At 38.8% G+C, this 72,089-nt stretch overlaps 1 protein-coding gene across 1 annotated transcript; it reads left to right on the forward strand.

Annotated features, from left to right (window-relative positions):
- The first annotated feature begins 1,992 nt into the window (after positions 1–1,992).
- LOC126175858 (RING-box protein 1A) lies at positions 1,993–34,566 on the forward strand. The gene is made up of 5 exons (XM_049922870.1): positions 1,993–2,203; positions 2,292–2,319; positions 2,399–2,520; positions 22,134–22,219; positions 33,827–34,566. Exons 1-5 carry the CDS (start codon positions 2,111–2,113, stop codon positions 33,837–33,839), a joined length of 342 nt encoding a protein of 113 aa, XP_049778827.1. The 5' UTR covers positions 1,993–2,110; the 3' UTR covers positions 33,840–34,566.
- The last annotated feature ends 37,523 nt before the right edge of the window (positions 34,567–72,089 follow it).

Raw genomic sequence — 72,089 nt, forward strand, 5'->3', positions numbered from 1 at the left:
AAGCCAACTCACTGACATTAAACTTCGAAAAGACTCACTATATGCAATTCAGAACCTGTAAGAGGTTTCCACCCAGCATATGCATAAAGTATGAAGAAGAGCAGATAGAAGAGGTTGACAGTCTTAAATTCCTGGGATTACAACTTGATAATAAATTCAGTTGGGAGGAGCACACCACAGAACTGCAGAAATGCCTTAACAAACCTGTATTTGCAATTCGAGTGTTAGCAGACATAGGCGACATAAAAATGAAAAAGCTTGCATACTTTGCCTACTTTCATTCCATAATATCATATGGTAAAATATTTTGGGGTAACTCTACAAGTCAACCAAAAGTTCAGAGTCCAAAGCGTGTAATACGTATTATTTGTGGAGTAAATTCACGGGTGTCCTGTAGAAACCTGTTCAAAGAACTGGGTGTCCTAACTACTGCTTCTCAGTATATTTACTCCTTAATGAAATTTGTCCTAAATAATATATCTCTTTTTCCAACAAACAGCTCAGATCATACATACGATACCAGGAACAAAAATGATCTGCACAAGGACTTAAAAGCACTTACTTTAGTTCAAAAAGGGGTCCACTACTCAGGAACACTCATCGTCAATAATTTGCCAGCAAACATAAAAAATTAGTTACAAATAAAGATCAGTTTAAAAGGAGTCTGAAAGACTTACTAGTGGCCAGCTCCTTCTACTCTATTGACGAATTTTTTAATAGAAACAAATGATGTATTGTATATATTCATACTATTACTATTATTATTTCAGCTTTAAAAAAATTGACATGTTCCACATCCACCAGTATCTCCTCAGCACTGATCTATGGAACGAAAAACTAATCTAATCTAATCTAAGACAAAATGATTTCCCGCTTATAAATGACGAGACCTATGGAACACACATCTAAAAAATTAATAACGGAACCTTATGAGGATTCGAACCATAGCTCCATGGTGGATGTGAGTCTGATGTATGAGCAGTCAACTCAGTGAGCTACAATAGCTGATATGGTAGTGTGGGATGATACACGTTCCTCTATAGTTCTGATGTGCTGCACAATGTGACAGTGTTTCCAGCTCCTTGTTTTCATATCTGCGTTTTCGAAATATACCTGATCTGATTTTGCTATATAAACTTTTGTCTTGAATTTGGCCGAGGAGTCGCATGCCCGCCTCCAAGTATGGCATTTTTTTCTTCACTCTGTATACAGTGTGCACATCACCTTTGTCCTATTATTGTAAAAGCTAAATAATTTCTCGCTTACAGACATCTTACTTTACTTTCGGAAGAACACTCAATAGAAAAAATATCCACGTCGTCATGGAACATTTGCAGTTTGCCACGAAAACAAAGTACAATAACAAAAATGAAAATTAAGAAGATGCAAAAACATAAAATCCATTACTAGCATACATGTGAGGCCAGGAAAATAAGTTAACTTCTATTGTTAGCAGACGACAAGATCGTCAAAACTTTCTGCCAGAGAACTATTGATGTGACATGAGTCGTTGACTGTCTATTTGAATCCCACCACTTGAAATGCTTTGTGAGATGTTTAGACTTTGTGTGACTTGACGCAACGCAACGGAACGGTCAGTGTTCCTATTTTCGCAGACTGCAACAGCGTTCTCCCCACCAAGTCAGAGCTTTCTAACCGAGAAACCTGACCTTGTCTTCCTGTTCCATCCCGTTCCGTTCCGTCGATGGCTTGTGTGAATGACGCCATTACAATACATCGTGGAATATTTTGACGTTTCGTCAATAGTGACTGAATCTTAGTACCGACTGCTTGCGAATCAGTACAAAAGGGAAGGGAAAAAAATTATGGAGTGAAAACAAACATTGTGAAAATAATATTCTTTTCAAGGGTAATTTGCAATTCATAACATTCAGCAACAAATTAGAATCTGTTTCTGAAAACTGATATGCAATGAAATTCCTTAGCACTCTTTGGGAATCAGAGATACAAACACATGAAGTAATTCACAATATCATCACCATAAACGTAAAGTCTTTGGCGAAATTCAGTTGAAGGGAAATTTGCTTGCAGGAGTGAATGTTTGTTGCTTATTTGTAAAGTAGCAGTTACACGGGTTTTTAAAGTTGGAATGGCTTCAGCTATGGATGTTGACGATGAGGAGGTAGATTTCGCAGCATCCAGCAGCACAAAGGGAGAAAAGAAACGTTTTGAAGTAAAGAAGGTATTTAATTTAGGAATCATTCCAGATCCTATTTTGTCTGGCGTGTGGAATCAATTTCGTATTTTAAAATGTCATAACTATTTTTCAGTGGAATGCTGTCGCGCTGTGGGCATGGGGTATGTGTTGACGGTGACAATAAAAGTTATAATTGCTTTACACGAAATGGCCTCCTGCTAACTGTTACTTTCCTTATAGATATCGTCGTCGATAACTGTGCAATTTGCCGGAACCACATAATGGATTTGTGTATCGAGTGCCAGGCTAATCAGGCGTCAGCCACCAGCGAAGAGTGCACAGTAGCATGGGGAGTCTGTAATGTGAGTACAGGTGTAAACATCGCCCTGTCCATTTGTTCTGGTTTGTGTATCATAATAAAACGCATGTTGCAGAGCAAACATTCTTTTCTCTCTGTCTTGCGGCCTTGGCAAGAGAACGGACATGTGCAAGAAAGTGTGTTTATATGTCAAAGAAGCTACCGGCAAGTGCATAATTTACAAGAAGTTGTATTTTTTGCGTTATTCTTCTAGAGTTCTAATGGATGATGCATCAATTAGGAAATTAGCATTGATCAGATTCTGCCTCGTGCCAGTGGTTGACAATTATGATTTTTAAGATGATAGAAAAGTTGTACACAAATTATGAGCTCTGTTCCCTTTCTATTGTCGTTGTGATGTTGATTTTGTTAGTTATCAGAAATTTAAATGTTTGGTGAAGACAGTAAGATGTATTGGGTTTAATACATTCTATAAACATCGTTGTTTTCGTTTCGACAAATACCAGTATTTCTATAGATTTTGGTCACTGTGAATATTTGTTCTGAACTATCACGATGTATGTGGAACGAATAAGATCACAAATAGTGTGACAGAGCTGACCCTCAAAAAATGGGAGTCCTCACAACATTAAGGTGTAAATAGCTTGAGGTCAAGGTTATACATTACCGTTATGCACTCAGCATTTCATATATGGGTAAAATTTTGCTATCGGCAGCGGCTGCATCATGTGATGTTGACAGCGGCTGCCCTTGAAGTAAATAATTAATGCTGTTCCTGCTGTATGTTTGAAGGTTCTTGTATGTATCCTTGTCTACTCTGTACATTAATTATGCTCTTAAAATGAACATTTCATATCAGAATGTTTCCTTCAGTATGAATGTCACAACTTCGAGCATTCAACAGTCGTTTGCAACATCGGCAGACCATGCTGCCACAAGTGAAATTGAACCAATATATGTAATTATGACCACATGTGACACTTCAATCATTGGTCCAATTATATCTTAGGTATTTAAGTTCAGTCTGTGATCTTCATTATACACTTCTCTTCATAAAGTTTGAAATTGCTATGTAAATTCAGAAAAATTGTACATGTGCTGTACATAATTTTTGAAACTATCAGAAGAGAATCGTACTGCAACTTATGAGAAATGACTGTTTGCCAGTGTTAAATCTTAGATAATCATTTATTTTATTGGATTGAAGGACTATATACCGCTTTGTCAACTAGTAAGCAAAGTATCATCTTTTAGCCTTACTTAGATTTGAGTGCACTGTAGGTCAGACTGTCACCACAAGTTAACTTTTCAGAAACTAATTAGAAGTCAGAAGAAATACTGTCAGTGTTATTTTTCCTTTCTGGCTGCATGTGCACGGCATCAAATGCCACATCATTATTATGTTACAGGACTAAGTGAACATCTGATGTTCGTAGGTTCAGTTGACATGTTGTATTCACAGATTGTCGTCATTAAAAATGGGTTCTGCCATGTGTTGGATTTCCTTTGTATGATATGCTCTGGTAATGTGATACCCTCTATTTGGGACTGGACATTTGATAGCTTCCTATATAGTGAAGAGCTTTTTTTTGTTGATATGACATGGTTCTTATCACCACACCCTCTCAGATAACAATTAAAAACTGATTGGTTGAATTATTCATTGCACTAAAGTACTGAATTCTTTCAATTTGTACCTGTGGCATGTATCATAATTCAACACAGCCACTGATTCATGTCACCACCATATTCCCATTTAACTACTGATTTCAAATAAGTTTTCTGTGTCTCTAACATTTAGGGAACCAACAAAGTATTTAGACAGCCTACCCACCAGAAGCAGCAACTGCAGCTTTCTGTTGAATAGGCTTAATGTCACTCCATCAGACACTGAGTAGTGACATTTAGAACTGAATTTCTCCATGTTATACCTTTGTCACTGTCTCACTAGAGACCTGGTGCTTTAAGTGTTATGCCAGTTCATTTATAGTACAAAGCTACAATGAAGCTTCAGATTAAGATTTTTTTGTCATCAGTCTACTGACTGGTTTGATGCGGCCTGCAACGAATTCCTTTCCTGTGCTAACCTCTTCATCTCAGAGTAGCATTTGCAACCTACGTCCTCAATTATTTGCTTGACGTATTCCAATCTCTGTCTTCCTCTACAGTTTTTGCCCTCTATAGCTCCTTCTAGCACCATGGAAGTCATTCCCTCATGTCTTAGCAGATGTCCTATCATCCTGTCCCTTCTCCTTATCAGTGTTTTCCACATATTCCTTTCCTCTCCAATTCTGCGTAGAACCTCCTCATTCCTTACCTTATCAGTCCTCCTAATTTTCAACATTAGTCTATAGCACCACATCTCAAATGTTTAGATTCTCTTCTGTTCCGGTTTTCCCACAGTCCATGTTTCACTACCATACAATGCTGTACTCAAGACTCAGAAATTTCTTCCTCAAATTAAGGCCAGTGTTTGATATTAGTAGACTTCTCTTGGCCAGAAATGCCTTTTTTGCCATAGCGAGTCTGCTTTTGATGTCCTCATTGCTCCGTCCTTCATTGGTTATTTTACTGCCTAGGTAGCAGAATTCCTTAACTTCATTGACTTCGTGACCATCAATCCTGATGTTAAGTTTCTCGCTGTTCTCATTTCTACTACTTCTCATTACCTTCGTCTTTCTGAGATTTATTCTCAAACCATACTGTGTACTCATTAGACTGTTCATTCCGTTCAGCATATCATTTAATTCTTGTTCACTTTCACTCAGGATAGCAATGTCATCAGTGAATCGTATCATTGATATCCTTTCACCTTGTATTTTAATTCCACTCCTGAACCTTTCTTTTATTTCCATCATTGCTTCCTCGATGTACAGATTGAAGAGTAGGGGCGAAAGGCTACAGCCTTGTCTTACGCCCTTCTTAATATGCGCACTTCGTTCTTGATCGTCCACTCTTATTATTCCCTCTTGGTTGTTATACGTATTGTATATGACCCGTCTCTCCCTATAGCTTACCCCTACTTTTTTCAGAATTTCGAACAGCTTGCACCATTTTAGATTGTCGAACGCTTTTTCCTGGTCGACAAATCTGATGATGAGTGTCTTGATTTTTCTTTAGCTTTGCTTCCATTATTAGCCGTAATGTCAGAATTGCCTCTCCCGTCCCTTTACTTTTCCTAAAGCCAAACTGATCGTCACCTAGCGCATTCTCAATTTTCTTTTCCATTCTTCTGTATATTATTCTTGTAAGCAGCTTCGATGCATGAGCTGTTAAGCTGATTGTGTGATAAGTCTCGAACTTGTCAGCTCTTGCCGTCTTCGGAATTGTGTGGATGATGCTTTTCCGAAAGTCAGATGGTATATCGCCAGACTCATATATTCTACACACCAATGTGAATAGTCGTTTTGTTGCCACTTCCCCTAATGATTTTACAAATTCTGATGGAATGTTATCTATCCCTTCTAATACTGGGTCCCCTATCTCTTCCAAATCGACTCCTGTTTCTTCTTATATCACATCAGACAAATCTTCACCCTCATAGAGGCTTTCATTGTATTCTTTCCACTTATCTGCTCTCTCCTCTGCATTTAACAGTGGAATTCCCGTTGCACTCTTAATGTTACTACCGTTGCTTTTAATGTCACCAAAGGTTGTTTTGACTTTCCTGTATGCTGAGTCTGTCCTTCCGACAATCATATCTTTTTTGATGTCTTCACATTTTTCCTGCAGCCATTTCGTCTTAGCTTCCCTGCAGTTCCTATTTATTTCATTCCTCAGCGACTTGTATTTCTGTATTCCTGATTTTCCTGGAACATGTTTGTACTTCCTCCTTTCATCAATCAACTGCAGTATTTCTTCTGTTACCCTTGGTTTCTTCGCAGCTACCTTGTTTGTACCTATGTTTTCCTTCCCAACTTCTGTGATGGCCCTTTTTAGAGATGTCCATTCCTCTTCAACTGTACTGCCTACTGCGCTATTCCTTATTGCTGTATCTATAGCATTGGAGAACTTCAAACGTATCTCGTCATTCCTTAGTACTTCCGTATCCCACTTCTTTGCGTATTGATTCTTCCTGACTAATGTCTTGAACTTCAGCCTACTCTTCATCACTACTATATTGTGATCTGAGTCTATATATGCTCCTGGGTACGCCTTACAATCCAGTATCTGATTTCGGAATCTCTGTCTGACCATGACGTAATCTAATTGAAATCTTCCCGTATCTCCCGGCCTTTTCCAAGTATACTTCCTCCTCTTGTGATCCTTGAACAGGGTATTCGCTATTACTAGCTGATTGAGATAAAATATAGAAAACTAGTTGAGCCTTTGCGAACTTGTAATTTGGCCACCACAGCAATTTATTAGCTATGTTTGTCGCATTCCTTTGTGTTCTCCAAAACAGAAAATAATGGAGTTGTACCTGCAGTTCAATGTGGAGCTTAAATGATGTTTGCATCTTCAATTTTTCAGCAAACCCAAAACACTGTCTACAGTAAGTTGTATTAACTGCTGTTCGAATAATATACTCTGGCCAGAATAGCGAAGGTTTTGACGTGTGAGCATGGTTCAGTATGGAAGGGAATGGTTTTACTCGTTATCAATACTCATGTGTAATATGGCTGTGGCAACAAGAGATGTTTAGTTCTGTGCTCTAAACACTCATGTCCCTTCTTACCATTTGTTATTGAACACTTTTGCAGGATCAAAGTAGCCTTTATTACTTAGCTTTAAACTTTTCTTGCTAGCTTCCGACACTTTGTCAGGAGAGTGATACGACAGTTATGTAGCAAAAAATTGCCTTAACAGTTATGGTAGGACTACTGGTAACTGTCTTGAAAACAGCTAGTGGTAATATTCATCTCTGATCCTTCTTATAAATATTTTAGACTCCAGAAGGTATTGCAATTTAAGAACAACATAATTCATATATACTGGCATTTGCATACTTACAGGCCCAGTTTAACAATGATGGGAAAGGCTGTCCCTAGCTTCCAAAAAGTTTCCCTTTTTCGAAGTATAACAGAGAATTGCTCTTTGGATCGTTAGATTTATTGCATCTAACGTATGTGTACTGAGGCAAACCCAGTAGGTTACTAAGAAATCATTATCCCATAAATAATTTAATTTTACTTGAACTTCAGTGTATCCAACACCAATAATTTATTAAAGATGTCTTCTATATGCCCATGAGCTACACTAAAAATGTTTTATTTGCCAAAACTGACTTGCAGGTTTAAAACTCATCGTCTGTGGCATCTAATACAAAGGAACACACACTTGTATGTACATATATTTCTGCAGAACATTGTGTATTTTTATAGCAATGACATTTGAGTGAGTGAATTTGATAGGAAATGAAATCTGTCTTTATCAAGAGTGTTCAGACTAAGATTTGACAGCAGTAACATACATGGCAAACCGTGTACCATGTTACAGGTTAGATTTCAGATCTTATTGCATTAACTCACTTAAATGTCATTGCTATGGAAGTATGTAATATAAGTAGATGTATATTACTGCTACTATATGTACAGTTACAATTTTTGTAGAAATCTGTGTTTATAGTTGTTCGTTCCTTTGTAGCTGATGCTAGTGATGATGGGGTATAATCCTGAAAACTGGTTTTGGCAAACAATACATTTCTAGTGTAACTCATGGTGTACAGAAGGTACTGTTATTAAATATCTTAAAACTGCAGATCAAGCATTCTTGATTTTTACACCAGGAATCTTTCAAGCTTTCATGTCAAACTTTCACCACTCCATATTCTGCAGGGCATGAAGTTGCAAACACTCTGCAAGAAATAGTGTTAAGTTCTAGCAGGTGGAATTAAAATACTAGTGTAAATTCCTCCAAATTGGAAGGTAGAGTGCATGCATTTCTCCCAGACCCTCACTTCGTGTGAGCGCCAATAGTGTACCATGATTAGCCATATGTCAAATAGTGCTACTTTTCTTCATGGTATATTGATGTGACCTAGTATAGCAAATTGGCTGTTTAGAGGGTGTTGCTATGATGTTTATTGTGTTTGACTTCCTTGAGGAGTCTTCCCCATTGAGCTATCAATACACTAGTGTTTTGTGTGTACAGAAATCGCGCAAGCACTGAGTGGTTATAATTCTTTATTTTTAGCTGAGTACAGACCGGCTAACGTAGTTTGTTGATACAGTTTCATCGTAATGGCTACCACAGCCATTAATTTATTAAATGAAGGTGGCATTTTCCACTTTGGCTGTAATAATTCTGTTGCAAAAAAGTGAAAATGGCACCTTTTTTTAATAGGTGTTTAAGAACAGGGTTGACTCACTTTCCTGGAAAACAAGCAACTTCATTGCTAATTTTCCCGGTTTATCAATTTACAAACACACATGAAGAGGGATGGTGCTCTAAATGTCAAGATAATTTATTACCTGTGCCTCTTCGCTTACTCAGTCATCATACTTAAAGGACTCTAAAAGATGAAATCTTCAAATGAACCAAATATTTTGAAGTGTTTTTGTCGTGTTACATGAAGAACTGAATGACTGTTTTATGGAATATTGGAAGTATGTAAAGGGCCACAGATACTTTCAGTATAAGCTGTGTACTTAATGTGGGTAAAACAGCAATATAAGTGGACTGTGACATGATACATTAAACTTCTAGCTTAGCACATAGTCTCTGATAACTTTAACAGGTTGTTAGACCACAATCTTCCTTCCTTTGTTGTTGTATTAGAGTAATCTAAAAGGAGACATCTCTTTTTTAATTATTACAAGTGTGATCTGAAGATATGCCTGTTGCAGTGAGATAAGCACATCTGATTCTGTTGATGCATTCTTTGCCCGATTTAACTTCTGTTGACCAGTTAATCATCAGAGATGATCACAGTACATTTTGTTAGCAGTTTAGATGAATTTAATCTGCAGGAGGCACTATTTGCGTACACATTGTTGAGTTTCATGGTATGGAGCCTAGGCTAAGACATTCTGCACTAAATCCTCCAGTCGTTTTACTACTACTTGTGTACATGTTTTACTTAGTCCTCTTTCATCAATCAAAAACAGTATAACCTCTTCCACAGCACCCATTCTTTCTATACTAAAATATTTATCATATATTATAGCCACTTAAGACTATGCATCTATAATGCTAAGCAAAAAAATTGACTGGCATTACTTCCCTCAGAACCTAGTCCACAAATAGATCTCTTATGCCATGTGCACCTGTGTCCCTCATTCATCCCCGTATGAACTAGTGCTGCAAAGCAGCATCTCAGGTGAAAACATTCTAAATGAAATTTTTGTCCCATTCCACAATATTGGCAGCTTCGGAACCAGTCAAAGGGGTTTACGGTTTGGCGGCACCTTCAGCGTTGCGTTTGCTCGATGTAGTGCACCACTGTGGCATTCGCCTAGCGATGGGAGCTTTTAGAACAAGTCTGGTGACTAGTGTCCTGGTGGAGGCCGGAGTCCCTCCATTGCGGATCCGATGTGCACAACTGCTCGCCAGTTATGTTGCACATACTCATAGTTTTCCCGAGCATCTGAATTACTGCCTCCTTTTCCCGCCGGCCGCAGTTTATCTCCCACATTGGCGGCCCAGGTCAGGGCTCACGATTGCGGTTCGCGTGCGATCCCTTCTCTCCGAATGGGAGTTCTTCCCTTTACTATCTCTGCTTGAGGTCCATTCATGTACATCTCCATGATGAACACCTTGGACGAAGCTTTGTCTGGACCTTTTGCATGGCCCTAAGGATTCTGTTAAACCTGCCGCATTCTGCTGTCACTTCCTCTCAATTCTTGATATGTTCCAGGGCTCTGAAGTTGTCTACACCAACTGCTCAATGGCTAATGGTAATGTTGGCTTTGCCTATGTCCACAGAGCAGCATTCCTTGCTCGCTGGCTGCAGTGTATTCACTGCAGAGCTCGTGGCTATATCTTGTGCACTTCAATACATCCGTTCCTGTTCAGGTGAGTCGTTTCTTCTCTTTTCTGACTCCCTGAGCAGCTTGCAAGCTATCGACTAATGCTACCCTTGCCATCCCTTGGTAGCGAACATCCAGGAGTCCATCTCTGCCCTGGAATGGTCCAGTCATTTGATCTGAGTTTAAGCGCATGTCCTTTGTCCCTCTGTGTCATCCATCCTAGGGCTTTTAGGGTGAAGGTTTCAGTGTGTTGCAGAGTGGCTGGCTTCTACTTTTTCATTCTCATGGTCAGCCAGCCATGGTAATCTGCTTTCTTGTTTTTAATCTCCTCTCCCTGTTTCTTGCATCTCTGTGGTTTTCTTGTCCTGTTTTGTCCATTAGAGTGTTCGTTGTCCTTATGTTCTTCTCGTTCTTCCTTTCTACTGTTATACTGTATGTCTTCTTTGTTGCCTTCTTTCCCTTGGGTAATTGTTCTACTGGGAACAAGAGACCAATGACCTCGCAGTTTGTGTCTGTTCACTTCACCATTAAGAAAAAATGTTGCTTCATCACTGAACACAAGTTTCGCACTGAACGCATCCTCTTCCATGAGCTGTTGCAACCGCGCCGAAAATTCAAAGCGTTTGACTTTGTCATCGGGTGTCAGGGCTTGTAGCAATTGTAAACGGTAAGGCTTCTGCTTTAGCCTTTTCCGTAAGATTTTCCAAACCGTCGGCTGTGGTACGTTTAGCTCCCTGCTTGCTTTATTCGTCGACTTCCGCGGGGTACGCGTGAAACTTGCCCGCACGCGTTCAACCGTTCCTTCGCTCACTGCAGGCAGACCTGTCCATTTCCCCTTACAGAGGCATCCAGAAGCTTTAAACTGCGCTTACCATCGCCGAATGGAGTTAGCAGTTGGTGGATCTTTGTTGAACTTCGTCCTGAAGTGTCGTTGCACTGTTATGACTGACTGATGTGAGTGCATTTCAAGCACGACATACGCTTTCTCGGCTCCTGTCGCCATTTTGTCTCATTGCGCTCTCGAGCGCTCTGGCGGCAGAAACCTGAAGTGCGGCTTCAGCCGCACAAAACTTTGAGTTTTTCTACGAATCTGTAGTGTGTCGTGACCGTATGTCAATGAATGGAGCTACAGTGAATTTATGAAATCGCTTCAATCATTTGTAATAGCCCTGTATTCATCAGTAGGAGAGAGCATCCTGTGTTAGTCCACATAGACTGAACATTACATAAATTTTTTCCAAATTGCACTCTAGCTTTAACTAAGCTTATTAATGGCCACAGGCCTCATTGTTTGCATACATTTACGATGAGTGGTCACATAAATACTGTTTGCTTTGGCGGTGTCCAGTAAGTAGTTTTGATTCTTAGTTATAGGGTCTACAATATTTCCTGGTCCCCACTATTAATTTGGTTCTTAAACCCTCCTATCATTTACTACTCGCTCCATTTTCCTCGTTACTTGCATCAAAGATTCATTTTCCTCCCCTCTTATATATGTTTTTATCACCAGCTGCATCCTCTTCCCTTTTTCCATTAAACAATTTCTTGTGATGTTCACTCTCATTTAACCTAACTCTAGTTTCTGCTCCACTAAAAGCTTTGATTTTGGAACTATTGTTTGCCAGAACTCATCACCAGCTTTATGAAGTTTGTGTGTGTGTGTGTGTGTGTGTGTGTGTGTGTGTGTGTGTGTGTGTGTGTGTGTGTGTGTGTGTGTCAGTTTTTATCACCTGATTCTCTAAAATGTGTGTCATTGAGGTGTACTTAATACTCACACATCAGCCAAATAAATTGTTTGAGGTGATGTAATAGCTTTTCCAGTATTCACTATAAAGAATGTTTCTCAGAATGGGACTGCTATTGTACTTTGTGACTCCAGCAATGCCTGGTCATGTGTGTTCTGCACTTACAGTAGATTTGCACTGAGTGAACAGAGCAGCATCATGACGTGAACAGTACCATAGCAGTGCTGCTGCATGTGGGTGATTCTAGGGGGGCCAAGAACTGTGTGATGTGGAAGAAAGTACAAGGGGTATCCACAAAGTACATTATGTTTTGGAATTAAAAATGAAGTGTTGGAAATTTTTTTATTATATACAGATGAAAGCCCCACTTAAATACTACTTTTCTACATAGTTGCCATTTAAATTAAGGCACTTATCGTAGCGATGGACGAGATTCGAAATTCCTTCGTCGTAAAATTCGGCCGCCTGTGCCTTCAACCACGTGGTTACCTCTTTTGGGACAGAAAAGATGATTTTTGTGGATTTCCTGGAAAGAGGCACTACAATAAACTCTCAAAGGTATTGCCAAACTCTGCACAACCTCAGAAGAGCAATACAAAACAAGTGCAGGGGAAAGTTGGGCTCAAAGATCTTGCTGATTCATGACAACGCCCAGGCCCACACGGCAAATGCCACTCGTGAAGTTCTCGAATCTTTTAAGTGGGAGTTGTTTCCTCATCCGCCGTACAGTCTCGACCTGGCACAGAGCGACTTCCACTTATTCCCAGCAATGAAGAAGTGGTTGGCTATGCAGCGTTTTGATGATGACGCACAGCCTCAAGAAGAGGTAACCACGTGTTTGAAGGTGCAGGCGGCCGAATTTTACGACGAAGGAATTTCCAAGCTAGTCCTTCGCTACGATAAGTGCCGTAATTTAAATGGCAACTATGTAGAAAAGTAGTATTTAAGTGTGGCTTTCATCTGTATATAATAAAAAAAATTTCCAATACTTTATTTATTTTTAATTCCAAAACGTAATGTACTTTGTGGATAGCCTTCATAATGCCAAGCAGTAATTAAGGGATCAAAATTGTCCATGTAATAGTGACAATAGCATTTGGAATTAGGTATTATGAAGCTGCAGGTGAAGCACTGCTGTGGTTGTGGGTTCCCACTTTTCAAGTTGGTTTTGCCTCTGCACACTGTGTGACTAAAAATGTGGCTGGAGTGTGCATGGGTGAAGGATGATGATGATATTAATAATAATAATAATAATAATAATAATAATAATAATAATAATAATAATAATAATAATAAACCCCGTGGAGGCCCGGGAAAAGAATAAGCCTCCGGTATATATACAGTATATATACAGTGAGACGGAAGGATTCATGATTGCAATACAGGATCAAACAATAAACACCAGATATTACAGCAAGTATATTATTAAAGATCCCAATACCACAACAGATAAATGCAGACTTTGCAAACAACAAATAGAAACAGTAGATCACATCACAAGCAGATGTACAATACTAGCAAATACAGAATACCCCAGAAGACATGACAATGTAGCAAAAATAATACATCAACAACTTGCCATAAAACATAAACTAATAAAACAACACGTTCCCACATACAAGTACACACCACAAAATGTACTGGAGAATGATGAATACAAATTATACTGGAACAGAACGATTATAACAGATAAAACAACACCACATAACAAACCTGACATCATACTCACCAATAAAAAGAAGAAATTAACACAACTAATTGAAATATCCATACCCAACACAACAAATATACAGAAGAAAACAGGAGAAAAAACTGAAAAATACATCCAACTGGCTGAGGAAGTCAAGGACATGTGGCATCAGGATAAAGTCGACATTATCCCAATTATACTATCAACTACAGGAGTCATACCTCACAATATTCACCAGTACATCAATGCAATACAGCTACATCCAAACATATATATACAACTACAAAAATCTGTAATTATTGATACATGTTCAATTACCCGAAAGTTCCTAAATGCAATATAACATATACCATACAGTTACAAGGAAGTCACGCTTGACCGAGGTCCGCGTCACATTCCATTTTTAACCAGACTTAAGTCTGAGAGAAAAAAAAAAAAAAAAAAGTCAATAATAATAATAATAATAATAATAATAATAATAATAATAGAGAATAGGGTTGTCATGAAAATAATAATTCCTAATCACAAGAAGCCTACTGAAACCTCTGTGTGAATTTATAATTTATGAGATACATATTTTCCCAGAATAAGTCTAGGTTAATACAGGGGTACTTCGTGTAGCAAAGCTGTGATGATTAAATCCCCCACATCTGTGATGAAAGAGCTTTTGATGTTACAGCATTTTGAGTGCTGGCAATAAATAAGTTAAAATGCTCACTCTGACTTCATGGTGTAACAGAAAAACACCCATAGTCAAATGACAGTTTATCCTGGGGGAGCTGCCGCCTTGTCTTATGACCAACAGGACTGCCAGTGTAGCACGACCTGCTAGTAACTTTGTGACCCACATACAGAACTGGGACAGGTTGCTAAAACTTATTGGTTAAAGTGTTCATTTGTGAGGTTAAATGTACATTGCTCCAAGGATATTTTTAAATATGTAATCTTCTAAATTGATGTTGCCATACTTTCAGAAATATATATGTGGGCTAGCAAGTGATCAGGTTGTCTGAAAATACAGACTGGGAAAACAAATTGTCGTGAAAGGGGTGTATTTATTAGAGGACAATTAACCCCACTCCCCACCAAACCCCCAAAAAAGAAAGATAAATAAATCAGGTGATTGGGTAATCATCTTGTGAGTGTTGCAGTTCTTATTTCTGTGCTTGCTAAGAAAAATTGGAGAGGAATTCTGCCTTATGCAAGACACTGTTTTGTAGTTTTGTTTTTGCTGAGGAGTCATTCCATGTCAAATCAATACACCTATTTTACCTCACCCTCTTAGATTTTGATGAAAGTTGGTATACTTACAGTGGGCACAGAGACTAAGAAAAATACAAAATTTCAATTTTTTATCTCGAGCCATTCCTGAAATATGGCTATGTAAACTTTTCAAAAACCAGCCAAAAATGTGTGAACGGACTTTTTTAAATTGTCCTAGGAGCTGCCCTAATTGAGCTAGAGAACTGGGAAAGATGTCATTTTGCAGCATTTTGCATGCTCTTTCCAGGGATATACAACAAAACATAGCTTCTAATTAATAACCTTTTTCAAAATGCTAATATTTTTAATTTTTTTACAAAAAGTACATAGTTGAAAATTTTCAAAATATTTCCATAACTACTTCATACTATTGTAAATCACATGGCAAAATGTAAATCTGGGATGATGATGGGTTCATTGTTGAAAAAAATTATTCCGGACTCTTGTTTTTCACTAACGGCCCTAGTTTGACCAAATTGACCTTTAACAAACAGGAATTTCTTTAAAATATACCGAAAGGTAAGTAAAAAAGTATTAGAAATATCAAAACCCCACCTTATTAAATGAAAACTAATCAGCATATTTTATAATTAAGTTGATTGCTTATTTTAATTTCATACAACTTCACTAACAGTATATTAACCGATATAACAAAAACAAGAAATTGAGCATTTAACTACAAACTGAAATAAAGTATGAATAAGTACAAGTATTTACATAATAGTTCTGGTCCATGATGTTTGAAATGGAACTATTAAACAAATTAAATATGTAATGCTTGTTTTTGAGTAACAGGTATCTGTACATAGCTAAATTTAACACAATAGGTACTAACAATAATTTTGAAACAACATTTCTATAAAATGTACATTAACACTAACCTGAGACAAAAATTAAGTTTTGAGCTGAAAGCAGTTTCCCAATAAATTGTCTTGGAACTTCACATATTACATTTTAATAAAGCTGACTGGGTTTGGGCCAGTCAGAGATCAGACTACTGGAGAATGGAGAAGACGCCATAACACTGAATTAGAAGAGCTGTACAAGGAGCCTAACATCTTGGGAGTGATGAGAAGCAAAAGACTGCAATGGGCTGGACATGTTGTTAGAATGGAGGCAACAAGATGGCCCAAAATCACAATGGACTGGATCCCATCAGGCAGCAGACCAGTGGGAAGACCTAGAAAGAGGTGGATCGATGGGGTGAGAGAAGACCTGTTGCAGCTGGGAGTCCCGGAAAACTGGAGACAGATAGCAGAAGACAGAGACGGATGGAGAGCTCGAACTGTGGTGGCGCGTAGTCCTCTGGGACTGATCGTGTGAAGAAGTGAAGAAAGGTTCGGTTTACATCACTTTCATTAAGAATGTATGTTCTCCCTGTCGGAGTAAATGGATTCACTTTTGTGAGAACATCCACAACTGACAGCCACAGGACATCTGCCTGTGCAGGATAAGAGAATGACTTAGCTGGTCCACATGGATGAAGAAAAGTTATTTTCACTTCATCAAGTTCTTGGTTTTTTCTAAAATGTACCCAAGCCACCAGTTTCTACAATATACATAGCCTGATACATGTTGTAACTTCAGTTTGTCTGGTGATGTAGTTACTTCCCTCTCCCAACTCTGCCTATCACCTGAGAAGTATTTGACTATTAATTTTGATGTAGTGTTGGGAATGAAAGCATGAAATTCCTGTGTTCCTTTGATTGTCAATGCTTCTTCAAGTCGGCTTTTTAAGAATATTTCTGAAGCAGCATAGTCTTCCTGAGTGGAATATACATTTGTGATGTTATATACTGCCCACTCAAATAGATCTCGTGCGGTTTGGATCTGATTTTGGTATGGCCTTTGCAAACTTGCACGAGCTACCAGTCTGTTTACTGAACCCCCTACTCCATCACAAGGCCTTTTCCCATGTGCTGTGGCTGAAAAGTGCCACTCAGCTTTTATGTTGAAGTCTTCCTCATGAAGGCAAAGTTTCAGGAAGTTTTTCTTATTTTTATACTGAGCGGCAGAACTGTCAGAATAATAGTATATCTTTTTTGGAATCTGTTGAAATTTGTTAGATATGAAATTAGCTTCTTTTGAAAGGTGTAAACCGCAGTTGTATTGTGCTCCAGGCAATCAGAAACAGTGATAAAGCTCATTTGCTCAATTTTGTCTTCCTGTTTCCAATATATAACAAAAAAGGATGAATGGTAATCTGTTGTCTTGTCCAGTGGAAACTCTGAGCTTCATCCTATAGAACTATACTATAATTTTCTGAAAAATCGCATATGACAACAAATTCAGATTCCATAAGGTTTTCTCTTGTGGAGTTAAGGAATGTTCGTTGTTGCTTGGCAATGAAGTCATGCCGAACCAGTCGACATATTACTACAAAATAAATCTATGAATTCTTCAGAAGTTTTCTGAACAATTTCCAGATTACATCAGTCAACTGACATCCACTGTCGGAACTGAACTTGTTCAATTAAGTTTTCATGAAAAGTCTTTTAAAATTTTACGTAAGACAGTTTCTTCTGGGCAGTATTCAGTTTCCCATGTTGCAATCAACTGATGATGGGTTGCAAAGCATTTTTGCAGTGCACTGCTTATAATTGTTTAAGCTGCTGTTTGTTACTGTATTTAGTTTGGCATTTTCTATCATTAATTTTATGTTTTGGTGAGTCGTGCACACGCAGACAGTGTGTTTGTGCCACTCTGGCCGGCTAATACACAATGTTTTGGTCCCAACTCAGCAAATTTAGAGAAGCCTATTTTTATGTTAGGAAACTTGTCTTTAAAATGCTTGTAAGCTTCTTTAAGGTTACACAAAATAAGTCTTTTTGATATTTTTGTTTTATTTCCACTTGTTTCTGTAATTTTCATGATATCTTTAATCCCTGGCATTGTCCTGCTAACGACATCATTTTCATAAAATGAATGTACAGCTTTGACAGTTTCTGTTGGTAAACACTTCCCTGGTTTTGGGTTTGGACCTTCCATGAATCTTTTCTCTTTCAAAATTTTTTTGGACTGCTGAACAATGTAATTAGGAGCATTAAATTCCCTCATTTTCCTGACACTCCACTTTCCAGGTAAACTTGTACGAATCATTAGTTTTTTGCTCCACTTGTAGAATTTTTAGTTTCTTTTAAGATTTTCAAGAATGGATTAATCAGTGTCAGTATCTGGCGAAGTTTCAGGAGCAACAAAAAGTTTACGTGTCATTGATGAGATTTTCTTCACTTTTGATTTGGCGTAGTGCCTAGATGTTAGTTTTCTCTTTTCAATTGGGGACTCACCTAGGTCTTGAAGTGTTGTGTTAAATGTTTTAACAGCTACTGAAGTTAGAGTGAAGTCAGGGTCTTGGTCTCGGATGATTATCTCTGATCCAGAAGATTCTTCTTAAACACTTTCATCACTGATGGGCTCTGGTGTATTTTTCAATTTGGTTACATCTTTCCTACATTTATCACAAATCTTGGCACCACTTGGTATTTGTGACATTTCTCAGTTTTTTCTGTGCCTAATAAAATGATTTGACTTCAATGGATTACAACACTGCACTCTTACAGCATTGCACTTTTTACTTGGTTCCATATTTATACAATATGTATAGATTTACTTGAAAATGAACTATTAAATATAATAGATACAGACTGGTCAACACAGAGGTAACAATTGATTTGCACTAAAACCACAGTGCACAATAATGCTTTAGGCACACAATGCCTTAGAAGGTAACAATGCAGACTACATCATCTCAACAATGGCTCCAGTCTCCGAATTATTGTACAGACATCAAGCCCTATGTATACGGTCCTCACTGACGTACTACCTTAAAGATCAGTTGGTCAAACTAGGGCCGTTAGTGAAAAACAAGAGTTCAGAATAATTTTTTTTAACAGTGAACCCATCATCATCCCACATTTATATTTCACCATGTGATTTACAACAGTATGAAGTAGTTATGGAAATATTTTGAAAATTTTCAATTATGTACTTTTGTAAAAAAAATTAAATCAAAATATTAATTACCATTTTGACAACGGTTATTAATTAGAAGCTATGTTTTTTGTCTATCACTGGAAAGAGCATGCAAAATGCTGCAAAATGACACCTTTCCCAGTTCTCTAGCTCAATTAGGGCAGCTCCTAGGGCAATTTAAAAAAGTCCATTCACACTTATTTGGCTGGTTTTTGAAAAGATTACATAGCCATATTTCAGGAATAGTTTGAGATAAAAAATTGAAATTTTGTATTTTTCTTAGTCTCAGCACCCACTATAAGTATACCAACTTTCAGCAAAATCTAAGAGGGTGAGGTAAAATTTTGATTTAAAGTATGTTGATTTGACATGGAATGACTCTGAGACAGGATTCAGCACTTTTTGTGATATCCTCAGTGGGTTTATTTGTGCAAAATTGTTGTTACATGCCAATGTCTCAGGTGGATTGTATGAATGTTTGGCACAAAATACTTACATTTGTATACAAATGCGATAACCACTGACTCTTCTCTAGCATAAGGGTGGGAAAATCCCTTTCTAACCAGTGATGTTGGTCTGCCAATGGCAGCCACAAGAGTTTTGCCCAATAACCCCTTCTCCTCAGAGATTAGTGTGGGAATAGTTATCTTACCCTTCAATGACAGTAGCCCGCCAGTGATAGCCACAAGGTTTTTTAACCAATAAGCCCACTGCTCCAGCACAAGCATGGGAATTATCCCCATTATAAGGGAAGCCAACACTGGTCTCTGATAATGCTCAGTCAATAGGGACCCAACAAGATCCTGAAGAAGATCCCAGTAGAGTGGTCAAAAAATCGATAGTTTGAAGAAATATGATTTGGTCTAACAACTCATGGGATTTTAACTTCATACCCACTGAAAATAGTATAAAAAGTGCTGAAACATGTCTGGGTGAAACCAAACTGCAAAACGGTGTCTTGTACGTGGCAGAATTCCTCTCCAGGTGACTGGAGTGTCAAAGAAAAGTTGTTGAGCTAGTCGTGGACAAAACATAAGGCTTTGCCGAGCATACTGGCTTCAAAAATGGTGCTACATAATGGCCACCAGGTGTATCTTTGTAAGTGCTTTAAATTGTGTTGCGGCTGTGAAATATGTAAATAGAACATGTTCTTTGCCTGGTTGAAAATGGGAGGTGTTGTGGAGTTTTCATGTGAGGATAATGTTGATGTTTTAAGCACTATGACTTTGATGAATTAGCTGTTGTACTGCTATTATTGTAACATATCAAAGAAAATGCTAGGCAAAACAAAATAAGTGCATGCAAAGTAACTTCTTAAAGTTATTAACATTGGTTTTTATATGTCTAAGATTATGTTGCAAATGAACACAGCTTATTCACTACTGCTCTACATACCATCAATCCAGTGCTAATTTCACTGAAACTCAGCTGAGTTGAAAATTACAGGCATATTTATTAGGATAAATTGCTTGTATGTTACATTTTTTGTATGTAGGAAGTTGGATCATATTGCTGGGTTTGCATATTGTACTTATTTAAGCAAAAAAACATTTTTGACTTGCGAGAGAATTTCTTAACTCATTAAGTACATCATTAATCACATTCTACACGTATTTGTGACCCATGCTGTTGCTATAAGGAAATAGATGACAGCTTGTTGATAAAACTACTTTAGGGGAAAAAAATAATTGCTTGATGTAGTACACGTAGGATGAACATTGCATGTCCTTGGTTGTGTTCTGTTGCTAATTTTGCATGTTACATTTTCGTCTGTGTATCAGTTATTTTCCTCGGTTGTTGTGTTTTTTATTTAAAGTGAGTAAGAGGCACTAACAATTTGTGCAAGGAAGAGGAGATACTAGGATAAGATGTTGGCCTGAACTTGTTTGTGCTTGATTGCAGAAGTGACCCAGGATGAGTGCCCGTACATATTTTCACAGTTAAATGTAAAATTATAAAATTCACCTTAGGGTGCACTGTTAGACATTGCTCACTACCATGTTTGGTTACCATAATGTAATCTACATGTTTTTCAATTCATTGTAGTCTTATGAATTATGTTTCACTTTGATATAGTGCAAGAGCAGTGCACAGAAAGTCCTTAATATGTCATTTACCTGTAATTTAAAGTAACCTCTGTAGCTTTGATACTGAAATATGTAATTCAGTAATAGGGAATGTTGCATTTTAAATGTTATGATTGCAGCTCTGTTAAAACATATGAGTTCATAGTTTCATAATATTTTTTTTATGGGACCAGTTTTATTAAATATCATTTGGTAGAGTTCGTTTGAGACAAGTCAATTAAGTCTCATTGATCCTGTTATATTCATTGAACTGTATTTGAAAAGAAGGCATCAGGTACCAGCACTAATTCACTATTTAGACACTTTGGTATTTGCTAATCTGTGACATGCAAACATGGGTTTCTGACTTGCTCAGAGAGTCACTTTTTAGTTCTTAGTGCCCGTTGTGGTTTCCTTCAAGGTTATGTGGGAAAGTTTGACTGTCCCTCCATTAATGATTGGAGAAGGTGTAGTGAAATGGTCTGTTCTCTAATCATATTTATAGTTTAAATTTCTCAGAAATATTAGTTACATTTTTTTATAGTTCAGATGCTCTTAATAAAAGAAAAACATTTACAGTGACAGTCTTAATTTTTTGCATGATCGCTTATCCAACAAATTGTGAGTGAAATTTAATAGTTTTAGTGGTTTGACATTTGTCTCAACTCATTACAAAAATTTGCGTTGTGGAATGTGTACTGAATATTTCGGGTGACCCATGTGATAGGTATTATGCGAAAGTCTCTCTCTCAGCTCTGCCTGCAACTTACATAGCAGCTGGAATATTTTCATTAAGTTCATTCAGTTTGTTTTGTATTAAGAGGAAATTCTCTTTAATTTAAAATGATTTCACAGTTTGTATACATTCTGGTTTTATATTTCAAGAAAAGTTTTTATGCTTCTTATTTATGTGTATATTTAATTGTATTATGTGTTGTATTTTTTAGATTTTTTTTAGTTTGTGATGCACTGCAGATCAATACAATTTAAAGCTATTAATCTGTCTGCAGCATGCATTCCATTTCCACTGTATCTCACGCTGGCTCAAGACAAGGCAGGTCTGCCCACTGGATAACAGAGAGTGGGAATTCCAGAAGTAAGTAGGCTCACACACTGTATTACACTGTTAGGAGATTTTTATGATTTTTGCTGGACGTCTTTGATACAGGCGCATCCTTTTATTTTTAAGATAGTATTTATTCAGCACTGAAAACAGCGAGGCATATTTCTGTTACAGAAGGGAGAAAATCGGTAACTTATTGTGATAGATATAACTCCTACTAATAGTTCATTCGCTTGAGACAAGGTTAAGCATGTCATCTGTTTGTTGTTCAATTTGTTGAACAGTCAATTCGCCGGGAAAATTTTAAAATTCGCATCTGTTTGTTGTTTGCCTGGTTGGTGTACAACATTAGCACTTGGCTTTCATGTACATTGCTTATCAAAGATATTTCAGCACATTTGTTAATTACTGTATTGGCAGTTGTAGAAAACTGTAAAAGCATTTGTTGCATGATTGCACTTTGTACAGCACTTAACATTTGTTTGAAATTGCAAGGGAAAATTTTGTGCATTCTGGTGGTAAAAACAGAATTTTATAAGATTGTGAAAAGTGGGAAAGGAAGAGTTACAAAGACTAAAGGGTATTCTGGTTGGGTGATTAGCATAAAAATAAAATAATGCATACAATTGCAAGAGTGTCGGGTACAAATGAATAGAATAGCATCAAATGACTTTTTAGTTGCTATATGTGTTTACATGAACACTTAGAGAATATTTGGAAGCGGGCAGCTTGAATTAATGGAAATTTATAGAAAGGAAATTAAAAACGATATGAGTAAAGACAGCTACTTACTCAAAAATTGCAGTGGATAGGGTAAAACAGTGCATCAGTAACTTCAGATCAGCCATCAAACTTGCATTTGCTCCCCCACCCTATCACAGACTTAACCCCCACCCTCTCTTACAATGATGTATCCAGTTACTGTCTCCTAACCCTGTGCTTTAGCAGGATTGAGTGTAGTCTGTTTGGGGAGAGATTTGTGAGGGCTAAGTGAGACTACTTGCCTCATTTAGGCCGTAGCACTACTTCTATATAACAAGTGTTGTTCTTTATTCGCGGTGTTAGTTATATAATTTTGATCATACAAGTATACATTAGGCAAATTCAACATCTTTAACAGTAGTTCCTATGCAATTCATACATTTAAAGCATCATGAGGAAAGAAAATTTAAGTAAATTCCAAATATTATTAATTTCAGTACAATTTGTATACATATGAAGCCTGCTAGTATGAAACATAACATAACAGAACAATAAAATTGAGCTAATCAAATGTGTGTACTTAAGATATCAAAATACATGAATCATTTAAAATTGGAAAAATTTGCTAACTCCTCTATACCAATTCATGAATAAACTGGTTACTGAATAACAACTTTCATAAGCATACTACTGCACACAATTAATGTTGGAGTAAACAGGAATGTAATTAAGAGGAAAGTGTTATGTATTTGAAATGTTTGACTGCAGAACTAATGGTACACAAAAATCAGTACCGTATTTACTCGAATCTAAGCCGCACTCGAATCTAAGCCGCACCTGAAAAATGAGGCTTGAAATAAAGGAAAAAAAAATTCCCGAATCTAAGCCGCACCGGAAATTTGACTCGAAATTCAAAGGGAGAGTAAAGTTTTAGGCCGCACCTCCAAATCGAAACAAAGTTGGTCCATTGTAATATGAGACACAATTTAGGTCGAATGAATGACGATACAGCTACAGTAGTTTGGTTCGAGTCGTAAGCTTAGCAGTTAAGCTTTACCAGGTAGCCATTGCTACGCGTCAGGCGCTCCGTCCGTATTTATACGGGTACCCTTCCTTTTTCACATGCTTCGTCTGGTTTGAATCGATTGCTTATTTTGCTTTGATCTGATAAGTGCTGTTTTCTTTGTTATAGGTGTTTGCGTCATTCTAAGCTGAAAATGCATTACTGTACTGTGTCACGCATTGTTTGTCGCATTCTGATAGTGCGTGTTTACGGCCAGTCACCGCTCGCGGCATGGCTTGCTTTTGTGCGCGCTACCGCCGCTTACAATTAAAAAAAAAAAAAAAGAGAGTAATCGTCTCATTAGCGAAACAATGGCAAGAGACTGCTATTTGTTGTTACTTACACTGTTGCTTTCTTTGATAATGATCAACAAGAACCAAATAATAGACTGCGTATGATAGAACATGTTCTGAACGAGAGTTACGCGAAAATGTTTCTCCGTATGGAAATCTTTGTGGCCGCTTCTTTAGTGCATCAAATTCTGCACAGAAATTAGTCATCTTGGAATTAAAAATCTAGTCAGTTGCCATGCTTCATTTCTGACAGTATCACTATTAGGCATAAGAATAATACGAATATAAACATGACACGCTACGCATATTCTTCCGCGTTTGCTGTTGTCTCACTCTAGTTTCGTAGTTTATTAGGCAGGCAGGATTTAAATGAGATAGCAGCAAACACGAAAGAATACATGACAAAATGTTGATATTCGTATTATTCTTATGGTGAAGAGAATACTGCATGTGATTCACATTTCATCAGGTTCCTATTAGCAACCATCTCTTCTCACAGGTAGGAAAAAATTCAGAAAGTAGAGTTGGCCATATTGACAAACATCCCAAACAGTCTTGCATGTCGGATTTTCGTAGTACATCGAAATTCTGCTACATTCGAAGATGAACAATACGGAATTTGTATTTACTTTGTTGGATAATGTATGAAAGTGCAGTGGTCGAAACTCGGGGCGGAGAAAAAAAAGCTCGTCTTCCTCTTTTTTGTAAATGACGCGGAGGTTTTGGCGCCATGCCTGTGTAGCGCTACATATATTCGACGGCAGAAGTTAGTTGTGGCGGCACCTACCAACATTTTTCAGAACTTCCACTTGCTTTGCACTCGATTCTAAGCCGCAGGCGGCTTTTTGGATTACAAAAACCGGAAAAAAAGTGCGGCTTAGATTCGAGTAAATACGGTAGGTTGTAGATTTTAGTTTTAAGACATTATTGTCTCAATTTAGAAAAATGTGTTCATTTGAAACAGTCTGCTCAGAGAAGTAATATAAGTAATTCGTGGAAGCTTAAATGCTGAGACTTAAGACGAACTGCATCAGGTTGCTTGTGACAATATTGGGTGTTTTAGCTCTTCTTTATATTGCCAGTCTTCAGAAGTCCAGTATGGCACAGGAATAAGGTATGCACTCGTTATGGACGTATCACAGTAAAAGTTTTGCTGCTCAAAGCATGCTTTAAAGGGAAGCTTGTCAGTTGAAGAATATTAGCAATTCACACACGCCATCGACATGTGAATGCTGTGGATGACTTGAATGAAATTACTCACACTGGTTTGGGCTTAACAAAATGGGCATTCTATGGGTACATTTGGTTCTCATTGACTTCCAGTTGTATTGTGTTTATTGGTAATATTTAGTGCCATCTGAAGATATCCCTTCCATAAACTGTTTTGTTCCAAAGGTTATTTTATCTTTTCTAGGTGACAGTAGCATTTTAGTAAATTTCTCACAGATTTTCCCAATGGGGTCTTGGTCGATAAATGAATGTCGGCCAGTAGTTCATGGTGGAAATCTCAGTGAAATGCATTTACCAGCCAGAAGTATGTGGTGGTAATTGGTGAGAAATTCACTAAAATGCTAGTCTCTAGAAAATATAAAACAACCCTTTGGAACAAAATGTTTATGGAAGGTGTGTCTTCAGATGACAGTTCCCTTCCAAACATTATTCAGTTAATATATCCTGGATCATCAGTCACAGCTGCTACCTGAGTACTTCATTCTTAAAGAATTTTTACGACCTGAAAAGCTTGCTTCTATTCCATTTTCTGCAACAAAATTCATGTATTGATTTTCATTGCCTTTGCAAGTTGAAATAACCATCTGTGGGGAGATTTTCAGCAAGGTGGAAAATTTCAGAAAGACTACTAAACCAACTGTGTACACATTTGGAGCTCAGTACAGACCATTAATTAAAAAGGGAAGAAAATGTAACTAGTGGTATGTTGTTTGCCAGGAGAAAATGTAACATCTGGTTTGAAATATAATTTGCAAGAATTTTTGCATTGAAGACTTACATGACATTTATTTTAGAACATAAGAAAATGAACTTCAGAACAGTCCACAAAAAAAATATTAGTTCGTGTTACAAGGAAACACCGCTAACTTGACCTTGTATTTTAAGGAAGAAAAAGCACACTTGCAAGATATCAGCCTCAGAAGTAGTTCATGTGGGAGAAACAGTTCATAATTGTGATAGTACATAGGCATGACATGAAAGTGGCCTGTGCATCAGTTGGCAGTCTCTCCATCCCACTGCAGCTGCTTAATACCCGTGTGCGAAGTACTGTACTATACAGTGGAGTGTTGAGAGGTTTGCGATAGGCTGTTTCGACATTGGTAACATGCTTAGTTTATTATGGCAAAGTGCATGGTTACTAATCTGTAGCTGGTGCCAGAGATTTTTTGTTTCAAACATTTTCATGTTCATAGGAGGACTCTGGTTGTCACTCCAGTATACAGTACTTCGCATTTCAGCCTTGAGGGCTGCAGTGGGGCAGAGTGTGTAACAAAAAACTGGTTCGTGCAAGTTAAAAACTATACTGTCAGGAGATCATAATTGTGTACTATCAGAATTATGACCCAATTCTTTGCACAGGATCCAATGTGGGGGTTGATCATATGGATGAGAGCTTTTTTTTCCCCTTTTCTCCTTAAAGCAAAAGGTAAAGTTGATGTTTACTTGTAAGATGCGACAGGAATTGCCTGACATGGTGTTAACATGGTTGATTTTGTTACCACACTAGTTCACTTCCTGGAAAACACTCTGTCTGAAGACATTTGCTGCGTATTGATGTCAAGTTCTCAAAGGAATGTTGCCTTCAGCTGACCTATTACTGGTTATTTTTGCAAGATAAGAACATAGCAAAATTTTCAAAAATAAAACACGTAGTGAATGGATTGTAGAGTTGTTTGGGTGCCTACAGTTAAATTCATTGATCAATATTAGTTTTGCTTACTTTCTTCAGCAACTGGTACCTAATCATTAGTTTTCTTCTTCTCTTGTACTCAGTTTCTACTTTCACTTGAGTTTTAAATTTCCTTCATCCCTTGTGTGGTTTTTTTTTTCCCTATGTGACTCGTTTAATCTAGTCATTTAAATGTACTCGATTCTTTTGAGGGTCCAAGTAAGGCGGAACAGAAGTAAGATACTAGACTTGACTTGGGAGAATGGTGCTTCATATGCTTGTATGGTCTTCCAGATTTATACACTAAGAGAAATCTGAATGTATTTCACCATGAAGCATCAGTCCAATATTTATCAAACTTTGTGGAGATGTTTAGAACATAAAGGGCATTAAATGATGAAACTACTGTTCCTTTAGTGATCTATGATCACTCTCTCATTGTTATGAGCTAAGACCTCAAGGGCACGAAAACTCTCTTTTGTTCATTGTGACATGGAAGGAGACAGCCTCTAAATGTCACCTTAAGGAATACCCTGCACCGCCTGAAATATATGCAGTGTAACTTCAAGAGAATTGCTGGCTGGGTGCTTATGTGAAAGTATACTTCTGCCCATCACATCCCAGATTGGGCAGGCCAGTCAAGGATCCATAAATTCCTCAAGGCTTTTGTATTGTGAACTGCATTATCGTGCTGAAATATTGTGTATGTAACCCAGTCATAAAGGACACGACAATATGGTTTACCATACCTAAAACATACTACCAAGGATTCATCCTCTCCTCAACAATTAACACATCAGTACTGAAATAACAATATGGGAATTATGGGTTTGCCTTGATGCAAAACACTTTAGTTATTTATTTATTCCCAAACTAGTTTCAGCAACAAATATCTTGATCAGTAGGTTCTTTGATTCTAAAACATGCAGAAATAGCATAGTTATAAAATGTTGTAAAACATTATATGAATATACTGTTTAGTTTTAAATATTGTTTTGTGTGAATACTTTCACAATACCATATTTACTATGCGTCAAAACATGTTTTTATTATTGTTGCCGCTGTTCCTGGCATATTTTCTGGGTTTGCTCTGTTGCCTTTTTTGTCAGTATATATCATGCCATCTGCAACTGTATGTGATGTTAGTAAACAAATACAAAAATGTAAGCTTACATATGTAAGCATCATACAGTTGGGATTGTGGTAGTGTTGTGGATACAGTTAGGATGTGTACTGGTTGTTACATAGTTTGTCATGTACTCACATTCATTGGACAGCTTGCAGCTACTTTTATACTCAGAAAAACATAATTTTTACACCTCTTAATAAACTGAAACACAACGCTTCGCTGCAATACACTCTTTACCACTGTAAGACAACTGACAGGGGAGAAAATACTCTCTCATAAAAGAACCACTCAGCTATCACACACAGAGACGTAAATAAGGAACAGAAGTCGTCAGAACTCCTGCTACAATTTTCATAACCTTCTCACAACATGTGATACATTTCTTGTGACAAAAGTGAATAGCAAGATGGCGTAATTTTTTGGATTATATATGAGGTGCGAAAGTTAATTTTTCTGTTACAAAAGTAGCTGCAAGCCAACCAATGAATGTGAGTACCCTGTAGACTATGAACTGAGACATTGCATAACAGCAGCTGTGGAAACTATAACTGAAGACATGCTCACTGCAATTTCAGAACAATTTGAATACCTCATTGACATATGCCATGCATCTCAAGGGGGACATATTGAACACCTATGAAATGATATTTGGGGGGGGGGGGGGGGGGGGGAGAGATTGAGTTTCCCGTTCATCAAAAACCAAAATTCATTGTATATATTTATTAGTTTCAGAAATATAGACATGCCAAATAGGATGGGTCTCTTTGATACTCCCTGTATAAAACTGACATACATAAGTTCACATTCTTGTGTTTGTTTACTAACAGTCACTCATACAGTTGCAGATGACATGATATATGCCGATAAAAAGCAACAGATAAAAAGTGCTTGACTCGTGGAGTTGGGAAAGGTATGGGTCCTCAGACTCCATGTTTGATATGATCTTTCACCAGATCATGTACAACACAAAGGTGCCAGTCTCACCCCCAAAAACAATAGTGAGAATCATTGACGACCCACACTCAATGTCCCAGTTGACTAAGGCTCTACACCGTGAAAGTTTGTATTATGTATGATGCTGTCAGCAGTAAGGGCACATGGCTACTATAGTCAGATTTAAATTACTTGATAATTGACACTTCTTGCCTTAGAGCTGGTTTCCTCCAATTGAAGTGCTCAGCGTCTTACCCAAACCATTCACCATTCCCAAACTGCCAAGATTGGTCGGTCCACTTCCCATTGAATGTCCTGCTTTCTTACTTTCTAAAAGCATTCTAAAGCCAAGATCGCATAAGTATTTCTGTATCCAAAAGAACCAGTTTCAATAGACTTTGGTGTCATGTTCAGGTCTTAAAAAATCTTTTGTTATCAAATGTGTTCATTTTAAGGTGGATCTCAAACCATGATGTCATGTGGGTAAAAACCAGCACATGAGGAAAGGTTTGTCACAACAAAAATATTTAAATTACATATATATCAGAGATTCTTATGTCACAAAAACACAGTAACACGTATGTTTACATACAAGTCCTGTTCAAAAAATTCCAGAACTTTGTCCAGAAAATTTTTCTGTGCACAGACTCCTTCGAAATACTCTACTCCAGATTTGGTACACTGCTCCCAGTGCCATTTCCATTTCCGTAAGCAGTCATGGTACCTTTCTTGTTGGATTGCTTGAAGCACCGTCTTTGAATTTTATCTCATCCAATGTTGCAAATCTTTATCCTTTCAAAGGGGTTTTCAACTTTGAAAATAAAGTCCACAGGGGCCAGGTCTGGAGAGTACAGAGGATGAGACAGCACAGTGATTTTGTTTTTTGTGCAGTAGTCATGCACCAACAGGGACGAATGTGCAGGTGTGTTATTATGACGCAAAAGCCATGAATTGTCTTGCCGCATTTTAGACCGTTTCCCTCTCTCACTTTCTCACAGGCATTGCTGCACATCCCTATAGTAACATTGGTTAACAGTTTGTCCCTGTGGCACGAATTCATGAACTATTTGTTCAAAGTCAAAGAAAACCATCAGCATAGCTTTGACATTTGACGTGACCTGAAAGGTCCCCCCTGTGGGTTTGGGGGTAAGAATAGGCCCGCGGTATTCCTGCCTGTCGTAAGAGGCGACTAAAAGGAGTCTCAATTGTTTTGGCCTTTAATGTGATGGTCCCCTAAGGAGTTTGACCACCCCATTTCAAAATTTTCTGTTAGTGCATACCATTTGGGGAAGGACGCATTACATGGAGCATTCTATATCCATCTTGCCTTAAGATCTGGCACATTCGTTATGTCATGAAGTTGGACATACGCTGAGCTTCCGGCCACATCGGCTGCAGTGTGTTCCGGGTAGCATACCTTCCCTCCATTGTGCACTTCCATCTTTGCTCCCTATATACATGGATATTCGACACCCGACAAGCAGCACGGTAGCCAGTCCGTTGTGTTGCGGTCGTCATGTACCCTCTTGGTGGTAGCCCCCCTGATTACACAGGGATCGCACTGCTGATGCCTGAGCTGCTACCTCCTCACGTATGCTGAGGAGTAGATGCCTATCCCTCTGGGACATCGGGACTCCCAGCAAAGGCCATCCTGCCAGGTGGTCTTTACTGTGGCTGGGTGTAGTGCCTGTGGGGAGAGCCCCTGGTCAGAGCGGGTGGCATCAGGGCGGATGACCTGCAATGAAGCGTGGTACATCATCTCTCGCTGGTGGGCCTCCACCATCACGCCCCATAAGCGACCCTCGGATGCAATGGATGTCACTCGCGCGGGTACTGAATCGGTGGCAGCAAGTGACCCAGCGGCATAATCTGCCTCTCCAGTCCCTTCATGCCTTTCAGAGCCATGGACAATATCATCCTCCAGTACTGCAGCGGTTTATTCCACCATCTAGCTGAGCTCTGACAACTTATCAGCCTTCATCCTTTCTTCTGCATTGCTCTTCAGGAAACTTGGTTTCCAGCGATGTGAACCTCCGCCCTCCGTGGCTATTGGGGTTATTATTAGAACCGGGCAGCTTATGAAAGGGTGTCTGGTGGCGTCTGCATCTATGTCTTCGCTCTCTTCACAGCGAGTCTGTCCCTCTACAAACACCTTTAGAGGCTGTCGCTGTTCGGGTGTGGACGTTACAGGCTGTTACTGTCTGCGGTCTGTCTCTTCCACCGGATGGTGATGTCCCACAACATGTCCTCGCTGCGCTGATAGCCAAATTGCCGCCACCTTACTTGTTACTGGGCGACTTAAACGCCCATAACTGTCTGTGGGGTGGGTCAGTGGCAACAGGTCGAGGCGCCACCATTGCGCATGTATTGGCACAACTCAATCTTTCCATTTTAAATGATGGTGCCTTCACACACTTCAGTGTGGCCCATGGCACGTACTCCGCCATCGACATTTCGATCTGCAGCCCTAGCCTCTTGCCGTCTGTCCAATGGAGAGTGCATGACTACCTGTGTGGTAGTGACCACTTTCCGATCTTTCTGTCACTGCCACAGCGTCAGTCTTCTGGGCACCCTTGCAGGTGGGCTATGAATAAGGCTGACTGGGACTTGTTCTCCTCCGCAGCCGCTATTGAACCTGTTTCTCATGAAGCCATCAATGCGGTGGTTCACTCAGTCACCACCAGCATCGTTACTGCTGCAGACTCTGCCATTCCCAGTTCTTCTGGGTCCCCTCAGCAGAGAACTGTGCCTTGGTGGTCGCCAGTGCTTGCCGAGTCGATCAAAGATCGCAGGCGGGCGCTCCAGTGTCACAAGCGGCATCCATTTTTCGAAAACCTCGTCGCCTTTTGACGGCTCCGTGCACGGGCACGCCGCATCGTTAGCCAACACAAGCAGGAGTGCTGGGAACAGTATGTTTCCACCATTGGCGTCCATATCTCTCTATCACAGGTCTGGGCAAAGATTAGACGCCTCTATTATCAGAATGCGGCAAACAATGCATGACACAGTACAATAATGCGTTTTCAGCTTAGAGTGACATAAACACCTATAACAAAGAGAACGACAGTTATCAGATAAAAGAAAAATAAGCAAGCAATTCAATCCAGATGAAGCACATGAAAAAGGAAGGGTACCGGTACCCGTATAAATATGGACGGAGCGCCTGACACATAGCAATGGCTACCTGGTGAAGTGCAACTGCTAAACTTAAGACTTGAACCACACTACTGTAGCTGTATCGTCATTCATTCGACCTAAATTGTCTCATATTACAATGGACCAACTTTGTTTCTCCCCTTGAATTTAGAGTCTCAAATTTCAGGAGCTGCTTAGATTCGGGAAATTTTTTTTTTCCTTGATTTCGAGTCTCATTTTTCAGGTGCGGCTTAGATTCGAGTGCGGTTTAGATTCGAGTAAATACGGTAGCCCTTCTGGAAGGGCCCTGCATACTCTTCTTGCCATACTGTTGTCTTGATTCCATCTCATCCCCGCTCATAGTAGAGTCGTCACACTACTGCCAGCTGCCTGTGTGATCCATCAGTATTGTTCTCCCATGTCCCTAACTTTTGGCAAGTACTAGGATGGTCTTCACGTATGTATGACTTCAATGAAGAGCATGCAGAGATTTAATGCAGACATTTATTAGTTAAATTGCAATGTTTTAATAATGATGAATTGAATTTTCAGAAATCTCACCTCTGGTTTCTCAATGTATTGCACCGTTCCTCCTGCTAGAACAAAAAATTATCTTTTAAGATTGCTTTGTCCATTTTCTATTTTATTTTATTTTTTTAGTTCCGTAAGAGTCGTTTTTGGAATGATTTAGTGTATAATTTATTTTATTCAGTTAATGCAACTTCTATCTCTATCAAACAATAGAAATACCATTGTGTGCAATTTGTCGGCCCCTGGGTTCAGCAATGTTTAACACAACCAAACCATCACTTAAAGGAATGATAGATGTACTTTATATTTCATCCCACCTCTCAGTTACAAAGTACAGGAGCTAAAAGTTTAACGAATTTCCACATTTATACAGCATGTGAGTTCTTTGTGATAGCTCCTTTTGCAGGAAGTATCTCTGTGCAGTCCCTGCAAAATAGTTTGTTAAAAAATAGGCAGTGTTACAGTATTACAAGAAGTATAGTTGCTACTCAACGTATAGTGGAGAAGCTGTCACTGATAAGCAAATAAAAAAGACTCAGAAAAAGAGCCTTCAGCCAACAAGGGCTTCATCGGAGGTAGCACGCATGAGCTCACTTGTTCGACCCCCCCCCCCCCCCCCCCCACACACACACACTTATGTATGACAACTCGCAGACACATGACGGCAGTCTCCTGGATTTTCCATTGTTGAATAGGCAATGTTACCTGATTCTTGATCATACTTTTCTGGTGGACTGTTAAAAACTTATCAGTATGTTGATTAATTCTCGATGATCAGTGTGGTACTTGCAGAAGTTACCACCTGTTGAAATATAACTTGAACAGGATTATTTAAAGATAAGTTTGTGTTTCTAGGGTTTTGTTTCCCAGTGTAATACTAATTTTTGAGTTTATTAATAGTAAACAATTGTACAGTGTGAGTACAGAGTTTTGAATAAGGGATTTTGTTTTTTAGGTATGGCCACTGATGACTGACAAAGTTGTATGTACATCAGTTCATCGAAGCACTGACAACGCCTGGATTACATCAGCTGACAGTGTTTCCTGTGGGAAAAAAGCAGATGTTGTCTAATACATTTTTAAATTTCTGAAATATATCTTTCTCCTTAATTATTATTAATTAGTACTGAATGTAAACAAAATTTATGTGATTGTCATGAATGTATCTTGAACTATTGATTGTGATTTAGATGATGTTAAGCTTTCAAATTTATTTCTAGTTTTACTGGCCATTAAAACTTTATAAGAAGTTGCCAACCAATTTCATAGTAGTACTAAGAAAGGTATGTAAATGTAGTATGCTTAGCTATTGGTCAGTGCTTCTTTGGGACTGCTACGTGACATACCTGCCTATAATGCTGATCCTCCAATCATCATCATCATCATCATCATCATCATCATATCCATCTCCATGATCATGATCACCACCACAACCACCTCCATTACCACACCCTCCTTGTTACCACCACCACCACCACCACCACCACCACCACCACCACCACCACTACTACTACTACAACTACTACTACTACTATTTGGTATTGTTTATCATAATTGTTTAATGTACAGTTTTGCATAGTGAATGAAATTCCTAAGTTTTGATAGTCAATAATGTTATTATTATTTGCAATAACAGCGCATTCTTTCATTATGGAAGTTTTGTATTGGAATTAATTAAAAAAGATCTGGCTACAGTTTGTGTTTCTATACTTGTAAGCTACTTCGGATTCATGTTAAGACAGTAATTTCATGAGCAACCTTTATCTTTTATGATAGTTCCCATTCATGTTTCTCTTTATTACTTCATGAATACTTTGCCTTCACACAGCCATAATGTTAAAGCTGCAGCAGTATTTTTTGTTTTACAGAGTAATAGTAGATGAGCATACTGCGAGTTTGGTGTGTTTCTTTTAATTTGTTAGCAAAATAGTTGCAGAATATTGTATCAACGGATGGTAGAAATTACAAGAACAGTTATTTTGTCTTTGCAGTTAATGCAAAGTCAACAGTTTGTAAATAGAGCAACATTGCTGAATTTTTAGATGTTACTACATTCCAGACTTTTTCACTAACTTTTTAAATTGGTATGTTTTTTATATCATTGAGATGAATCTAGTTACATGGGTGCTATTGTCAGTTAGAATGAATATTATAAAATTGCAGGATCACAAATATATCATGAATGGTAGTAATATCTTACGTCATGGTGTCTATAAATGTGAATGTTTAATAAGAGACTATTAAGCCCCCATTTAACAAAGTTAGTATCGCATGAAACTGATGTTAATGATAATTCATAAATGCTAAACTATTATGTTGTGTGCTCTTGTAATGCCAAACAGTGTAAACTACACCGGTAACCAGAATAAGTTGTTTTCACTTATTTGTGCTTTAGATAAATATTTCAAATTATGAGCTGTTATATTACTCTTCTTGATGCAATGGGAGTAAATTTGTAAAAAGTTTTATCGAGCTTTGACAGTCTGTTCAGATATAAAGCACAACTGTGTGTGTTGCATTTTCTGTTACAGAGATTTAAATTTATTTTGTGCTCACTTTTTGTTAGTCACACTGATACATGATATGCCTCAATCAGTTGGAGTAGGTGCATCACAACAGTGTTTTTCTGATATCTTGATCTCACAGAGACTGATAGTTCATCCACTTATTCAGTCCTTTGATACTGGTAATAAAATGTGGCTAAATTACAATTAGCCCAAAAATGTTTTTAAATCAAACATAAAATAAACTATATCTACAAACAAAGATGATGTGACCAAACGAAAGTGCTGGCAGGTCGATACACACACAAACATACACACAAAATTCAAGCTTTCGCAACGAACGGTTGCTTCGTCAGGAAAGAGGGAAAGACGAAAGGATGTGGGTTTTAAGGGAGAGGGTAAGGAGTCATTCCAATGCCGGGAGTGGAAAGACTTACTTAGGGGGAAAAAAAGGACAGGTATACACACGCGCGCGCACACATATCCATCCGCACATACACAGACACAAGCAGACATTTGTAAAGGCAAAGAGTTTGGGCAGATACGTCAGTCGAGGCGGAAGTACAGAGGCAAAGATGTTGTTGAAAGACAGGTGAGGTATGAGCGGCGGCAAATTGAAATTAGAAATTAGCGGAGATTGAGGCCTGGCGGATAACGAGAAGAGAGGATATGCTGAAGGGCAAGTTCCCATCTCCGGAGTTCTGACAGGTTGGTGTTAGTGGGAAGTATCCAGATAACCCGGACGGTGTAACACTGTGCCAAGATGTGCTGGCCGTGCACCAAGGCATGTTTAGCCACAGGGTGATCCTCATTACCAACAAACACTTTCTGCCTGTGTCCATTCATGTGAATGGACAGTTTGTTGCTGGTCAGTCCCACATAGAAAGCTTTACAGTGTAGGCAGGTCAGTTGGTAAATCACGTGGGTGCTTTCACGCGTGGCTCTGCCGCTACTGCTGAATAATACTTCAACAATAAAACATAAACGAGAGACAAAAACGAAAATAACTTAAATTGCAAAGGAAATGCGCCATATACGATGACGACACAAGTGCTCATGCAAGCGTCTGCCGATTGAAAATGTGTCAAAGGCTTTAGGAAGACTATGCAGTGCTTCATAACAACAAATTGCCTCCAATGAGCGTGAAGTCGCAACTGTTTACATTCGATTTGTTTTAGCAGTTAACGCGCGGGCTCATGCACATGCGCAGTAGAGTCACGTTTGAGTAGTAGATTCTCCCGCTTCTGTCAACGGGAATGTGGCTGTTGGCTGTGCAAGCAGTCACAGCAAGCAGCTAGATACTTCCGGGAAAAGGGGGCGCCTAATTCATATTCTTGAGGGGGAAAAAACCTTGTTTCACAAAGCACCTAGCATCCAGCGCACATTTGCCTATCAATTAGTCATATGATTTTGAAACGCTTCTCTGTTGGTATTTGAACACATTTTAAGTTGATTTCTGAATGAATCATAAGCTGACTTTTGAATGCATGCATAGTGTATGTGATGTCTGTCAGGAGAATCCTCGTCGCATCTAGAAATAAACTTTCCACAGACAAAAGGGGACGGGGTTATGCGAGCTGAGTGGAGTAAAGCCGAATGGATGAATGGCAATCGCTGTCTTATTATGTGGCTGATTGGGTGCGGGAATGATCAGCGTTGTTATAATTACTAGCGAAATCCATAGATTCATACTATCAGAATGGAAATAAACGACTGACAGGAATAACAGGTGAGAAAGATTATGTATTATCTTCTCGGTGTGTCCAAGAAAATGAAGTTTTGACAGAAAATGTTTGGCCAGATCGCTACACTAGTAAGGACCAGTAGTACAGTCCCCGGCTACCAACCGCTTAAGTTCTATTATGGAAGTAACGCGGAAAACGTGTTGTACGAACACGTAACAACGAATAACCGGAGAATAATTGCGGGAGAATTAAACCAGTGATTCTCGCAGGGTTAGTGAAGTTAATCGGCGAACAAATTTTGACAGTGGCAGCAATAGCTACAGAATTGGTGATGACAGGATTGATTGTTAGAATGAGGATGGAGAAGAAACGAGAACATCACACAAATTATGGAAGAATAAGACGATTCCAAATTTATATAAAAATTTCGTAATACTAGTTTTCGATGTCATGCTAGAGAAGCTGGTGCATATGAATGGAACGTGAAACTATTTCCTAACGTAAAGCTTTTTGCTTGTAGTAGGCCTAATAGGCATTTGATATTGATACTTATTGGATTATATTCTGTCGTGTTATAAAAATGACCATTTGTGCCAAAAGTCTCGTTTATTTGGTGTTATAAAATTGCTGCCGTATTAGAAAGGACTATTTTGTTTTATCTAGCAGCCAGTGACAAAATAGACATAATCAGATCGAGAAACCACACCAGTCTTGGGTATTATTTGTATTAACAGCATTTTCAGTATTAGATAACTACATTTCGATTTTCCATGTAGCAAAACGTTTGACAAACTTTGATGAGGTAAAAGATTCTTCACAGAAAGGAAAACACGCCATGTAAAGCTGTAGCAAGATTAGAGAGAAAGAAATGCTAGGAGTAAGGTTTGAAGAAATGTGTAATTTCTTGCTTATCTCTTGTCAGTACAGGTTTTATATATCCTATATTTAATTTTATGACACACAAAACAGCAAGTTATTAACTAATGGGCAATGAAGAGTTCAGATTTTCCGAAGAGTTCTTGTTCTGTCGATTACAAATAACCCCATCCGCTATTAATTGCGAGATTTTTTTTTTTTAAGAGAGGCAGGCTGCCAAACCGGCCGACTGGGAGCAGGAGAGGCACCACAGGACATTTAAATTTCCACTCTCCTGAATATAGTTTGGACGTGCAGTAGAAAAATGCTTTATGAAGAGGCATGGAACTGCACTTGGGCATACTTACGACCAAATAATGCGTTACATTTCCTCGAATACATACGTTTTATGTTTCAGACTTTTCAGAAAGATGTGCGCTACAAGATGAACATATTTTGAAAATTCGATTTTTTTTATTATTGACCCGGTTCGCAAATGTCGTAGATCCGGGGCTGATGCACAGAACAATCTGAGCTATAGTGGGTAGTCTCCACGTGACACGTGTTTACGTTTCGCCTTCGTTTACTCTCACGTCAAATGGAAACAAAACGGATATCCGGGGCCGGGAGCTATCAAGTAAATTAAAACACATTCACATAATTACTAAAGGCTGAAATATGTCATTAGTTTCAGATTTTATTTTATTTCCACCTTTCTGACAGTCAAGCATTAATCGCCTTGCAGAACAATGAAGTTATTTTTGTCTGTTTGCTAAAGAAATTTGACTTTCGCTAATCTTTTCCGCAGAGGCAGTCAATGTAACTGAAACGAAACGTTTAATTCCACAGTACTGGGTAGTTTCAACTGTTCGCTGCATTTCAAGTGCACGTTTTCATTTTCTAGCACGTATGGCATTATGCCATAATAAAGAACCAAACATGATATAATACAGTACTGGTGCTCCAAGAAAATTTACATCCTGAAAACCACACTTAAAAGCTTAATATCAGGTCGGGGTCTACGGTACTTCATTGGGAATCTGGACATACGAGTGTGCCTTTAAGTATGCACTTTAAATGTGCACATTTTAATATGGTTCACAAAATTCCGATGCTCTTGCAGTATCAACTTTCATTGACGATATTTTACACATACATACATACGGTCTTCCTACGTCATGATATCTATCCAAGCGCGGTGTCGCCTGTTACCTGAGCTCTCTGGCAATGAACCTATTTGTAACAGGTTGCGGGAAAATATTACGATTGGTGGTTTGAAAAGCGTTACTTTCAAAGTAAATATCCTTTTACGTAAGTTGAACTACGTACAAGAATGGACCGTGAATTTATTAAATCACAAAGCGTTTGACTCTCATTTAAAAATCAGGTGTCTGATGACGAGCCATTTAGAAGCATTTCGAACCCTCGAACCCTGAAGATCAGACATTTGTCATTCTTAAAAATTTTACAGGCACATTTGTATGATATCTCTGAAAGTGTAACGCGCGCAAAAAAGATCAACACTATATGCGAAAGCTTACCTTCTCTTGCAGCTTGAGACCAATATTTTATGTGAAAGCTTTGCTTTTCTTGTAAAAACACTATGTATATTAATTTAAACTATTAACTTTCCCTGTTTGGTGCGCTACTTAACACTGATGTTGCTATTGGCTGACTACATCATGTGTCCTATGCTCTGAATATCCTCTGTCATCGGCTGGCGAGATCACGTGACATGAGTTACGAACAGCTTACAAAAGCGCATCGAAATCTCGGTTTCAATGGTTCGGAAAGTAACATGCGGTGTTTGGTGGATTTTCTAATGTATGTTTTCGTAATACGAAAATAAGCAGTGTACATGTTGCTGCACATCAAAGATATTTCCAAAACGTGTCTTTTTCTCTGAGTTTCGTTTTCTAAAGTGCCAGGAAATTGTACGCCTGTGTACAAAACCATAACCATTCAAAGGAGTGATAGGGAAAAATATACTGTCATCCGGGAGAAAGTGTGTTTTTAACCGGGAAAAATCCGGGAATTTTTTTTTCCTTGTCCACGTAGACACCCTGTATTGAAATAGTTGGAATAACTTACATGCTTGGAAGTAACAGTTGGACACAAAGTTGTGTGAAAAAATGCTGTCCCATGAATGTTTTCAACAAATGTTTTACAGTACATGGACTGTTAATAGTTACTAAAAGCTTCATGTGGGTTAAAACTTCCTGTTATTTGGTATTTCTCAAGACATGATTGTATAGCTTAATACACGGTAGCTTAAGAGGTGGGGATTGAATTTGTGCGGTAGATTGTTGTCTGTCAATATGCAGGGTGTATATTCTGTGGGAAATCTAGGGGAAATGTGGGAATTTTTTCATCTGGGAAGAACCTGGAGAATCTTTAGAATTCCAGGAAGTTGTGATTGTTTTCAGTGCAATTGTTATTTTGGCTGGTAAGAACTGATATTCTAGCAAAAGAATTTTACTTTAACTTGGTACTGCAGAATAATAATGCAGCAAATAAAATTCACTACTTACGACAAAGCACAGTGCACACACAAGTGTTTGCCGACAGCAAAATGCATCGAAGGCTTTAAGATTAAGACTCTGCAATACTTAATAACTGCAAACTGCTTTCAGCGAGTGTGATGTCACAACCATGTACGTTTCTAACAGGTCCGGGGAAAATATTGCTAATGGTTATTTGAGAAGTGTTACTTTGGAAGTAATTCTCCTTTTATGCAAAATGAATTATGCTAACTGCGGAAATGTGCAATGAATTTCTTAAATAACAGTTTTGACTCTCATTGCATTGAGGATCAGTCTCTTAGAAGAATTTTAGGCCCAGCAGACCTGCCTTTTACACCATTATTTAAAATTTTACTGGCACATTTGTGTTTCGTATATCTTAAATGCTAGCACACACTAAAAAAGATCAAGCTTGAGGGTTTGTTTTACATATTTATTTTAGTTATTTCATACATTATAAATAATGCAGTAACAGTAGCAACAAGTTTAATTAACCTTCAAAAGTATGCAGTTTACATGTTTGTCACTCCACATCAAAAAATTTTTTGACCTCAGGTAAGCCTATAGTGTATTTTTGTTTCCTATGTTCCTTTAACCAAATGAGATTGAATTGAAATACCATAATAGTTGCTGGGAATCACATTTTAATACATATCAATTAGTATTATAAATATCATATAATTGGATAAATAAGAAATCTCACAAAGTGGCGGCAGGAGAGGACACACAAATGATTCGGAAATACACAAGCTTCCAGTGCCAGTGGCCCTTCTGGCAGGACTGTTGAAGGAAAAGGAATAGGATTGACCAAAAAAGACTGGCATGGTTTAGGAAATGGGGGAGACTTACGGAAAAATTTCCCAGAACAGCGAGTTAGGGGAGACTTACTGGGTGAGATGAGAAAGGGAGAGTCTTTCCTTCTGATTCCATCTGGTAAAGCTCCCATGAACCAGGGTTCTGGGCAACTTTTCCAAACACTCCGCACTTCCTGCATCAGTAAATTAAGACTATTCAGCACAACCTGTGTACACATAATCTTCACATCACAATTAAGTTTTTTTGTATAAACTGGTTTATTTATGCAGTTTTTACTCATAAATAATAAGTTGGCACAATTATTGACCCTCATAAATCTATTGCTGCTGTTAGCAAAACACGATGCACGGTGCATTTCAAAGGACATCGTTAGTATCAGATTGAACAGTTTGTTGCAATGGATTTAAATCTCAATTGCTGTATTGTAAATGTAATTAAAATGTGACCGAATTCATTCTTGTGGTCAAATGTTAAATCTATTTTACAAAGTAGATTGTATCCTGTGTTATCAACTAAAATGTCATTATTAAAGTTCTGCGTGTTACAGTTAGTTGACTACCGTATTTACTCGAATCTAAGCCGCACCTTAAAAATGAGACTCGAAATAAAGGAAAAAAAAATTTCCCGAATCTAAGCCGCACCTGAAATTTGAGACTCGAAATTCAAGGGGAGAGAAAAATTATAGGCCGCATCTCCAAATCGAAACAAAGTTGGTCCATTGTAATATGAGACACAATTTGGGTCGAATGAATGGCGATACAGCTACAGTAGTTTGGTTCGAGTCGTAAGCTTTGCAGTTAAGCTTTACCAGGTAGCCATTGTTATGCGTCAGGCGTTCCGTCCGTATTTATACTGGCACCCTTCCTTTTCCACGTGCTTCGCCTGATTTGAATTGATCGCGCAGTTTTCTTTGTTATAGGTGTTTACGTCACTCTAAGCTGAAAATGCATTACTGTACTGCGTCATGTATTGTTTGTCGCATTCTGATAGTGCGTGTTTACGCCCTGTCTCCGCTTGCGGCATGGCTTGCTTTTGTGCGCGCTTCCGCCGCTTTAAAATATACACTCCTGGAAATTGAAATAAGAACACCGTGAATTCATTGTCCCAGGAAGGGGAAACTTTATTGACACATTCCTGGGGTCAGATACATCACATGATCACACTGACAGAACCACAGGCACATAGACACAGGCAACAGAGCAAGCACAATGTCGGCACTAGTACAGTGTATATCCACCTTTCGCAGCAATGCAGGCTGCTATTCTCCCATGGAGACGATCGTAGAGATGCTGGATGTAGTCCTGTGGAACGGCTTGCCATGCCATTTCCACCTAGCGCCTCAGTTGGACCAGCGTTCGTGCTGGACGTGCAGACCGCGTGAGACGACGCTTCATCCAGTCCCAAACATGCTCAATGGGGGACAGATCCGAAGATCTTGCTGGCCAGGTTAGTTGACTTACACCTTCTAGAGCACGTTGGGTGGCACGGGATACATGCGGACGTGCATTGTCCTGTTGGAACAGAAAGTTCCCTTGCCGGTCTAGGAATGGTAGAACTATGGGTTCGATGACGGTTTGGATGTACCGTGCACTATTCAGTGTCCCCTCGACGATCACCAGTGGTGTACGGCCAGTGTAGGAGATCGCTCCCCACACCATGATGCCGGGTGTTGGCCCTGTGTGCCTCGGTCGTATGCAGTCCTGATTGTGGCGCTCACCTGCACGGCGCCAAACACGCATACGACCATCATTGGCACCAAGGCAGAAGCGACTCTCATCGCTGAAGACGACACGTCTCCATTCGTCCCTCCATTCACGCCTGTCGCGACACCACTGGAGGCGGGCTGCACGATGTTGGGGCGTGAGCGGAAGACGGCCTAACAGTGTGCGGGACCGTAGCCCAGCTTCATGGAGACGGTTGCGAATGGCCCTCGCCGATCCCAGCAGCAACAGTGTCCCTAATTTGCTGGGAAGTGGCGGTGCGGTCCCCTACGGCACTGCGTAGGATCCTACGGTCTTGGCGTGCATCCGTGCGTCGCTGCGGTCCGGTCCCAGGTCGACGGGCACGTGCACCTTCCGCCGACCACTGGCGACAACATCGATGTACTGTGGAGACCTCATGCCCCACGTGTTGAGCAATCCGGCTGTACGTCCACCCGGCCTCCCGCATGCCCACTATACGCCCTCGCTCAAAGTCCGTCAACTGCACATACGGTTCACGTGCACGCTGTCGCGGCATGCTACCAGTGTTAAAGACTGCGATGGAGCTCCGTATGCCACGGCAAACTGGCTGACACTGACGGCGGCGGTGCACAAATGCTGCGCAGCTAGCGCCATTCGACGGCCAACACCGCGGTTCCTGGTGTGTCCGCTGTGCCGTGCGTGTGATCATTGCTTGTACAGCCCTCTCGCAGTGTCCGGAGCAAGTATGGTGGGTCTGACACACCGGTGTCAATGTGTTCTTTTTTCCATTTCCAGGAGTATATATATATATATATATATATAGAGAGAGAGAGAGAGAGAGAGAGAGAGAGAGAGGAATCGTCTCAGCGCGCTTCCGCCGCTTTAAAAACAGAGAGAGAGAGAGAGGAATCGTCTCATTAGCGAAACAATGGCAAGAAACTGCTTTTTGTTGTTACTTACACTGCTGCTTTCTTTGATAATGATCAACAAAAACCAAATAATAGATAGAAGATATTCTGAACGAGAGTTTAGCGAAAATTTTTCTCCGTTTGCAGGCGCCTCTTTAGTACATTACATTCTACACAGAAATTAGAGTCATCTTAGATTTAAAAATCTTGTCAATTGCCGTGCTTCATTTCTGACTGTATCACTATTAGGCATAAGAATAATACGAATATAAACATGACATGATACGTATATTAATCCGCGTTTGCTGTTCTAGTTTCGTAGTTTATTAGGCAGACAGGATTTAAATGAAATAGCAGCAAACATGAAACAATACATGGCAAAATGTTTATATGCGTATTATTCTTATGGTGACGAGAATACTGCATGTGATTTACAATTTATAAAAGTTCCTCTTAGCAACCATCTCTTCTCACAGATAGGAAACAATTCAGGATATTAGAGTTGGCCATATTGACAAACATACCAAGCATTCATGCCAGTCGGATTTTCGTAGTACACTGAAATGCTGCTACATTCGAAGATGAACAATACGGAATTTATATTTACTTCGTCGGATAATGTATGAAAGTGTAGTGGCCGAAACTCGGGAGCGGAGAAAATAGCTCGTCTTCCACCTTTTTTTTTTAATTTATTTACTGACGCAGAGGTTTTGGCGCCAGTATTTATCTTTGTGCCAACAAAGCATGCCCGTGTAGCGCTACATATATTCGACGGCAGAAGTAAGTTGTGGCGGCACCCACCAACTTTTTTCAGAATTTCTGCTTGCTTTACACTCGATTCTAAGCCGCAGGCGGTTTTTTGGATTACAAAAACCAGAAAAAAATCGCGGCTTAGATTCGAGTAAATACGGTAATCAGTTCATTGAAATATTTCTTTCATTGTTCTTTATTTTGATGACCAGCAGCTATTTGAATGAACAGAGGTTGCACAATGATTAATGTCTATTTTCAATCAAAAATAATGTTTGTCCCAAATGATAAATTAAGCCACTTAATGAAGTACAGTTCAGTTTGTCTTTTCTAAAATGAGGTAATTTACAGCAGATAATTGTATTGCCTCAAAAACCTATTTGTCGGATTAAAATTTTATCCACTTCTACAATGAGGGACTTCCTTCTGCTGCAGTAAAATGGCAGCAAATTGTTTCCCCAACAGTTCTCGAGTATCAACGTGTCTACGGCACCAGACACATTGGTGTTTACTTTTTACTGTCAGCTCATACTCAATGAATTTTCCCAAATCTGGCTAAAATATCCTTACAATAGGAATGATAGTTCCAAAAATTCTACATGACACAATTATATCTTCAATGTACAGTTGTACATAATTAAAGCACACAACACAGTTACATGAATTGTAAGATATTTTACTTAGATGTACAGTGTTTCTCTGTGTTACACATATTCTTATAATTATTAGGTAGAATTGATGTAAAACTTGATGTACTGTGTGTGTGCTTTGAATGACTTCTCCCCTCAGGTCTGATAGACCAGAGTTGTGGCAAGTTTTGGGTAGCAGCACTAGACAGATTTTGAGAGCCATACAAAAATATGTTCCTGCTGCTGAAAAAGCTGAGACTTGGAAATATCACCAAATTTGTTGGCAAGTCTTGAACATCTACTTACCTTTAGGACTGGAGCTGAATTATCCTTCCAAATTCAATGGATGTTTTCTTGTAATTCTTATGATATACTCTACAATTCTTGCATAATAAGTGACAATGACTGGAAGTTCATTTTACCAATAAATTACAAAGTTCATTTTACCAATAAATTACAGTAATTTCTCTCATTTTGTGCATAATGCGGTACTCTTTCTGCCTTAGCTGCTACTGCATCAGTGAGAGAATGTTTCCATCTTCAATGTTTCATTAGCTCTGTGATATGCTCATTTGCCCATGTGAATTCCACTTATGCCATAGGGCCAAATATTACTCTAAAAGTGGTATATGTGAAGTCAGTTGTTCTCCCTATTCAGTAATGCAGTCTTAAGAAAATCTGTTGAGTTACTATTGTGGTTCTTGTGTGAGCTGAACAACCAACTTTCTATAATTGTCAGCCAAATGATGAAGTGTACAGCATTTCATTAATTTTTACTATATTTTTATTATTGGTATTATTTACTCAATTCTCAAGACTTTTATGTTGTTTACTTTTACTTCTTTTCGAATGGTAAGTTGGGGGCATTGGATGTTTGCCACATGCCATGTTCTCCTTTACTTTGCTCCCAGTCAGAAAAACTGATAACAGGAAGCTGGTACTGTTGGTATAAATATACCCTTTTCTGGTGATTTGTGACTGTGTCGACAAACTAGTTTGTTGTAGCATGTTGCTGAACTGAAGATCAGTAAATGTGCTAAAACAACCAGAAAGCTGTGAATGCATGCTCTTGAGTAGTGCAGAATAGTTTTCCATTGTTTCGTCTGTTGACTCCATTGAATTAACTGAAAATGGCAGAAAATGTTTTATGACACTGGGATTCTGTTGTATTTGTAACTAGCTGTGAGAAGGTTGAAACACTGAATAACTTACATATTGGTTTTGGGTCAAAATCCCAGTGTTAAGTGCTAATGGTTGCTTCTGTGATGTATGATATTGAATTCGTTAGTCCCGTGTGAACCATGATTCAAATTATTGTGTAAGTAGCCACAGTTACTGCCTTGAGAATACTGAACTAGTTCCTAAAATTTCCACTTCAAGCATATAGGAATGAGTTGGAGGAATTCTTTTTGATTAGTTTATTATTTGTAATTGAAAAGTGATTCATTTGTGCTGGCCGCGGTGGTCTAGCGGTCCTAGGCGCTGTCCGGAACCGCGCGACTGCTATGGTCGCAGGTTCGAATCCTGCCTCGGGCATGGATGTGTGTGATGTCCTTAGGTTAGTTAGGTTTAAGTAGTTCTAAGTTCTAGGGGACTGATGACCACAGATGTTAAGTCCCATAGTGCTCAGAGCCATTTGAACCATTTTTTTGATTCATTTGTATATAGCCATTAATAGTAAAGTGCTACTTTCATCACTTGACCTTGAGTTTATGTGAGCATTTGTAGTGACATCAAGTGAACTATTCCAATATTAATGACTAATGAGTTACTTGAGCTTTGTAGAGTAGTGCTTTTAGGGGCAAAGGCTCACAGATCGTACAAGATGCCAATAAAACCGTACCTACAGTGCCAGTTGTCAAACGTGTATACCACAAACAAATTCTGTGACCCTTTTGAATTCGTGGAACCAAGGAGTTGTGGTTATACCTAGTCAAGGGTTGAATAGAGATCCTAGTGGGCAGAAGAATGCAGAACATGGTAATTATTTTCGGTTGTATATCAGTTTCATAACACACACATTTGAGACCCATACGAATTGCGAAGCTAATTTTGAGTGCAGAGAGACGAGAAGACTTTAGGTTATGTTCGTGTGCGTAGGACCCTAATTTTTGAATCTACTATCGATGCATGCGGTGGCCAGAGTAGTGAGTGTATGGTAGTTGTTTATCGCCTGCAAAATTTGCCGACTGCAGCAAAAAAATCGTCAACAAAAGGTGGGAGTAAATATCTTATTGCTGTGATACACTGGAATGTGATGAGGTAAAGTTGTGTGTGGGATACAAAGGTGTTGATGCTTCCCGCATACTTTGGAGCAAATCTTTCAGTACCAGAAATTGAGTGACTAAGGTACTCTGCAATTGACATTGTGGTATGGCTTAATGAATCAGCATCATGCGAATAGTCTCCACACATTGCAATACCGTCCGCCAAACTACACTGTCGCAGTCTTATCCACATACATTGCTGTGTGTAAAGGCCACTCCAGCCTGCTTTTTCAAGGTGCAAATGCCCTGAAAAAAAGCGGAAATTTTTTCTCCGCAAAACTGTTTAGAATCCCGGAAATTTTTCATTGTTTTCGTTTTCAGTTAAATTTTTGTTGTTTGAATAGGTAAGAACTGATAGGCTACGGTAATAAAAAATTTTATTTTGGCTCACTACTGCAAAGTAATACTGCAGCAAAAAACATAAACCAGAGAATAACGCCATAATAAAACTTAAGTTGCAATTAAAATGCGCCATTTACAACAACAAAACATATTGCACACATTAGCATCTGCTGATAGCAAAATGTGACAAAGAATTTAGGACGAAGTCTACACGTGTCAAAAAATAACTCAGCTGATAGAAATAAACGGTTACTGAGAAGTAGCAGTTACTGCAATAAGGTCAATTCACAATGGCGGTCGCGCCACAGTCACGTCAAGGTGCATTCACACTGCCCGTCATGTCATGGCACATCAAGTCACTTGACCTTAACTCAATAGTTTTTTGGCTAAAATTGTGATCTTAACAAAATGATTTTCAACTGTCTTTGCGCGCGAAGTGCGCATACATTGTACGAAAATGACATTTATTGGACTTAATTGGTTTACAGCTTGCAAGGATAGCTTGTATGTTAGAGAAAGAAGACAGAACTGCAAAACAACGCAGAAAAGTGTGTAGATCGGGAAAAGACATTACTTGCTACCGAGGAGGAATTTCACACACTATACAAGATTGTCAAGGAAGAGGAATCTGTATTTTATATTTTAAATAGTAGAAGCATCAATTTATTTTCATTTGTTACGTCAAATTGCACCCATAAATGGTAAAAGGAACATAGTGTTGCGAGCTGCTCACGCGTTCCGCGCAAAATTTGCAAGTCCAGCGCAAATTTTTTGTGCATTAGTCATATCTCCCTCAGTTCTCTTCTCTTCAAGATTTATAGGTCCTCACAGCTTTACTTCTACCAGTAAAGCTGTGAGGACCAGGCGTGAGTCGTGCTTCGGTAGATCAGATGGTAGAGCACCTGCCCGCGAAAGGCAAAGGTCCCGAGTTCGAGGCCCGGTCGGGCACACAGTTTTAATCTGCCAGGAAGTTTCACATAAATATTGACCAATCCAGAGAGCTACGTAACAATAAATAAGCCTGCCACAAACACATATTTAAACAAACAACTTGCAGTGTCTGAAAGTTTCAGTACATTTCTTTATGAAACACTACAAATGCCTGACAACATACAAATAAATTTCACCTACTAATCAACCTGACTCTATCCACAGTACTTTAACTTCAAGTTGCAGCCATATTGCAATCCATTCCATTGTAAAATGCTACCTAAGGTACCGATATGTATAAACATCCACTTTACAAATGTAGTAGAAGACTCATGTCATACAATTGAGACTGCTGCCTCTCTGCTTCATATTGAAATTCCCTATATTGGTCAGGATCTACTGATTGAAGCTACACAAAAATTGATGCAAACAGTATTTGGACTCTAGGAATATACTACAATCCCCTACATTTCACATAGGGGTTGTGAGGATATGATTAGAATAATTACTGCATGCACAGAGGCATTCAAACAATCATTTTTCCCATGTTCCATTTGTGAATGGAATGGGAAGAAACCTTAATAATTGGTACAATGGGACTTATCCTCTGTCAACCTCACAGTTGTGTGCAGTATGTAGGTGTAGAAGTATGGAGATCTGCACATGGCCATGTATTGGAAGAAAATGAGCTTGGGGAGTCACGTGATCAAGAACAGAGGAATGACATCAACCATTAAAACTTTCTTCCCGAGAAATCTTGCCTGTGTCCTGAAGTGATGTGATGTAATGAATGGGACAGCCTGTGTGGATGCTACCATTTGATATGCATTACAGAATGTTTTGACATCATGTTTTTTTAAGTTGTCTTGAAGCCAGAGTGGGTGGGACCTGCCGCCAAATTAAATAGCCCGAAACATTAGTAGACTACTGTTTGCAACTGCTTCTTGTTTATTATTTCTGTTGTGTGCACGTGACAGCTGTTTTGAATAGTACAAATTATAGTGCTTACATGTATAACATAGTGCACGGAAGGCAATTTCGAATGTTTTTCTGTTCCTGAATGTGTATTTGTTCTAGTAATACGAAACATTCGGCCCCGTTAGTGTAACTTGCTTTAGTTGATATTACTGAAACGCCAAAGAAGCATAACTGCGTAGAGGTATACCTCCATGCAGAGTAGAGTTCTAGTTTTATTAATTTATCAGTGTATTAGTCTCACTGTGGTTTACCCATTTTCTTACTTTGAAATCTTACCTATGATGTGTCATTCAGTGTATGGCCAATAATAACAATTTACAAGGTTAAATAAACGTTATAATTTCTTCTTCCAGCATTGTGGAATGTTACAAATGTGATTAAGCCAATCATATCTACCGCTTAGGACCACATAAAATGGATATTTTGCTTTAACGTATTTGTAAGTAATTTTCTTTTGTAATGATAGCCTGAACTGCTTAAGATGTATGTCTACCTTTCCTATTTGCATCTTTTCCTGGATTACTTCTTGCCAGTAACTGTTTCAGTTTCAGGAATAACCAAACATAGCACAGCTGGAAAGTACTTCTACTTTAATCATATGCTTGATTTTACATTTTGAGGTTTTCAAAGTATATAAGCTTATACCATGCTTTCTGATATATGACTAGTTAGTTACTTAGTTACTTTCGTATTCCACTACGATTTTCGCGATAATTCGTAATGATGTGAAGTTAATCATTATATACTTACATCATTTTTTTGTAAATATGCCCCAGTGTGATCATTTATTAGTATTTCGTTTCTTACTTAATGACAGACAGTTGTTTGTCAGAAAGTTCTACCCATCACCATTTACATATTACTGTAATAGATAATCTTCAGCAGAATAGGGGGAGTTGTCAAAGAGAAATGTTTTCAGGTTAGTTTCAAGTTTTACTTTGCTGTCTGTCAGGCATTTTATGTCAATAGGTAAGTGATAAACATTTTGATTGCAGCATTGTGAATCCCTGATTGTGCTATGGACAACCTTAGTGTGGAGTAATGAATGTCATTTCTCCTTCTGGTATTGTAAATATGTATGTCATTGTTCCTGTTGAAATGCAGTGCATTATTTACAACAAACTTCATGAGAGAATAACAATACTGTGAAAAGGATAGGTTGCTACACACATGCTGAGCAACAGGCAGGCACAACAAAAGTGTGTTCACATAAGTTTTCAGCTAAAGTCTTCTTCAGAAGGAAACAAAGCACACATACTTGTTCATACACTCAAAAGGCACACATGTATGACCGCTATCTCCAGCTGTTCTATCCAGAATCGTTTTTAAAGGGGGAAGACATTTGAACAATAAATAATTATTGGCAGGAAGAATTTAGGACATGAGATGCTGCCCTGCCAATCAGTGTGGTTACGTTGTTCAGGGAAGAGACCGTCGATTAAGTGTGGCTCGACCTGAAACTTTCAACACAGGGTAGATGCAGATGACAATGCAATATTAATTTGCTTTCTTTTCTCGTGTGCTGGAGGGTACTTTGCTTTTCTGTCTGTTTGATGTTCAGTACCCATTGATTTTAAACTAACTTCCAGGTGAGCTAGAGACCTAAAGAGTTCAACATGGTTTTGAAGCGAATGATAATGCAATATTAATTCTTTCTCTTGTCTTGTAATTCGTTTTACTGTCTCTGATTTTTAGTACCAATTGATTTTACATTAAGTTCCTACTGAGCAAGAAACTTTCAACATACTGAGAAGCCGATGACAATCCAATATTAACTCTCTTACTTGTCTATATGTCGTGGAAAAGTATTTTGTTTTTCAGTGACTACATTTATGTGTGACATGTTCTGAAAGACAGAAACCGAATTTCAAAAACAGTTTTTCTCTGTTGTGTTTACATGTTAAGGTCTGAAGCGGATTTGCTAGCCCAATTAAGTATGGCGCATGGAAAACAGCTATTACAGTCTCTGATTTAGTCAGTACAACCACAATTTCCTTTCAATTAGAGGAGATGTAAACAGCTTCAGTCTAGTATTTCCACTTATCCTCCACTGTACAAAAAACATTCCATTCATATTAGCCAAATTTTTTAAAAATAGATTGAACCTTACAGCCCAAGCATATTTCAAAACTGGTTGCATTTACACAGGAGCGAAAATCTATTGTGGAATTGGAAAACCAGCAACTAGAAGTGGATTTCCAGAAGCAGTATTGGGAAATCGATTTACGAAATCCAGTTTTGGGAGCCCATGTAAATGCGGTGTGTGTTCATGATATCCATTACACAACTAAATTAACTTCCAGATGAGCTAGAGAATTGAAACTTTTGGCATGGGTTAGATGCGGATGACACTTCAATATTATTTCACTTTCTAGTATGGTGTGTGGCAGAGGGTAGTTTGCATACCAGTCCTATTACCCCTCTTCATTTTCCAGTCATGAACATTTCACATCAGTAACAATTGCTGGTAAGCCTCTGCGTGGCCTCAAACCTCTCTAATTTTTACCTTCATGGTATTTTTGTGACATGATATATATGTATTATGTAGCAATATACTGGATGACTCAGATGAAGAGAAACTGAAATAAATTAGAAACATACCAAAGATCTCTGCCATAATGTCATCAAAATGTTCGAAATCGACTGAAAAATTTCACACACACAAGACTAAAAAGCAGAAAATAATCATTTAAATGAAAGACTTGTTAATACAACACGTTTGTCCAATGGACTAAAAAGTATAAAATAATTTCCTCTAGCCCCATACAGATTATTGACCTCATACTGATAGCTCTGAAAAGCCTCGTTCATGAGTTATTAAGAGGTATGACAATACTTGCAAAATTTAAAACGAAAAATATATGTCACATGCAATAGATGACAGTGAGGAACATAGAGAGTAGCTGTTGTTGAGAAAAATCACGCAACAGCTGACATCATTTACTGTGCAATAAAATTGTTACTCACTTAAATCAATTATTCTTGCAACAAATATCTATTACATGTACCACACATTTTTATTTTTATGAGTATTGTCAAATCTATTTACAATCCACAAAAACAAATTTTCAAGACTGTCTGTATGGGGTTAGGAATCCGTATGAGACTAGAAGAAATTTCATACTTTCTAATCCATTTTAAAGATGTGTTATAAATAATACTAAATCTAAGAAGTACACAACACTCTGAAGGTTTTGGGAAATGTAATTAGTTATTCTCACACTAAAAAATTAAGACCCTGTTGGTAGTTGAAGAAATTTTGCATAAATCAAGTAGTTTTTCGAATATCACATAAAAATTTACTACTGTGCTGTCAGTTTTCATATGGAATATGTTGCCCTAGAGTAAACGAAACTATCAAGTTAAGTTTATTTTTGTGTTGTATTTCATGACCCTACACTTATTGCACTAATTGAACAGCACCAGAAATAAAGTTTCAAATTTTGCCTACAGTATTCAGTTGCATATAAGTTCATACTTGCAAAAGCACATCTTTAACACTTCAGTTTTAATAGTTATATGGCAATATTTCAGATGATTTCTGTAGCAGATTCGAAAATTAATTTCTAATAGTGTCCAATAGTATATAGTTCTAGGCATATGATATGAAACACCGATCATCCTTCAAACATCAAGTGAAATGTAATGGACAGTCAGTTAGCTAAGGTTATGACACAATTTAGAAAACGTTCTTGCTAGTTCACAATACTCGCAGTTTTAATTATATTGATAAACTAAACTGATGTATTCCACCTACTTACAGTAGTTATTTAACTGTACCCCCGTCTAGAGAATATGGTCATAACAAAAACTAACAGCTACAACTTTTAAAGTAACTGGTATAAAAAAAATAGCCATAATCATACTAACCAATATTTCGAAATAATAATTTGTTTCAGCTGTAACGAAGACTGCTGCCCTGTTTACATGGGGCTCCCAAAACTGGATTTCGTAAACTGATTCCCACTACCACTTCTGAATGGACATATAAATGCTTCAAAATCGATTCTGGAATCTCTCTGCCGATTTTTCAATTCCGCTGTCGGTTTTCGCTCCCGTGCAAACACAAGCGGTTTTTGAAACGTGGTTTGGCTATCAGGTTTAATCTTGTTTTTAAAAATCCTTGACTAAAATGCACGGAGTGGCTTTTGTACAGTGAAGAATAGGTACAAATACTAGACTGAAGCTGTTTACACTTCGTCTGGTTGGAGAGAAATAGCAATTGTGCTGACTAAGTCATAAACTGTAACAGCTGTTTTTCAGGCGCCATGTTTAACTGGGCTAGCAAATCCACTTCAGACCTTAACATGTAAACACGACAGTGAAAAACGGTTTCTGAAATTTGGTTTTCGTCTTTCGGAAGATGTGGCCAACGCAAACGTAGTGTGTGAAATACTTTGTAACAATAAATTGCTTTCTATGTGCATGATGTCACAACTTTTTACATTTCTAACAGCTCACAGGAAAATGTTGTGAATAGAGGTTTGATAAGCAAATTTCCTGTTTTGGAAGATGAATTGTGTTAAGTGTGAGAATGTGCGACGAATTTCTTGAATGACTGAGCATAGAATCTTGTTCAAAATTTAACACTTCGAGGACCAGCCACTTAGAAAAATTGTGGGCCTAGAAAACCAGCCATTTATGGCATTATTTAAAATGTTACTAGCGCATTTGTGTTTTATGTGTTTTAAAGGGTAATACATGCTAAAAAAGACCGAGCTTCAGGGTTAGTTTTTCATATTTATTTTGGTTCTTTCATAGATTACAATTTATGTAATAACGATGGAAAAAAGTATAACCATGCTTCAAAAAGGTGTGACACGAATTATTGAGCAATGTCACTCGTAATTGGCATTTCTAAGGAAAAGTTGAAGTGCTCAATGGAACACCCATTCACCCAGTAACCTACGAAAAGTTCAGTGCTTGTCAGAAACATTCAGCTGCTGCAGTTCAAACTGTGCACTTACGTTCCTGCTGAACCACACCCTCGAAGAAAAAACTGCAAAAAAATTGATGACCAGTATTATACATGAAAGCTTAGTCTTTCTTGTAACTGTGCTGTATGTATATTAATTTAAATCATTAACTTTTCCTATTTGTGTGTTTGCACTTCTTAATTGTGAGGTTGCTATTTAGAGGTGGCAAAAAATAACGTAACTGATAGAAATAACCGGTTACTGAGCAGTAACAGTTACTGCGATAACCGTTTCTCTGGTACAGGCAGTTATTGAAATAACTGTCTAATGTTTCGACCATAGATACTAGTAGACTGGCCTTGCTGTGCAGAAGCTATAGGGCTGGTGTGGCTCCAACATAAACCATGTGACTGTTGGCAAAACGTGGCGGGATTTCAAATGAGCGGTCTGCCATCCTGTGTTTGTATCGTATTTTACTCACATTTCTCAATTGACTGCCAAACGCTTCCAACAAAAATTACTTTTTTATTTGCGAAAAATTATGTCAGAACTACATTTGACCTGGATTTGTTCACAGTACCATTTATAAAATCTAAAAAATATATCGAAGGCCCCTCTAGTGGGCAGTGGGACTAAATTACTATAAACTATCAGTTAAAGTAAAATGTCGTTAAAATTCTTTTAAACAGTAAGAGCGGGCTCGTGTCAAAACTTTAAATATTGGATTCGCCGCGTTTTGAGCTCTAGTCACTTATAAAAGAAAATGGGATATGGGAATTATGTGAACTATAGGTCCCAAAATTGTCGACTTTAGGAGCAAGTCCATTTTAGAGTATCAATTTTAGGTGCACTTCAAAGGTTCAGTTCCTACTATTTTTACAAAAGTTTAAACTATCAGTTTAAAAAAATGATATTTTAGATGAAAGGTGAGACTCTGAAGTTTCAGAAAATAATTTTGGAACCTAAAATTTATTTAATAGTATTAGAAGATAGAAAAAAATGCTCTTCATGTGTCGACTACAGGTGCTCTTACCTTATTATAATCTCACGTGTATATACAAAAAGGCGCCTATGTGCAGATGGCTTAAAGTTTTTCCGTTTCAGGGCCTGTATCCAAAGCTGTCTTCGGTTTTCATCCTTAGAGAACCTATGAGTAGGAACGAGAAACACTTATACTTACTACTGTAACCGAATTATCACAGATACTTTCCAAAATGTAATATGAGTCTGACTTTACAGCCATCACTTTTAACACTTTAATTTACGTGATACTATATTTCAAGTGTAAAAAACATATAAACGTCACTTCAGCAGATTTCAATAAACGCATCTGCATTATCATAGAAACACACGTGAAATGTAATGCCATTTCCCCCGACAAAACGCCGAGTACAGCCATAAGCGCAACACGAAACAACCATGTTTTTCCAACATTCACGTGACTTTAGCCCAGAGATGTTGGAGCCACGAAAATGACGTCAGGGCCAGTCTATTACATTTATGGTCGAAGGTCTAATGTCAACAGTGCCTCGCGCCATCTGTTGACCCAAGATTGTACTACGCTTTCCCGTCAACTCATCGGAGATCTGGCTAGGAACTAAGGAGAGGGTAGACCATTTGGAAGGCGTTCTATAGACCATGGGAATAACTGTGAGACTGCGCGCCATCTGTTGATAAGAACTGTGTACTATTTCGTGCATCTTCGTTACTTTTAGCACAAACAATTAAATAAAGTTAATGTCCGAGCAGTGGCTGATAGGAGCTGCAGTACAGGCATTAACAAGTATGGTCGTTCCCTTAAGCCACCTCCTCATATGTCAGTTTAGCTTGGATGGGTAGTATAAGAGAGGTACCATAAGGAATTCGAGCGACTATGGAAATAACTGTCAGAGATCGGTATTCTCCTCTGGCAGTTATCGTTACTGGCTCACAGTTCTTGCTCTCTGGCACTTATTGGGCTACCATTACAGGTAACCTGGAAGTTGGTAACGGAATAACTGTGTGTCTGTGTTCCTGATACAGGGACTCCAGTCTTAGACCCCGGTGATATTTCAGAGACGATAGTTACTGGAGCGAACAAATATTTACGTACTTCTTCGGAAACAGCCGCTGGCCATCGCGAATGACAAATAACATGTCAGAAAGCATAACATAATACAGTTGAATATAGTAACTATTATCCTCATCATTTGTCAGGAGATTCTCAAAATATGTGAATATGTTACAGTAACTGCTAATATTTACAGACTTGATACACTGTCAGAATAAAACACATTTACGCACTTTTAATAGATTTATCATACACAGAATACCTGATCCTGACTGTTGCAACCAAGTGCTGTCAAAACTGAAATATAGCAGAATTTTTACCTAAGCTGGTCTATCAGTCTCTGTTACGATATTCATCTGCAGAGTAGAAGGAGGGGTCAATGGAAGCGTTCGATTCCACCCGTCTGCTTTGACGTAAAAAGGTGTTGTGGTGTGTGAATGTCATTACGGCATGGTGTTTATGAACTGGTTTTTGTGTGTGTGTGTGGGGGGGGGGGGCTGGCCGATCTAGTTTGCAGTGCCGGAATTTGCTGGTGGTAATTAATTTTTTTTCTAGCTGTGATGTTTTGTGTATTTATGGAGTACTGAATGTGATTTAATTTATGCAGAGATGATTGATTTGTGGGATTTTGGGATTGTGGTTTTATTTTTCGCAGTTGTAGGTGTTGGTTTTTTGGTATCAGTAGCTGTGGTGGACCTATATAGGTCACCGGAAATGACCGATTCCCATTTTCATAGTTATACATGTTGATGTTTTGGTATAGTCACCTGAGGTTTACCTATGTAGGTCAAGGGAAATGTCCGATTCCAATTTTCGTGCTTTTAGTTGTGGGTATTGGTGTTTTGGTATGGTCACCTATGGTTGACCTATAGTGTTCAAGAGAAGTGTCCGATTCCTGCAGATTTTTGTTGGTGTAGCAGAATGCTGTAATTTTTTTCTGTTTGTTCTTCATTTTGTGTTTTGAGATCATGGTGTGTTTTTTTTACTAGCTTGTCCTCACCTTAAAACCCCCAGCTTCCCGCAGTTGTCCCATTGGTTTGATTGTATTTTTGGTGGGAGATGTTATTGTATTATTTATATGTATCTTCATGTTTGTTGCCATGTGTATGTAGTGATGTCATAGACACACTTAAAATAGCCATTGCCGGCATATTGATAATAGGTGGAATCAGACACTTCTGCATCATAAAGTACTTCAAACACACTGTAAACCGTGCTTTATCTGAAACCAAGTTTTTAATGGTTGCTGACAGTTTATTGAAAATGCATGTTCCTGAATATTGGACCCCTTTTGGACCAAGGTAAGTGATTTTAGGTCTTTGTGTAGATTGCTGTTCCTATTTCTAGTACTGATATTATGTATTGAGCTATTGGTTGGAAATACTTTTAACAAATTTCATTAAGGAATAAATATACTAGGAAGCAGTGGTTAGAATACAAAGTCCCTTGAACAGGTTCCTATATGATATTCTTGAATTTATACCACAAACGATTTTCATTACACGCTTTTACATGCGGAAAACTTTTGCTACGTTTGATGAGTTACCACAGAATATGCTCCCTTATGAAATAATACAGTGAAAAAATGTGGTATGCCCTTCCCAACTGAATTTATTATCGAGTTGTAGCCCCAGAAATGTAACACTGTCAACCTTTTCGATCTACATTTCTTCATATGTTATAAACATGCTGTAGCTGGAGAAATTGAGCAGTTTCCAAATCTCACATAAAACTTGGATTAGCGTACTCACACTTTCCCCAATAGGACTATCTTTTACAGCACAGGAGTAAACGAATCTGTCACATTACGTAGATTTTTTGTTGTATTACAAGGCTGTGCACTTTATTCTATTATGTGACCAGCACAAGAAATTAAGCTTCGAATTTAACCTACAGTACTCAGTTTACATATTAATTCATACTTAAAAACGCACATTGTTAACATTTTACTTAAACAGTGCTGTGGCGAAGTTCCGCGTACTTTCTGCTGCAACTGCGAAGATAATATTTCTAATAGCGACGGATAACCTACAAACATATAATATGAAATACTAATAATCATTCTATCATCAACTAAAATGTAATCGTTCTATCGACTAAAAAGTACCCGGAGTTAATAAGCTAAGGTTATGACACGATTCATACGACATTCCAGCCATTTCACACTACTCGCAGTTATACTGATAACTAAACTGATGGATTCCAACTATGTCGTTATTTAACTGTAGCCCCTCAGAGTATTCGGTATTCGCTAGCGAAAACTAACTTGGCAGTTATTAGTAACCGTTAACAGTAATGGTTACCAAAGAATAACTGGAACTGTGATAACGGTTACTCCAGAATAACCATTTGGCCCACCTCTATTGCTATTGACTGACTACATCACGTGACCTACACCTGAATATCTGCTGTCATTGGCTGGAGAGATCACGTGACATGCGCTATAATTCGTTGACGAAAGTGCATCCTGCAGTGCAGTCTCGATTTCAGTGCTTTGGAAACTACTGTGCTGTATATAGTGGAATCTGTGTTTATCCTTTTGTAATACAAAAATATGCAGTGCACATGTCGCCATGCATCAAAGATCGTTCCAAAACATTTTGTTTGCTGCTGGGTTTCGTTTCCTACAGTGCCAGGAAGATTTATGCCGGTATCTGAAATCTTCACCATTCGAAGAACTGATACATATTACAGCTCTGAATGAATGTATATTGTTACTTAATATGTAAAAAATGTACTTTCATCTGGGACAGAGTATATCGCCCCCCCCTCCTCCGGAAAAAAGAAAGGGTATATTTAACCAGGAAATCTGGAGAAAATCCAGAATTTTTACTTGTTCACTTATACAACTTGTTTTTTTTAAATTTATTTTTACTTGAGAATCCACTTCCACCGGTCCCTTCCTCAGAATTAGCACTAAGCTATTTTCACTTCACATGGCAATGTACTTTAACAGTTACTCTTCGATAATTCTGATATGAATATTCTGAATACCTAGAATAAAATAATGATAGCTATGATGAGGAGAGCTATCGAAATAATTTTTAATGTTTTTGGTTAATTACAAACATTGGTCTATACCTGTCAATTTAGAACATCTGTCAATTTGGCAAGAGTTTCAGTTTCGTTAAATGCAAAATTTACTCTTGGGTTGCTAACCTGCTAAATAAACACGTCGGCTGTGGAAACGCATTCGTCCTGCAGCAAGGGTGGTAGAGACTTGGCGACGTCCTAGAGTAACAGTGGCAGCCCTATATGTTCCTGGAGTGACACAGAATTGTCCTGCCAGTTTCTCTTGATATTTTATTGGTATTTCAATCAAATATTCTGAATGATTTTCACTTACGATTTGTCATCTAATTATCAAATGTATGTTTTTAATCCAGGAAGGTCACTGTCCAGTCATATTAATGTGACCACTTGTCAAAAGCCCGAATAACCACTTTTTGCAGCGCCGACTGCTGCGAGAAGAGGAAAAGAGTCAATGAGGTTCTGAAAGGTACCAAGACAGATGTGAAACCATGCTGACTCCAGTGATATGGCCAGTTGCACTAGGTTTCTTTATTGAGGATCCATGGTGCAAACAGCCTGATCAAGATGGGCCCATAGTTTCTTGATTGGGTTTAAATCTGAGGAGTCTGGCGCCCAGGGGATTGTGGTAAACTCATCTTGGTCCACTTCAAAAGAAAGGAAAAAAACTGCATGTAGGGGTGGACATTGTCCCCAAGGATAGATGAATACTTGTGTTGATTCATTGTGCTGTCCAGAATGACGAGATCACCCAGCCAGCGCCATGAAAACATTCCCCAGACCATATCGCCCTCACCTCCAGTCTGGACCATACTGAAGATTGTTGCAAGGTGTTTGCTATCACAAGTTTCACTCCGACAGAGCATAAAATGTGATTTATTTGAAAAGGCCACCTGTCACCACTCAGAGGATGTTCAGTTGCTGTATTGGCGTGCAAATTCCAGCCCACATGGCTTATGAACAGCAGACAGCATGAGGCCATGAACCAGCCACGGAGGCCCATACGTAACGATGTTCGCTAAATGGTCATTAAGGAGACACTTTTGTAGCACCTTCGTTCATCTTGGCTGTAAGTTGCCCAACAGTTATTCGCCTATTTTTCCGTACGCATTTCCACAACTGTCATTCACTGATGTCATCTATGGCCCAGGGTGCACCAAAACTGCCTCTGCGCTGGTTTGGATATCGCCATTTTACAACACATGGTATACTTCAACCATGGCAGCATGTGAACAGTTTACAAACTTAGCTGTTTCTGAAATGCTCCCACCCTTGGCCCAAAAGCCAATGATCATGCCGTCTTGGACGTCAAATAAGTCGCGCCAAATCATGCATTAGAACGACAACTACACAAACAAGCTTTATATACCCTCCACTGCTAGGGCTGCTATTTGCCGTCTGTGAGTGGTAATTGCATGTTGACATCGAACATAGGCGGTGGTCTCATTAATGTGATTGCACCGTATAATTTCGTCTTTTTCATTGCACATTATCTTTCTTACAAGGGAATAAGTGGTTATTACAGAGAGAAAATAAAACTATGTTTGTTTTACTACTGACTACAAAGAAAAACTCTTCGCAAATATTAGCCGCCACGCTGCTGCGGTATTGACTGGAGAGGGAGGAATATGTGGATCAGTAATAGGATTCCCCTCTTTGCTAAAGCCCTCCATTTATGTATCACTCTGCAGGCAGGGCAGTGCTCACTGTACATGAGCAGGGGGACAACCTATGTGCCACCCCACTCTCCATTGTTGCCAAAGTTATTCAAGATGGCGGCGATGACGTCATCCAAGATGGCGGCATGTAGACTTGGGAACATCGCATGACGTCATCCGAGATGGCGGGTTTTGGCGAGAAAATAGGCCAATTGTGCTATGACCACTAACCTAACCTCAAGAAAAAATGGCAGGAATTTTGAATTTTGGCGGGAAAATTGGCCAATTGCGCTACATCCACTAACCTAAGCCTCCAGAAGGAAAAATGGCAGGAAGTTTGAATTCCAACAGGATAATGCATGCAAAGACTGTACTTGTCTTTATTATAATTATTGATTATCATTCATTAACATTCATTATCATTTATTATTATTTATTATCATTTTTATTATTTTTTATCATTTATTATTATTTATTATTATTGACCTGCCTCCACTAGAAAATTCCCTCCAAATTCAAATTCCAGCACGATAATGGCCGCAAAACCTTACTTTTGTTTATTATTATTCATTATTACTTATTATCATTCATTATCATTCATTGTCATTTATTATCATTCATTATCATTTATTATCATTCATTATCATTTATTATTATTATTATTATTATTATTATTATTATTATTTATTATTATAGGCCTACCTCCATTACAAAAATGCGCCAAATACAAATTCCAACACGATATTATCTCGAAAACTGTACTTCTATTTATTATTATCATTTATTATTTATTCAATATGTCCGATTTTCTCGGTGAGAAAGCCATTTTCCTTACATCCATAACAAAAATCTGTCAGAAGTTCAAATCCCAACACCATAATTGATCACATGTACGAGCTTTCTCTGTCACTTATGTTGTTTCACTGGTAGCCTATCATAATCGCGTCAAATAATAAACTGCACTTATAATAACTTAATTCACGTCCTTTGATTATGCAGGGGGGAAGGGACTGAAGACTTTATTTCAAGCAGTACGGTCATCACTTGTTCTCCAACACAGTCAGCACACACATCTTTGATATCGCAGTGCAGTCACCACGACGTCCGCGCTCCAACTGAATTAGTTCAATCCTCACCACCCCCTGGCCAGCGCGTGGAGACACTGCCAACGCCTGTCACGTGAGGCAGCCGGCCACTCGCGCTTGGGCTGCCGGTACGCTGGGGGCGAGCCCAGCGATCGCCCCCACGTCGTACACATGTATTCCCTGGACACGATGGAACTTGCTGAGTTTGATGTCACAGCGGCCCCTTACCCACTCACCGCGTGTATTCGTCACCTCCGTACGTTTCCTGCCAAAATTGTTTGCCTCGGAGCTGAATCACACAACGGTCGGCTGTTCACTGTCACACTTCTGGCGCCAAATATGTTTTCCTGGGCAATTTCAAACCTGTCGATACCGACCGCTCACCGTCCACCACGTGTCCCTGTGCGAGCGAGAACGCAGTGCTACACTTTTGGAGGCAAAGTTTGCTCGACAGTGGAATCCGCCATGACTATATAACAGCACATTTGGACCTCACTAGAATGCCCGCTGATTGACTCACTCTCGCGCGTGAGTAATAACTGTACAATCGCTGCGCGGCCGCCCCGCTTACGTCACACACCCTCCATACACGCGACAGACATAGCCTGCTGTAAGTACCTGTAAAATGACTCTTTATTTCAGACATTGCGGTCATGCAGGTGTGTCCCAACTGACTTCTCCATGCTCACACAGCGAAACTCCAGAGCGCAGCTGACGTACGCGTGGCCGGCTGAGCCCGCTCCATCGGTAGCTCCCTGGCCGGCTGACGTCAAGCGACCAGCAGTGCCTGCACACCCCCACGGCCGGCGCGCCAGGTAGGCGGCGAGCGGCGCCTCAGGGTCCATCCACAAACGGTCAGCCGCGCTCGCCTCAGAGTCCGACTACGTAAACATCTTTTCGCGCCCGCAAGCACTTAACGCTGGACAGGATGGAACCTGTCGACCGCGTGCCGGACAAAGGATACGTTTGGCGCCAGAGTTTGACCAACAGTGGAATCCCCCATGACCATATAACAGCGCCTTTGCTCGTAGCGAGAACGCTCGCTAATTCACTCTCACCACCCCACTATATTAAATAGTTCAGTTTACAATTTGATATACATATGCAAACGTGTTCAACTCCCTAATTTCAACTACTTTTCGAGGACCAAACCGCCACCTCCTCCTCCTAGGAGCCAGAGCCAAGTTTGAAATCTGCCAGTAAACAAAGCTCACTTGCGCTTCTGCCACCAACCTAAGAAAATTGTTTCAAACTAAGCCACCAGCACTCAACCTCTTCCTACACGTTTCTGGTAAATGGACTCACCCTGCACTAGGTCCATGGATGGAGGAACGAATTTACTTTATATAGGAATGGAGTATATGTATCACACCAACATGTCCCACATCATACAGACCTGCAAAACACTCGTACGTAACTCATTTATAATGTTCTAGACACACGCTTGCTAATTGTAAACAGTTAGCCTACAGACATGCGAACCGCTCGTAAATAATGCAAAACATTTACCTCCAAATAGCCAAACAACTGCTAATTTTCGGAAATAATTTCAGTGCATAGGCTGATGGAAGGAGGAACGAGTGTACTTTATTTATTTGCGACATATCTTTTTGAAACTTTTACTTCTCATAGGTTTCGATATGTAAGGCTGACATAAGGCAGTTTCTGAACTCCAGTAGTGCACTACACTTGGCAACACAATCACACCCATCATGATATTAATTCCAATCCAGACCTGTAACTCCTCTACAGATAAATTTGTCCAGTTTTTTTTTCTACTCAATCACATTCTGACCAGATTGCCGTTATTGCGCAAAAACAGCTCAGACAGCGCTGTGCTGCTCGGGGAAGTAAGGAAGGGCTGCACTCTATTTATTTGGGGCCCTTTTATTTAGTCGTAGAGTATATTTGTCACAAAACACCCACACTGATCCGACTGTGGACATCTGACACAGGCCACAAACACGTAAACAACTCCTAATTTCACCACACAATAGCAAACAGCTCTTAAATAATGCAGTACACAATATCACCAGACGAGCTCTGTACTCTTAAACTCTCCAAATAAAGCACCACACAGTGCACAGACATGCTCGCAAAATAGTGCAACAGACGCGCCCAAACACCACCAGCTGCCAAACCGACCAAAAGTCTCTGCTCGGCCTCCCCCAAACATGACCTCGACACAGTCGCATTCGCACCTATCACTGGATAAATTGATATCGCCTATGCGCCTTAGATTACGCTCCAAGGCAGGCCGCGCGCGTGCGGTCGGCGGGGAAGGGGGTTCCAGAGCCTCCAGCCAAGTTTAGCTTCCGAGCGCTCGTGACAGGCGACACATGTGAAAGCTGCATTGTTGTTCTCATGTATACCGCCGGCGTCTCAGGTTTGGACCTCCCTTCACGTCTATTGTCAGAATAGCTCATAGCTCGTTGACACGCACGGTTAACGCGGCCGGGAAAACATTTATTACTCGCATGCAACCGAGATGGTGACGGAAAACCAATCACTCTGATCTGTGCTGCAGGCGCGTGTAATAATTGAGAATATTCTATTTATGTTTTTCGAACAACTTATTTAACCATTTAACCATCTATCACGCTATCACAAAACACCAATCCCAGATGTGCCCTGGGGCATGTTGCACAGCCCACAGACACGCACCCAATCGTAATTTCAGTACACACTATAGTAAACTGCTACTAAATAATACATCACACAGATGTGTAGATACGCTCAGTACTCGTAAACTATCCTAATAACGCATAGCAGAGCCTGCAGATCCGCTCGCAAAATAACTTGGCACACGTGTACATACCCCCACTCTGCATCCTGCCCACAGGATCGTGAAGTCACCCATCCGTCTGATTTCAGACTTCGCACAGCCCCTGCTCGGCTTCCGCAAGCATGAGTTGGCGGGGTCAACGCGCTCGTCAGTGGTCAAAGCACACACATACGTCCGTCCACTGTTGGTCAAACTCTGGCGCCAAACGTATCCTTTGTCCGGCACGCGGTCGACAGATTCCATCCTGTCCAGCGTTAAGTGCTTGCGGGCGCGAAAAGATGTTTACATAGTCGGACTCTGAGACGAGCGCAGCTGACCGTTTGTGGATGGACCCTGAGGCGCCGCTTGCCGCCTACCTGGCGCGCCGGCCGTGGGGGTGTGCAGGCACTGCTGGTCGCTTGACGTCAGCCGGCCAGGGAGCTACCGATGGAGCGGGCTCAGCCGGCCACGCGTACGTCAGCTGCGCTCTGGAGTTTCGCTGTGTGAGCATGGAGAAGTCAGTTGGGACACACCTGCATGACCGTAATGTCTGAAATAAAGACTCATTTTCCAGGTACTTACAGCAGGCTATGTCTGTCGCGTGTACGGAGGGTGTGTGACGTAAGCGGGGCGGCCGCGCAGCGATCGTACAGTTATTACTCGCGCGCGAGAGCGAGTCAGTTAGCGGGCGTTCTAGTGTGGTCCAAACGTGCTGTTATATAGTAATGGCGGATTCCACTGTCGAGCAAAGTTTGCCTCCAAAAGTATAGCACTGCGTTCTCGCTCGCACAGGGACACGTGGTGGATGGTGAGCGGTCAGCATCGACAGGTTTGAACGTGCCCAGGAAACAACTTTGGCGCCAGTAGTGCGGCAGTGAACAGACAACCTTTGTGTGATTCAGCTCCGAGGCAAACAATTTTGGCGGCAAACGTGTTTATGCGACGAATACACATGGTGAGCGGACAAGGGGCCGCTGTGACATAAAACTCAGCAAGTTCCAGCGTGTCCAGCGAAAACATGTTTACGATGTGGGGGCGATCACTGGGCTCGCCCCCAGCATACCGGCAGTCCAAGCGCGAGTGGCCGGCCGCCTCACGTGACAGGCGTCGGCAGTGTCTCCACGCGCTGGCCAGGGGGTGGTGAGGATTTGAACTAATTCAGTTGGAGCACGGACGTCGTGGTGACTGCACTGTGATATCAAAGATGTGTGTACTGACTGTGTTGGAGAACAAGTGATGACTGTACTGCTTGAAATAAAGTCTTCAGTCCCTTCCCCCCTGCAAAATCAAAGGACGTGAATTAAGTTATTATACGTGCAGTTTATTATTTGATGCGATTATGATAGGCTACCAGTGAAAAAGATAAGTGATGGAGAAAGCTCGTACATGTGATCAATTATGGTGTTGGGATTTGAACTTCTGATAGATTTTTGTTATGGATGTAAGGAAAATGGCTTTCACACCGAGAAAATCGGAAATCTTGAATAAATAATAAATGATAATAATAAATAGAAGTACAGTTTTCGAGACAATATCGTGTTGGAATTTGAATTTGGCGCAATTTTGTAGTGGAGGTAGGCCTATAATAATAAATAATAATAATACTAAATGATAATGAATGATAATAAATGATAATGAATGATAATAAATGACAATGAATGACAATGAATGATAATAAATAATAATAAATGATATTGAATGTTAATGAATGATAATAAATGATAATAATAGAGACAAGTACAGTCTTTGCATCCATTGTACTGTTGGAATTCAAACTTGCCGCCATTTTTCCTTGTGGAGGCTTAGGTTAGTGGACGTAGCGCAATTGGCCTCTTTTCCCGCCAAAATTCAAAATTCACGCCATTTTTTATTGAGGTTAGGTTAGTGGACATAGCACAATTGGCCTATTTTCCCGCCAAAAACCTCCATCTCGGATGACGTAATGCGATGTTGCCAAGTCTATGTGCTGCCATCCTGGATGACGTCATCGGCGCCATCTTGAATAACTTTGGCAACAATGGAGATTGGGGTGGCACATAGGTTGTCCCCCTACTTACGTGACATGGGTCTGTATTTGTTGTTAGAGAAGATCAAATTACCTTTGTAGTGGGGAAGTGTGTTTACAGAGTAAGTTTTTCATCCTGGAGAATGAGACAGGCAATAACTGTGAAACTGTTGGTGGAGTACTTTGGTATTGTAGAAGACGTAACTACAGGAGAAGCGTGTGCTATATTTTGAACAAATAAAGCAAATGTTTATGGATGGGGCTTTAGTAGCGGAGGTTTGTATATAAAGAGGCATCAGATGAAGAAAATTATAGTGCCATGGCAGTGAAGGATGAAGCAATATCACCAGTGGCGGATATCAGGTGAAACAGCAGTTCATTTTATCAGTCATCACCTCCAAGTAAAAGAAGAAAGTTTGCAGAAGGATATCTGACTGGAACATACATGATATAGACGAAACAATCAAGGCAAAAACATGGAAATGCTGTGAAATTCTGTTCCTCTATGTTTGTGGTTTCCTGGATTAGCAATAATATTGATATGACAGCGTGTTTGAAAATTACAACAGTGTTAGCACAGAAAAGAAAAATAAAGGGCAAGACTGTATTACAAATCTTTGAAAACAGGCTAAAATAACGTCATTCGTGAAACCCAAAAATTCTGCCAGATGTGATAGAACTTGTAGATGATCATTTTATACAAATAAGTAGGAAATGCAATAATACATAGCCGCACATTGAGACTTTGGAAAGCAACAATAGAAAACAGAATTTATCTTCACAGTTCACTGAATATCAAAGCTTCCAATTCGTGGGTAAAGAAATTTAAATGTAAGAGTAAGACTGACTATTGCAAACTAACCCACAAATTTAGCAATTGGTTGGTTGAAGTGGATGTTGTTATTATACAAAAAGCTGATCAATTCTGAGAGAAACAAGGCTCCCATTGAGGAAAAACGTTTGGCACTAGATCAAGTAATTAATGCCAACCAATCAAGATTTAATAGAGAGTTATGATCTGGATGGATTCTCGCAGTGAAGAAAGGCAAGCATGTCTTTAGTGCAATTGGATCCATAGTGAAATCACGCACCCGGTATAACAATGCCTCTCATTGTGATGGATGGTATACTGTTACCCCATTTGTGTGTCCTTGTATCGGAGCCTACTGGCCACCTTCCTGCAAATATGAATATAAATTTACTGAAGATCAAGGCTTTTCTAACACGTGCTAATATGATGAATTGGGATATAAAAATCTTCCTAGAACAAGTAATGTGTCCAACAATACAAGAAAAAACTAAAGCCCTTCTTTTGGTTGATTTCTGGACAGCCAACAGAGATGACAAACTATACAAATACAGCTCTACAGTTATTGACGGTGTTGCAGTCATCAAGAAGCTGAATCCAGCGAAGTGCACAGGCCTTGTGCAAACTGCTGACATTTTCTTCTTCTGGCCATACAAAAATTCTGTGAAATTCATCACAGATACAACTATGGTACTATCTGACTATGACTTAGTGCATGGCGTACAGACCACTTCTTACATCTTCAGTCGTTTGTGTGCTTCCAGTTCTCAGTGGTACTATTCTCCAAATTAATCAAATTTTCATTTTCTCAATGTGACTATACCAAAGACTTTCCTGTTGTATTTGAAACGCCCTTACAGTGTTATTGTTGTAACTTTGAGATGATTGATATCTCCTGTTCTAAAAGACCATAGCAGCTACAATTTTTATGTGTATGTATATTTTGTTGCTCTTTTAACAGTGCTATGTATGAACGTAATTTCCAAGCCAACATATTGTGACCCTGAATATTAGAAATCACTAGGAAAGTGAGGGAAACTGAACGTCACAGTTGTTTGTTAGGTCTTGAACTGTTCCTCTTTTGTCTGGGATCAAATACTTAACTTAAACTGTCTGCTTTGTAGAGTTTATTTGTCGCTGTTGCTGTAGAAAAGGAATAAGTTAAATTTCTGGTATAACAAAAACTGACCAAGTGGATGGTGATGTCCACATTGTCATCCATGAGTGATATATTCCCCACAAATCTGAAAATGGCAGAAGTAATACCACTGTACAAGAAAGGAGACAAATATGAGACTGCAAACTATGGGCCTGTGTCAGTATTGTCAGACTTTGGCAAGATTCTTTAAAAACTTTCTTAGGAGACTAACAGCTTTCCCAAATAAAGAACTGATTGTAATTTTGCACAACATGGGTTCAGAACTGACAGATCAAATCAGTCAGCTATTTCTACCTCCCTAGATTGAATTCTAACAGCAGTAGACAATAAGCAACAGGTTTCTGGTTTCTGGCATGATCATTGATCTTAGTAATGCTTTCGATGTATTTGATCATAACATCCTGTTGCAGGAGCTAAAAAATTATGGAATATGAGGCCCACCAAACAGGTGGATACACTCTTACATGAATGATCGTCAACAAATCACTCAAATAAAATACAAAGATATAAAAGTGCATAAAATGTCTAATTTTGCACAAAAAATAAAATCAGATATGGAGTCGTTGAAGGGTCAGTCGTTAGGCCCATTCTCTTCATCCTTTATGTTAATGATCTGTCAGAAAAAAATAACAAAACAGATAACAGTACTTTCTGGCAGATGAGACTATCCTAACGAAGTCATGTGATGAAGACAGCCTACAAAAAATAGCTACAGATGTAAAACAAGATTTAACATAATGGTTCAGTACAAATAAGCTAATAATAAATTCTGAATAAACTGTGTCACTCAATTTTCACACTTCGCAGAAACTCCACCCAGCAACACCAATTTTTAACACTGATGGAGAAACTGTCTCATTTGCGAATGTGACAAACTTTTTAGGTATACATATCCAGGATAAACTGAAAAAGTAGATACACATAAATAATGCAAATAAAAAGTTAAATACACTTACATAAGCTGTAAGTATCCTCTAACGAAACACAAGTCATCCATCATTGGTCACGATGTACCATTCCCTACTGATGTATGGAATTATCTTTAGGGGGGAAACCACATCTAGCAGAAAAACATTTAGGCTACAAAAGAAAGTGATAGAATAATAGCACATGCTAAATACAGAAACTCGTATAGACCAATATTTAAGAGTCTCAGTATACTGTTCCTTCCTTGTCTGTATATCTATGAAATACAAATCTTCATAAAAGTACACACATTAAAAGAAGAAAATGTCTTCAAATATAACTGTGATTTCCACTCTCATGATACTAGACAGAAATATTACCTGCTTGTCTACTCAGTCAGTACAAAAACTTGTAGAGGAGGAGTGTATCATACTGGCATTATGTTATATAACCACATGCCATCCTTTCTGAAACACTGATACATAATTTACCTAAATTTAAAGTGAAACTAAAAGAGTACTTGCTTGACTGCTACTTCTATTCTCTTTATGAGTTTTAGAGTACCAAGCAAATGTAGTGCATTTGATCACATAATTATTCTTAACCATACTACTCTTTCAGTTATCTTATTGTTTTTATGATTATGTTACCAGTATTCAACATGTATCGACTGTTTTTTTCTAAAGCACAGTATGTGTAGACCTATGTGTAGTATATGAAACCTGACTTATCCTATATTATTTGTACAAACTATGCACTTAATCATGATTTACAGGATGAATAAAGAAATAATTCATTCCATACATGGTTTTGTGTTTCAATATAGTTTATTTCTGTGTTGAAGTCATTTCAGAAATAAGGCAAGCCATAGTACAGTTCGAAGTTGACACAGTGTGTGTCTTTAAGAATCGATTACATATTTACAAATCAAGTTGACATAGAGGCCACCTCGAAACTTTGAGCAAAACTAGGTGCACAACAGAGATTCTGCATGGGCCTTATATACATTTTGTTTCAATGATGTGAATTTTAAAAATAGAAAATTAAAGAAATACAGTGAATTTTACAGATATTGGAACAGTAAATGATACTGTATGGATCCACAATGAAAATAGTCAGATACGTATATGTAACAATATAGATTACATTTTAGTGGGTTATTTGTAAAATATCGAATGTAATTTCTTCCTAGCATGTTTCCTTGCTTTAATAAAAATTTACTTATTTGTATTGATAACAATCTTTCGAAAATAAGCTGGTAGACAGTTTAATACTTTGCAATTACTTAGTAAGATTCTTTTTATAAATGTGATTCTGATATATACTTTAGATAACATCAGATTTAAGATCTGTGTCATAGACAATGATTTTAACTATATCTTAGTGATTTTAAGAAAGTAGTATGGTTTCAAACGTCCCTACCTATTGCAGTGACTACTTGAGGGATAAGGACTACATTTTACAGCTACCAAAGTATAATACTACTTACATCACCCATATTTGCATATGCTTTTCAGTTAATTAATGTGGACTTTGTAAGTTACAAGTGAAAGTTACAGTACACATCTTCTTTTGCTTATGTATGATACAAATTTACATAATCAGAATACCAGTGGCATAAACATTTTGTGAGACTTTATTGTTTGAACAAAAAGTGGATCATATGTTGCGAACTTGGTACAAAATTGCAAGACACACAGGTAAATAAAACATTAACTATTACATCAGTAGTATCATGCTTAACTAATTATAGTGATCAGGTATGAATCTTAGTACATCAATACAAAATTAAATACACTTTTACATTTTCAGTATACTGATATGTTACAGAATTGAAAGCAGTGTAACAACATTTAAAACAAAGTAAATACTAAAGTATCATTACCAAAATGTTTCATGTGCACAAACTCACAAGTAATAATGCAATACTTTGCAAAATAATATTACATATACAGTTCGATGATTACTA

This window comes from Schistocerca cancellata, chromosome 3, assembly GCF_023864275.1.
Source record: "Schistocerca cancellata isolate TAMUIC-IGC-003103 chromosome 3, iqSchCanc2.1, whole genome shotgun sequence".
Lineage (NCBI taxonomy): Eukaryota > Metazoa > Arthropoda > Insecta > Orthoptera > Acrididae > Schistocerca > Schistocerca cancellata.

Coding starts and splice junctions, on each gene's coding strand:
- LOC126175858 (XM_049922870.1), top strand. CDS start 2,111: ATGGCTTCAGCTATGGATGTTGACGATGAGGAGGTAGATTTCGCAGCA. Junction 2,204..2,291: donor AACGTTTTGAAGTAAAGAAG/GTATTTAATTTA, acceptor ACTATTTTTCAG/TGGAATGCTGTCGCGCTGTG. Junction 2,320..2,398: donor TGTCGCGCTGTGGGCATGGG/GTATGTGTTGAC, acceptor CTTTCCTTATAG/ATATCGTCGTCGATAACTGT.